A 72,089-nucleotide genomic window follows, 5' to 3' on the forward strand; every position below is an offset into this window, starting at 1 on the left:
TTGAAATACAGTCATGAAAATAGCTTTTCTTCACAAGTTTTTTCTCAGAACTGTTGATAGACATGTGTTTGGCATTGCCCCTCACTGCAGTGCCAAATATGGGTCGATTGGCCTAGTTCATCAAACCATGCCATCATGTGTTGCTATAGATGAATTATTAGTAACATTTCTAAGTTGCTTGTGGGTAAATTTAATGTACTAGAATGTTCTTTTCCACTAGAAATTGCAGAGCAGTTATATTGAGACATGGTCAGACACTTGATCGGAGCTGACAATTACTGTATTTACTTAATAACATCTTGAAATGATAAAGAAGCATGTGGATGTTAACTGCATGTTCTACTAAAATGTGTAATCTTCTTAAAAATGAGCTGTAATCGTTTTTATTTTTTTCTTTCATTGAAATTAAATTCAGCAACGAAGAAATGATTTCTTGATAAGGTAAAAACATAGCTATTGCTAAGTTTGAGAATTTTTAAAACAAGCAACCAAAATTTAATTAATTGTTATATAAAATTCTATTGCAAGTTACTGGACTTAATGTAATGTTCTTCGTTGTGAAAGCAAAACAATAGCATGCCACTGGGGGTAGCATATGCCTGCATGTTGATTCACTATAATATTTTAGCATCAATTTGATTTCCGCTGAAATCATGTCAAAAATCAATTCATACCATTGAAAAAAGAGGGGGAGTATATGGGATCCCATCGGAGTTTTGAAGATCATCACTTTCTTCCATGAGGGAATTCTAGTCCAGTTGTTTGTAGACATTTTTACCTCTGTTGTTCCTTCCTCTCATTTCTGTTGTTCCTGTCCTTAGTAATTTTACAGTCTTTCTATTGATAGGTGGCAAGATACACAGATTCCCGAGATGCTTGTGCAGCCATTGCTGGGGAGTCATACAAAATATGGTTGGAACATGAAAACAGGACAGATGATATTACGATCATTATTGTTCACATCAAGGGCTTATCTAATGTGAGTGTGATTAGAAAAAAAAATAATCATCTTCTGGCTTTGCAGTTTTCAATATATACATCTTTTTCCAGTGCTCTAGGTCGAATCTCATGTTTTCATTTTATATTAATCTCTATTAGTGTTGGTGTTGATATTTTGTACTCGAGAGATTGTCTTTATATTGGAAACATTCAGTTTTGAAGAATAAGCTCTGTACCACCTGAAAATGCAACTGGTTGTGTTTGGGGTGTACTGTTGATGTGTTTGGGTTAAGATTTAATAAGTGGTGCTTTGCTTGTCTTTTGGTAAATTTAAACACATAAGCCTTGGAATCTTGGTAATGCTATATCTGGGCCACTCATAGATCTCAAAGTTGCAGTTGTTGAATTATTTTTCTGAGGCACCTGTCACTGGCTGATGATTTCCTGATCTCTATTCTTTTCGATACAGTCAGGTGCTGGTGACACAGATGGAACCACTGGAGCTAATAGGAATCCCACAAGTTCAAGGACAGGAAGAGGATCTTCTGACAGCTCTGCTGCCTCTGGATCAGAACTATACCGATCAATAAGAAGTGAATTTACAGATCTGCAACTTTCCATGAATCGAAGCCCAGCTATTGTTGTTCCATCTCCATCTCCATCTCAGCCCTGGGAATTGGTGGGTCTCCTGATTGTCTTATGCAATTGAGTCGTATCTATATTATTGACTTGGTGATATTTCTTTGTTTACTATAATAATCCAATCAAATTGCTTCCAAAAAGCTGCTTCACATTCATTTTCATTTTTATGTAGTTTTACTTGTTTCATACATTCGATGCAGTGCATGTTTCCTCATTTGCCTCAAATTTGGTTTTAAAGAATCTATTCCCTTGAAGTCTCAATGATCTTTCTTTTGGCTTGTGTAGGATGGGGGTTAGTGGCGCCTTCTGCCAAAATTGAAGGCAACTTTTTCTGCATGCTCAAGGATCTCCAGGCTGCAAGCTATTGCTAATTTTACTAAAACACTGTTACTAATTACACACGACTTTGCGAGGTAAAAAATGCTCTCCACTTTGTTGTAGCTTTGCCCTTGGTAATCCAAGCTTAAAGGGAGTTGGAAATCCAAGATTCCGGGATGTTCAGAACTGATAATCATGAATTCCATAATGACTCGTCTCAAGAAAGAAAAAATTTCATTAGGTTTCTGGCTTGATTTCTGGATGTCAGTTGTAAACTCAACGCCTCAACCTCCTGCAATTTTGATTTCTGGATGGCAATTGTAATCCCACACCTTCCTGATATCTATGTGAACAGTAGACTTGTAAAGATAATGAAGTAAATTGTATAATGCATTTACTCCAAGATGTCTTTATCGTTATTGCATCAACTGTGTTTGATTCGTATGGTTCATGCTGACATACAATAAACAGATCCAGTGAAATCTTGTTCTCAACAGACATCGTTGAATTATTTGAATGATTTAATGTTGTCACTATGTCGAAGTTCCTGCAATTACATTGGATTAGCTGTCTGATCCATTAATGTTCCGAGGTAAGGGGTTGTTTTCGTAGGGTTTGACCTCGTGCTTGTGTTATTGTTTCTTCAGTAAGTGACAAGGGTTTGAAGCCCATAGTGGTCCACACTCCCTCACCTTTTGGAGAAAGAATGGATTGATGTTGGCATGCCATTGCTGGAGCTCGAGGTAGTGAGTGGCAACAAATCACTTGATGGCAACTTGTTCTTAATTGTGCATGCCCACTTTATCGGTTGAGCTCACAAATCACAATAATGTAGGAAAAAGAAAATGAAAGGTAACTTTTGCCATCTGATGGTCCCTGGCAATCCAGGAACAACAGTGGCAGTGAGTGGACGAGGTTTTCAGATTTAAAACTGACATTGGTGAGGAAAGAATGAGCCGAAAAGAAATAAAGTCCAAATACAAAATGGCAAAACAGAACTCTTGCTTAAGTTACAAAATGTTAGTCTTGTATTTAGAGCAAGTTCAAATATTGCAAAACCCTTCTTTTTTCCTGTCAATGGGAAAACAACACATCGTCACAAGTGCAATCGAGCAGTTAAACAGAGTTCTTCACTACTATCTTTCACAAATACATGGCAATTCGCAAGTACAGTACAGAACTAGGGATACAAGACCCTCCCCTCCTTTTAAAATCAAGGGCATGTTCAGGGAAACCAAATTCGTTGCCTAATATCAGAAATAAAAGGAAAGCTTCTCACCTATTGAGTTTTGCACTACGTTACACTGCTCCAACAACTTGCTTAATTTGTCAGCTTCTTCGGTTACTTTCCTGGAAAACACAACCTCAGTACTACCAGTAGTGTTTAATTGATTACTTACAGGATCAATGTTCTCTGTCCCCAACAAATAGTCATTTTGTGCTGAAGTTCTTTGGTTATCCACCAAGTCACTCGTGTTAGCGTCCTTGCAAACATCACCATTTGAAATTGTCCTTGGTAGAGGCTGAAAAGTTTCTGCGTGTCCTTGATACCTTCCTGACATAAAGAGGCTGCAGCCAGCATCAATTACTTCATCAAGGGTAGGTTCAATTAGATAACGTGAGGATCCCCCTCCCTCAAGCTGCAGCTCATAGGGAATTCTTGAAGCTGTATCAACATCTTGACATCTTAAAATGAAGGCTGACAAGAAAGCTCCACTGGATAAACTCGTTAATCGCCAATTAAAAATCCGTCTAAATATCATAATCCACTTGGGAACTATATAGTAGCTTGAGTCATGGAGCTCAAGTCGAGCATTTCTTTGTAGCATTACATATGCCTCTTTTGCAGCTAAAAGAATACCCATCATCCCACTTAATTCAGTCAGGTATGTCACAAAGCAATTCTCAAGTTGAGATCTCAGGTCTTCAATCTCATTGAACGTATTTGCACCTTTATTCAACCAGGGTATGGTATCAGGAAAATTAGGAAGTTTACAGTCCCTTATTGCACTTAAAAAGGGTTCAATTCTTTCTGCCAAGCTCCAACCTATGCTTGGCAAGTACCAGTTCATCAACATTAGCTCATCGCAGCAATTCTCCAGCAAGGCAATCTCAGGACAAGGCCAATTGGTAGGATTTGATTTGGCAGCAGCAGCAATTTCTCCCAGAGACCAATCCAAGGCTTCATTGAAGGCTGAGATACAATGGTTTGGACTTACCTCATTATCCCTCATGTTTTCAAGGACATCCAACAAAGGATTTAAATGGGTTAGAACCAAATCCCGTGTTTTTACACAGTGAACATCAGGTTGTCGTGGTGATTCACTTGCCAACCACCGTAGTCCTTCCCTTAATCGCATGTCACTGAAAAATCCATCCCACATTTCCACTTGTTTGTCTTCAATAAGGAAAACAATTGAAAAACTACTAATCTGTGATTTGTCAATGTCCAGAAGGCCCAGTTCATTGACTATAATAGAAGAAAGATCCAAATCCTCTTCATAATTTGAACCACTTAAGACAAGAAGGGGCAATTTGGAACCGGAAGGGATGTATGCTAGAAGTTTACGAAGTTGGATTTTTTGAATATTCCATGGGATGCTTTCAGATACAAGGAAGATAACCGCACTTGCTCCATCTACTTTCTCATTCAAATAGTCAAATTTAAAATCCTTAACAACTGACAAGCAGCAGTTTACGTGATTACCAGATTGACTTGGAAGCCATTTTCTCCATATTGCCAGGCCAGGAGATGAAATAAGCAGATCACCATCATCATTATCTTTTACAGAAGGCATGAGCTTTGAAAACACCCATGAGTCAGCTGCCCCTTGCATAACCTGGCTTCTCTGCCCAAGTCTGTCTCCTTGGTTGTTGATCTGAGAACATAAAATAATTTTCCAGCAGAGACATTTGGCATCTGGGTTTCTTCTGAAAAGAGCATCTGCGATCTCATCTGAAACATTCAGCCTTGACCATGATTGTTCATGTTTTTCGTACCTCTCTTTCATGACATGATTGATGTCAAATACGGTAGCAGTGATAGATTGCTATATTGGAAGAAAAGGAGAGTCAAAAAAATAGAAATCACCCAAAAGAGATTGCTTGAAGGTAAAATAGACCATTAAACAGGATAATAGAAGGAAAGTTTTCTAACTATATTGTTGAATAAATCGCCATAAAGAAATTCAATTTGAGATGCATAAAAAGGAAGTGGTATATAAAAACGAAATATATGAAATGAAAAACTCACATCTCTGGCCTGTCGAATTGGTGGTCCCAATGACAACGAACTTAGTGCGGCATTTGCTGCCATTTGCCTTTGCTCATGCAACTCCCTTCGCTTTAAAGATCGCCGCCTCCATAACCTGGTTGGAGACAAATGCAGCAACAGTAAGAATGCAGTAGACAAACCCCCAAAATTACAGCTAAACAGCTGGACATGTGACCGACCTTATAATCAACTTGAGTTTTGCCTGAGCAATTTCTTCATCTTCATTACTTTCCATAACCTCATCATTTTCACTTGCTTGATTTATATCAAAAGGTTCTTCATCTCTTGATTCATTAATAGCCACAATCTGGGAAGTTGAGTTCTCCCGGTTATAACCATATTTATCACTCGGGGATCTCTCTAGCAAACCTGTTCTTGACATAATTGGTAACGACATTTCTTCCATGCTAGAAGGCATCTTTCTCTTAGGAGAGACTCTGAAAAGAGTATCGTGGTTTGGCTTCTCCACAGCTCCAAAATAAGCTGGCAAAGCTTCAGGGGAGCTATGAGCCCAGGATTCACCCCATGGAAAGATATAGGCACTAGCTACCTGATGATCATCTTGACTCGTTTGGTTAACTATAGGCTCTTTGATCATTGGCTCCACCTGTGCTACATTACTTGGGGATGCAACAACTTCAAAGTCAGGAATTTCTTCATCAATTTCACTGGCAAAACTCTTTGCATCCACAAAAGCAGAAGGAACAGCCTTTGCTTCATGCTTGTAGAGCATAAGAGGCTGTATCTCTTTAGCTGCTTCAGCAGGCAATGGTACCCTCTGAGAAGGTGGTGAAACATCATCAACAATCCTTTTTGATTTTTTCATATGAACAAGGTTTGAGCACTTGATAGGGTAATCCTTGTCAGCATTGAGAAACAGGCCATCCTTCACCATATATGGTTCTTCAAATTCCCTTATGGCAAAGCCATGATACTCCAGTAGTTTTTCTACTTCCTGATTCCAATCATCCAAGTACAAATGTAAGACAGATAGGATCTTCATGTGCAAAGAATAAACAAAAGAAAGTAACTCTCATCAAGTGAAGGAAAAAAGATACCTCCATTGCAAGCCACTTGGCAATAAGGCCAACAGGGAGACCTTGGTTATTTTGTAGACCAGAATGCAAAGAAGCAAGTGCCTGGGTTCGTAACTGACCAAAAAAACATAACACATGAGACAACATTATGAAAAAACACATCCGTGTTACGTGCAAGCATGCTCATGCAAATGAATCTGAAATTCAAGCAGTATAGAGGTGAATGCTTTTATTAACACCCGAACGACACTTAAATGACCGACCCTATGCAAGTGTTATCCTCTAGAGAGTCATCTCATGAAGGTTATAGGTAATCAATCGATTATAGCAGTTAGACTTAGATAAAGTGTGTTTTTTTGCATTCAAAAAGCACTTTTGAAAAAAAATTAATTTTTGTTTTGCTTCAAATTATTTAATTATTATTATTATTATTATTATTATTATTATTATTATTATTTATGATTTTGGATCATTTTGATGTGCTAATATCAAAAATGAATTTTAAAAAATGAAAAAAAATTATTTTGATGTATTTTCAAGCAAAAAACACTTTGAACAGCAATTGCTACTACAATCCCAAACACTATCGTAAACTACTATCTCAACATATTTTCTTCCTAGGAAATCTGGGTTTTTTTTCTCCCTTTTGCAAGAAGAAAACAAATAATGAGAACAAATAAAGAGTACAGACAAGTGACATTTGGCAATAAGGAAAATGAGCACATTGAACATAAGTCTCATGAATTAGCAACAATTTATTTGAAAAGAAAAGATTTTAAAATATGTACACATGTTTAAGTACATTGACAAAGCCAGCACTTGCATCCAAATATACGAGTAGTTAACTCTACAGCACAACAGAACAGGAAAGATTGATGTGTGTGTTATGTTAAAAACTGAATACCTTGTGGCTTATAAACAGATTTGCATTATGCAGTCAAGAAAGCCAATGTAAATCTCTACTCTTATGCAAAAACAAAAGGACAAAGAAAAAAGCAACAATGACTTGTACCTTTGCAAAGTGAGCGTGCATTAAGCATGCTTGAAGGTAACTTGCTTTCCTTGCAAGCCGAAAAAAGGCAATAAAGTTACCTGTTCTACAAGCCCTGGAGAAGCAAACTGATCCACTTATCAGAAGTATAATTCTTTAACCTAAAAACTAAATCAAGGGGAACTAACTACCTTGCTACATTACGAGCAAAAAGCACTTCTGGGGTTTGCCTTATCTCTGGTGTCATCTTCGCAAGATCCAGTGAGAGTTCTGCAGGTTCAACCTAGCAGAAATTGCTTATTTTCACAGAGAAGTCTATATAAATCTGTAAAACCAAGTCACCACATCAGATGACTTACTTTATATCCAGGATGCTTATCTAGTTTGAGAAGTGCATAATAACCACGAAATTCTTTTTCTGTTGGCACATTAATCCCTTTCCTCCGGTGGTCATCATACATTTGAAACAGTTCAACTGAAGTTTTGTTCATCTGTTCAATGTTAAGGTGCGCATCAAATCCCTCAATTGACCCCTCTCCTGTTTTGTATTTGCATAACTCATGCATGGCAATTATATGAAGCCTTATCTGACATCCACAGCAATAGCAATACATTTAGTCTTGGGAAAAATAAGATCATTGCTGGCATTATCATCCAGCTGATGCACATTGCCCAATACACAAAACAGACTACATATTGAAGCGGAGACACAGATGAATTAATATGGCAAAGATTAAAGGGTGGAATTGAGGAAACGGTAGATGCATGCCATTCAACTTTAAGGTGGTGCTGACAGCCAGAAAATGATATACCAAACCATCTTCTGAAAAAATAATGCATTGCTTCTGTGCATGTGTGTGTTGCAAGACAGAGAATGTGTTTGCATCTATATCCTTGCACTTGAAATAATACAGATTGAAAAAAGAATGCAAAGAGACAAGCTCATCATTGCTGCAAGAGAGATCTGAGGGATAGAGTCACTAGACCATGATCACGTAAAGGATCAATCCCCATAAGAATGATACTCTTACATCAAATGTAGGATCACTGTGGAGAAACTAATATTAATTCAAAGAAAAAGCCATTTGCCGGATGCAACTCACATCATAATTCCATGCTAAAAAAATATAAATATTACAAGTGCTAATTTCCATCCTCCAGTATGGAACTGGGAAAATTTACCAAATCAAGTTAGAAGAATTAAGCATCATCCACGGTTGACGCTTTAGTTTTTTCAGAAGATGAAGTGCTAAATAATTTCAATACTGAGAAAAAAACAGAACAATGACAAACCATTTGCTCCAGCATAGTTATAGACTCTTGGCTAAAAATATGCTGCATCCTGAGGTCCATTCGGATTGCTCGCATCCTATCCCATAAGAAGTTATACATGCCAAGAAAGTTATCATTGTAAGGCTGATCGAGCAAATTGATTAAATAATCAATAGTCTTCTGCAGGATTGGCAAGGGACGTATGAAGTTTGCTTCCCTCTCTGCCATTCTATTATACTGTGGAACACAATTATCATCATTAATCTATAAATAATAAGCCAACAAAAAGTAGCTTCTGAAATGCTGCAAATAGACAAATTAAAAGTTGAGATAGAACATACTTTCTTAACAGCAAGAAATTTGTTGGTTTGATTTCTCTCTCCATCCAAGCGCTCATAATGGTCAAGATCCCCTTTCCTTTCTCTTTCTACCCTTTCTGACTCTGGAAAATCAAGATTTTATGCCACATCAAAAGTACGGAAATTTCAGATGCTCTCATAAAACAGAAGCCAGATACCTTGTTCCAGATGACAGGAGATTAAATGAGAGAAAAAATTTAGTATGAGATATATACAAGTTTTTTTAATTGTCAGAATTGAAGTGTCTCCTCACCAGGAAATGATGAAGAAACCTAAACCGTGTGAAGACTGAATTACGGCAAAGAAATATAATTTCATGACATAAGAGGTTGCATCTGAATGTCATATTATTAACAAGATTACTCCTAAGTCGAGCAGTTAAGAGGGATACCAGGACACATATCCGGACATAACCCGACAATAATGGTGGGTGTTTCGGACCCATCAAACTCTGGTGAAATATTGCTGTTGCTTAAATCCCCTGCTGATTCAATAGAGTGACCATCATAAAAATTTTGCCTTCCAACAACAGCCTGCTCACGTCCACTTGCAGAAATCTTCTGGTCAGCAGCATCTCGGCTATTTTCAAAATCATCACTTAATTCTGCCTTGAATCGAGCTAACCGCTTTGCCTTTGCTTGTATCTCTCTGAAAAGTGCATGTGAAAAGAATTGTTCAGCTAGATTGATGATGGATGAAATAGTTTTAACCATTAATGGAAACCAATGCACTGAGTTTTACCTTTCCGCATCATCTTGGGTGGAATATGAGTTTTCCAGAGAGACTTTATCAGCTAACGAGAAAGGTGGTGATCTTGTTCTTTTTGACATAGCAAAGTTGGTGGTCTTGGTGGGAGCGGCATCAACAGTAGCATTTACAGACGGAAAATTCCTTTGAGGAATTTGAGAATTTGAGGTGCTGAAAATAGCATTTGACCTACTACCTAACCTAGGAGGAGACATAGAAGTCCTGGCAAAGGAGGCGCATAATCAGCTTATAGAGGTGAGGAAAGGGGAAAGATATGACTAACAGCCAGTAAGAAGAGAAAGCTTGATGCATCCATGTGTGAAAATCAGTTTCCTATTTAATCACTACACAGATCATTAGATTCCCATTTGCAACATCTATAAACTTGTTGAATATCTAAAGTTTGTCTAGCAAAGTGTCTACTTTACGTACAAAAGAATAGCAAGATTATATCATTATCTTCCCCACTACTCTCTTGAATTCCTAAAGTTATTAAAAGTTGTCGTTTCTCATAAGAAAATGCTGGCAGAAAACAATGGTCAAGGAAAAAACATGATATTGCTTTGTCATTCTAAAGTTTCTTACATTTAAATACTTGAGGTTCACAAATAGAAGAATCAACAGAAAGATTCTAACTCAAAAATCCAACTCCAAGCAGCTCTCTCAATACTGCTACCAGATATATGGTCCTAGGAAAACTGATGTGAACTATTACATTTGTGAATCACCTTTTATATTCCTTTTGAACAGGAAGATTGTTATTATGTGGAACTTCAGTAGCTGGTGAAACAGGCGGTGACCTAGTTCTCTTTGAGGCATGGATAGAATCGTGAGAGCCTGCATAAGATAGCACTGATGGGTCTTGGTGAGCCAGTAAGTCAGGGTAATTTCCTGGCAACTTGGGCTGATCATCCCATGCAGATGGAGGCAAAGTAGGCCTGTACAACAATTAACAGAATCACTTTAAGAGAGATAACTGTAGGAAAGTCAGCAATACAGTACATAAAAATCTATTGTCATGTGTCCTGCACCAACCAAGAAGGCACAACCATGCATGTCAATGAAGCAACTGGCTGTAACAATACCAAGATATGATCTTTATAATAGTTCACCATTAATGAGCATCCATAAAAGACATAAAGGATGCATCCAAACCTAAAAACAAAAACATAGTTTTGATAAACAAGCACCATCAAAGCATGAGTTATGAGATGAGTGATTAAATTCGTTTCTGACATCGCCTGGTATTTTTTTCATGATTTTCTTGATAATGCACTCGTGATCATCCATGCTACCAACACAATCACCTACATACACGTGCACACAACACAAGAATTCAAACTTACTGTTGGCCTTCGCCAAAAGGACGACTAGCATGCTTAGCTGTTTTATTGCTTTCAAAAGCCAAAGGAGGTGATCTTGTTCTTGGTGGTACTGAGTGATTCCCACTGCCAGCATGAAAATCTGAAGGGCTACCAGATCAAGCAACGAAGAAAAGTCAGAAGTCTTCCAATAAGCTTGCAACATACTTCTTAAAAAAGACATGAATCTGTCCAAAACCATTAAACAAAATATTGAAATACAACTAATGATAACTGAGGAAGATCGCAAAAACAAAACAACAGATCTAGGATTTTATAGAGAGTGAGAAAAAGGAGACAAGAGTAAAAAGGTACAATCTTTCCTGAAAAAACAGAGAATGAAATGTGATTTCAATTAAAAGACAAAATTAAAAAGTGACGACATAAGCATCCCTTTATACTACAGCCATTTGTAGCAAGAAAATGTCTCCCACTCTCCCTTTCTAAAATGGAGAAGTCAAGGTTCCATCCCATGTCATGAGTCTGAAGGTTGGAAATTCAGTTGAGCACTACCCCATGATCTAACCCACCTTTTCCATTTGACCAATGCAAAAGTAACTGGAGTGAAAATCTGTAGAACCAAGGAGATGCCTCCAAGCTCCCAGATTAGAGACAATTCTGAATGTGGAACTTCCAAATAAGCACAATGGGTGTAAACTTCAGCAAAGCACTATGACAACTAATACCAGTTCTAGGAATAGTCATGAAATGAAATGGAAAACCAAAGTGACATAATGGGAAATTGTCAAATAAAACCTGGTGCAAATTCCAAAGTACTAATCCGTTAATTGGATTTGCATAGACAATGCTTATGTAAAAATAAAAGAAAAACAAGAACATCTTACCTTGGAATGAAATTTTGAGTGGGATTTCTCGCAATGCCTTCATCAATAGAATGTGGAGGAGGTGATCTGGCCCTCTTCAGGTCCTGAAATCTAGCACCTTTAGCAGTTACAATAGTTCCAGAATTACGTGAAGCAACAAATGATGCGACTGCAGAAGCATCATTAAACAAGGATCCCTGCTCATTGACCCATCTAGAAGGAGGAAACTGATTGAACGAGGGCTCACTGGATGGGTAAGAAGGGGTTGTAGTCGGACGGGATGGAGGCGACCGTGATCTTTCAACAGCTTCCGGCCTCCTATTACCAAAACAAAATCCACTAATAAGAAGAAAAAAAATGCAACGCTTTCTTTCTTTTTTTCCCTCTAGACATATATTGGGAAAATGAGGAAAAAGAGTGGAGTTTTTATAACCTGGGGATCCCGGTTGATTGGTAAGGAGTGGTAGCAAGAAAAGGGTCTTGATAAGTTATCGGCGGTGACCGCACAGCTTCCGAACCCCTATGATTAAAATAACAATAATTTCATAACTGTCTCTAACCACCAAAGGATCACGTAGGGCACAGAACCTTAAGCTGAGCAGAGATTTTACGAAGTTGAGTGAAATTGAAATTGATCAGCATTAATGAGTTGAAATAAATAATAATAGAAAAGGCACGATAGTACCTGGGGGGGAAATGGGGAAAAGGCGGCTGAGGAGGACCAAAAGGAGATTCGGATAATGAAGATGGGGTTGGTCCTGCTTTCTTTCCAAACCCTGAAGACATTATCTTTTCTTCCTTCTTTCAACTAACCAAGAGCATCTGTCTGTCTATCTGTTTTATTTATGACGGTGATCACAGCAACTCCGCTCGGTTTGGAAACTGATACTCCGCCGTGGACTGGCCGTCTTTTATTTGAATTCAGTGGAGGAGGTACTCAGTGCTCGGCTTCTCGGATTTTAAATTGGGGTTAAAATGGCGTCATTCTTAATGTTATTTTCTTCAGAAAAAACTTGCTTTCTGGGCCGGGTAGTGGGTTTGAGAATCTCTTTCATGGGCCGGACCCAAACCCATGAATGCCAAGACGGGATGGCTCAATAAAACAGAGTGGCTACAACGTATGAAAAAGGTCCCCGTGTCCTGAACTACAGGGACAGTACCCTTCACAGATACCTTAACTGATCCTTGTATTTCTGGGTTTCCATCCAAAGATTTATACCAAACAAATTCAGAAAATCTCCTGAAGCGGGGTTGGTGATTCTGATTGCTGGGTTTGTGGTATTAAGTTTTAAGAAGAGTGTGAAGGTAACTAGGTAAGGAACACTCACTGGTGAGAAAATAACTGATTCATGAAGAGTGAGTGAATGGACGGAAGATAACAGCAGTAATGCTCTAGTGAATGCTGTAACGATGATGTTGAAGAAGAGGTAGGGGCTAGACATTAGCGATATACAGTTGTGGAACGCCACTTTACAAATCCACTACCAAATTCAACTCTGGCTGTGGTTGGCCTGGTTTCCATGAAGGTTTCCCTGCAGCCATAAATCCACTACCAAATTTTATGTTGTTGAAAAATGCCTTACTTTTGGGCAATTCTTGTATACGTTCGATTTATTGAAAAAGGAACGGTGACTTGCAGCCCGGCCCTGATGCGAGGAGGACCGAGATCACATGCTCAGCTTGTGGGGGGCATCTGGGTCACGTTTTCAAGGGCGAGGGTTGCGAGACTCCAGCTGACGAACGCCATTGTGTCAACAGCATCTCAATCAAGTTTGTTCCTGCTGATTAATCTCCTCTGTGCAGCCAATAAGGATTGTGGGGAGGTAAGGGGTTGAAGCCTCCGACAGAAGAATACAGCTGTGACGAGCATTCTATCAAAATTATTCTAGCTGATATGTCATGTGTCTCCTCGATGGAGCGAATAAGGCTTTCATGTACGCCAATAAAACCCCACTGCCTGCAAATCTAGTCAATAGGAGCCGCTGCCTTGTATAAGCACGATAATGGCGAGCTTTGAGTGATGTTGTGTTCGAGGACGGATCAGAAATTTTTTCTTTCCTCTCTATTAAATAAATATATAAATTTTTTAAAAGATAAATTATTAACTTATATTCATGAATTTTTAAAATTAAAAATAAAATTTAAATTTAAATACACTACCTAAAATATTAAAAAATAAATTTGAAAGTATATAAAATTAAAGTGAAAGTAAAAATAAATTCACTGTTAAAGTTACATCTTTCGATGTTTTATGGAATATAATTCATCTATAATAGAATTTGAATCGATATTATAACAACATCTTTCGATGTTTTATGGAATATAATTCATCTATAATAGAATTTGAATCGATATTATAACAACCCTTTAATCGGAATAAAATAACAATCTCATGTCAACTGAAAAACAAAGTAATTAAATTTTTTTCTCTCTCAATTCCTCCTTCCATCACTTGGTTCTTTCTTAGATTAGTATTTTATAAGTTGGACTTTGTAAGTCTACAATGTTATTCTCTCACTTTTCTTTTTTTTTCCTTGAATTTTTTTTATGTTTTTCCCTTACTTTTCTCTCTTTCTCTCTCGCCTTTTCTTTTCTTTCCTTTTCTATTCTGCTTCTACCCAATCGGCAATATATAAAAGGAAGAAAGAACTGATTTGTTTTATTTTTTAATGGCAAATAATCATTTTACCTTTAATGAGTCGTTTTGCTTTTATTTGATTTTTTTTTTATTAGCACTATCAAACTCTGTTCATCCTAAAATTTTAACCAGATTTTATTTAATATATTTTAAGATCCCTTGTAAAATTTCAGCTCAATCTGATGGTCGGATTGAAAATTACACCCAATAACGTAAAACTGGTTAAATTATGATTTTTTATCAAATTTCTGAATTTCTCCAAAAAATCTGAAATTTTAACCCTAGCTAAAGCATCATATTAGAAGACTCAACGTAAATTTTCAGAATTTTTTGATACCTCAATTGAGAATTATAAATTTTCTTTACATAAAACTAGTAAAAAATATTGATAAATCTTGACCTAGGCTAGAGCCCACCCTAACCCATGCATGCCTCCGCCCTTAGTTGTGCTGACCAATTATCATATGAATGCCGGTAAAATCGATGCATTTGCCTTGCTATTGTTAGTATTTTTCCTCCTGTTTTTTCTATTAAAGAGAAAATTTTCATTCGTCAGGAAGTCCTAAAAATATATCTAGTCTAGAAATAGAACTTCAAGTTCGGATAATTGATTAACTAATTAATCTTAATAATTTCATTCATCCTCTATTGTTAAGGTAGTTGATGACTTATACTTAATACTTGGTAGACCAATATGACTTGTGGCTAGTACCTGCAGAAAGTCTCTTTTAATGGAGATGGAGACTCTCCGATGCTTAAAAAATTATTTTTTTAAATAGAGAAAATAAAAGAATATTTTAGAGAGAGGTTCTGAAAATATATATACAATAAAAAATAAGGATTGTGAACATTTCTTCTGAAGGTCCTATGACGTATTTATAACTCACGAGTCTTGTCCTTTTATAAAAAAGAGGGTCTGAAGTGTAATTATACCTTGATAGCATTTAATAAAGGATAAATATCCCTTACATCTATATTAATGTGTTGATGAGAATATAGTAAGCCTTTAGAAGACTTTTATACACCAAAAGTGTAGAAAGATTAGGATCTAAAACGTCATATGTAGTTAAGTTTATGGAGGTTGAGTTCTTCCTCAAGGTTAGACTCAAGAGAGGTTGGTCATTCCTTTGAACGTGTCAAGAAAGGATGGTTATTCACTTGAGCATGCCAATAGGAAGATAGTCATTACCTTAAACTTGGCTAATTGTCAAGTTCAAATGGCTTGGGTAAGGTATGTTTGCTAGACCCACGCTGTCTTAGTCTTGACTAACTGTCAAGTCCAAGTACCTTGGGTCTAGCATGTTTGTCAGGCCAACATTACCTCATTCTATTAGGTGTGCCATAAAAGGATGGTTATTTCCTTAAGCGTGCTAAGGGATGATGGTCGTTACCTTAGACTTTGCTAACTATCAAGTGCCTTAGGTATGACATTTTCTAAACTCATGTTGTCTTGAACTTGGCTGACTACCAAGTCCAAATACCTTGGGTCTAACATGTTTATTAAATCCACATTACCTCATTCCCTTGGACGAGCTAAAAGAGGATGGTCATTCTCTTGGATGTGCCAAGAGAAGATGATTGTTACCTTGAACTTGACTGAGTACCAAATCCAAATGCCTTGGGCCTGACATGTTTACTGGACCCATGTTACCTTGGATTTTGTCAACCACCTAGTCCAAATATATTGGGTCTAACATATTTAACAGACCCACATTACCTCATTCTCTTGAGCTTGCCAAAGAAAGATGGTCATTCCCAAAGCATGCCCAGGTAAGGATAGTTATTCCCTCAGGCGTGCCAGGGACTTGGTATACTGTCAAGCCTAGTGTGCCCGGGACTTGACACACTATTTAAACCCAATAGCATCTAGATTTGGCTGGCACCAGCCCAACGTGTCGAGGCTTGGCATACTGACTCAACATGTCAGGGTTGGCCACACTATCAGGCTCAATAGCGTCTGAGTCTAGCTAGCGCCAGATCCAGCATGTCCGGGGCCTGACACACTACCCAGCCCCCACTCGGGACATTTTCATTCCTTTAAACATGCCAAATGGAGGAGGGTTATAAAGATTTTTTAAGCCCGTTAAAAATAGATTTAGATTTATCAACTTGTATTGTTGATTTCTTGTCCAAGTCCATCCTTCTACTGTATCGTAGAAGAATCCAATTAGTATACAAACAACAGTATTGGATGCAAATCCAATTAGTATGCAAACAACAGTATTGGATGCAATGTGACAATCTTTTCACCGACCAGTGATACAAGAGAAATTTTAAATTTAATTCTCAAGTTTTCAATAGAGATGAAAGAGCAGGCATTGCTTCGATTACCAAGGAGCATCTGCATCTCTAGTCTCGAAGCAACAAGGCCTTGCACGAGTCAATTTAGCTGTTAATTGATGTATAAAAGGGAAACAGAGAGTTCTTAATTACATAGTTGGACACAGCCATTCAAATGTTCTTCTCCCTTTTGCATCATTAGAAATTTCAACCACCTTCGGCAATGCTTTTGATTCAATAAGAGCCAACAGCTCACCAATCCCTAAGATCACTATCAAGGAAGCATGCTGGTAATTGCAGTTTCTATGCTATAACTATCACAACAAATCAAGTCCTAGAAACCCAACTTCACGAGGTCATTACCAACATGCTAATTAGCAGAAATGGCTTCTACCGTATCTATTTCTCCTCTTCTTTTGCAAGCCCACAGGCTGATAAGCATTACTAGATATATGTGATTCCCAGTGCCTATATATTTCCGCTGCACAAAACTATTTCTCATCTCTTATTACCCTGTTTATTGGACACGACAACGTGTTTCATGAATTGTGATACAACTTTGAACAAAGAAAAGCAAACGCCCTAGTTCTTTTGAATAGCTCAAATGTTTACGGCAATCTATTGCATTACAAAAATTGCCAACCGGAGAATCTGAAATCAAGAATGCTGAAGTAAAGAGTTCATGTGAGCTGTCATTTAGTCATTGTATGGGAGCTTCTGAGTTACAGAAATCTCACTTCCCCTTGTCATTCTTCATCCTCTCATTACAAACCTTCAAAGCATGAACTTCTGTGAAGCATTTTAACAAGCACGTCATATGTACGCACTTCTTCAAAAGCAATGATGCAGAATCAAGCAAAAAAAATAAAATTATAGCATACCCTTTTGGCAAGACTTCCAGTTTCTGTTGGAATTAACAAGGCATTCCTGAGAATTATAAGAAAAAAAAATGGGTTTATGCAAATCAGTGACTAATGGAAACTCCCTGGCTGGGTTTAGGGTTTTAGAACTTTATATATATATATATATATATATATATATATATATATATATATAGTGGGATAAATACCTGTAGGGAGAGGTAGAGAGAGGAGCATTGTTTGAGTTGCTTAACGTTGTCATCGTCCTCATCTGCATCGATCTGGTGAAGCGGTTGTTGTGGAGACGGGTGTGTTTGGTTTGGAGGCTCAGCCATTGTGGGGGTAAAGTCGGTAACCGCTACCTCACCAGTCGAAGCCTGACCTAGCGGAAAATATATTTGGAAACTTACATGGTATTGAAAAACTTATTTTTCACATTTACTTGACAAGTTTCAATCAAATAAAAGTGTGATGGTGAGGTACCGACCATACTTATTAAACCCGGACCGGCTCGGTGGATCGACCCGGGACCCGGTTGACCCGGTAGCTGGACCGGTTCGGGTTTGTTAAAAGACCGGCCAGTGCAACGACCTGGCAAAACCCGGTCGACCTGGTGGGTCAACCCATGACCCGGGCGAACCCAGATGAGACCCGGCGTTCCGAAGTTGGATCTGCTTGAGATGATTACAATTTGCAAGTCGATCTGGGTTTGGAGATCTTGAGGCCTTTCCTTGCTTTGCTTCAAAACAGGGTCGAACACGTCCCTTTGTGGTGGATCAACCTCTTTTTTTTTTCTGTTTAAAGACAAGCATTATTGTCTTCCAAAACAAAACCGACGAGCCTTTGCCGGATGTTTATTCACCCACTCCTTCACAGAGCGATGACTAAGAGCGGGGAATCATGTACTAAAAGCTTTCTTCTTCCCAGTGGTAGTAGCTCTCGGCCGTGATTCTCATCCTCTTCTTTCTTTTATCCAGATTGGAACTGGATTTGAACGTATTTGGATCCTAAGTCGGCTCCACTTTCTGGAATCCATATTTAGCATCTAGTAGGCTTTTTAACATTGAGAGAAAGAGGCAACATGTAGCACTGTAGCAGTACCAGCGTCACAGGCTTTATTACTGTCAACAAGTCTTTAACTTTGATGTACAAGAGAGAGGATAGATGAACCATGGGAATTTACAAGGGAAAGATGTAAAGGAGAGGATTTGTGTGATGTTTTTAAGTTTTAAAGCATGGGAAAGTGAAGGAACAGAGAGGGTAGATGAACTTTGTGTTTGTGAGGTGGTGGTGATGAGATTAAAAGTCATTTCTCTCTCTGCACAAAACAATAGGGTAGATTAACATCGGGTTCACAAAATAACCTGGGTTTTATGGGTTGACCCGGGTTAACCCATAAAACCCGGGATCCAGCTCTTTGACCGGGTCAATTCCCGAACCGGGTTTAATAACTATGGTACCGCCACATTTGAAAATGAGTTTTTAAAAAAATTTAAAAATAATTTTATTAAAAATTAAAAAATATTTATATATTTTGAATTATTTTAATGTGTTGATCTCAAAAATAAATTTTTTAAAAAAATAAAAAATATTATTTTGATACATTTCAGCATGAAAAATACTTTGAAAAACAACCACAACCACACTTTCAAACAGGTGAATTAAAAATAACTTAAAAATACTTATATATATATATATATATATATATATATAAAATAGCAATTCATATATCTTTTTATTTTATTTTATTTTTTAAATAACCAATGGCTAAAGTACTATTACTTCAACATTTCAAGAATTCATTAAAATTCATTAAATGGTGTTTTCTCACATCATTATATTAAAATTAACTATAGTGAATTAGTTGAGTTGTAATATATAATATGTTGGTTAATGTTTTTTTTTTTGTCTCTCAATTTGGCTTTTTTTTAAAGCAATTTTATCTATTGATGTCCATTATCTATTTTGTTATCTTGGTCAAAGGTGCTTGTCACGGTTTTATTATTTTAAAAAAATTATTTCATACAAAAAATTATTTTTTATTTTATTATTATATAATTAAATGAAAAATAATAATTTTTATAATAAATTTATTGGATCTAATGACATACATGATTTACATTGTGAGTTTGATTGGTTGCCTCAAATTTATTTAAGATTTTTTTTATTAAATGCTATTTTTTTTATCATTTTTGTTCTTTAATAATAAGTTAATTGTGAATTGAATTTTTTAATTTGTTTTTTTAATAGTATCCCTATAAGTTTCACATGTCAGCCTGAATGAATTGACTTTATTAGATTCCTTGTATTTTCATCTTAAATATTAGGAAAAATATCATTTAATAGGCAATTAATTTTTAAATTTATTGTTTTTATAAGAAATATTAGTAATTTTAAAATATTTTTTTATATTTAAAATGTTTTATTTCAACCCGCGGGCTAGTTTTAGCTAACCATAGTTGTTTAGTTGGTTTGGTTAAAAGTTAAAATTAAGTTAATTTTTTTTTATAAAAACAAAGAAAGAAAAAGGAAAAATATTACTACATGGCATGAGAATCCCTCCAAGCCCATATATTTATTTATTTATACAGACAGTGAGGGACGTTCATCGTTCTAGCAAAAACTATAATTATATATAAAAAAAAATAACAACATATATTTCTCCCCTCTCTGTGATGTTTTGAGATTGTTCCCAAATAATAATATACCCTTTTGATTATTTTTTGTTAGCTCACAGTTCTGGTACGTCTCGATCATTCTTAAATCTTTTTTTTTTTGGATTTTTTTTAATTTATATCATTTAGTGTTTGCCTCAATTGGTAAATTTTCTTTTTTTGAAGGTGTTTTGATCCATTCATTGATTCCTGTTCAAATTAATATGGTTGGTGTTACGATATTCTCAACTGGGTTTGTTATTAATTCATTGGTTCTTAGATTTTTTGTATCTGGAATTCTTTGTTCTTGATTGATTTTGAGATTCTTGATGTGGGTTATTCCTTGATAGTGAGATAAAAGGGTTTATACGTAAATAAATGATTTTTTTTATTGTTTGATTTGTATTGATTTGCAGTTGTTGGCTTATTTAGCTGTTTTTTTATATATATTGAAATTGAGATTCAATGTACATTCTGTCATCTTGATGTATTTTGATTAGTTTTCATTGAGGGTTGACGAATAGTTGATTGATAAAGTTTGAGTGATAGAAAGATATTGGTTTTGTTTGTTTGCAGATTAAAATGGCATCAATGGTTGCTAAAGCCAATAGTAGTTGTTCAAGTCAGGTGTCGCCATTGGCGTCAATCCAAGAAAAGGGAACCAGGAATAAGAGGAAGTTCCATGCTGATCCACCTTTGGGTGACTCGAGTAAGATTATGTCCTCGGCTCAGAATGAGTGTCAGGGTTACGAATTCTCTGCTGAGAAATTTGAAGCCACCCTGGGTCATGGGATGTCCAGTGCCTGTGACATGTGTGGTGCAAACCAAGACCATTCTGATGGGTTGAAACTTGACCTTGGATTGTCTAGTGCCTTAGGTTCATCTGAGGTTGGGCCAAGCCAGCCTAGGGGAGTAGAGTCAGAGGAATCCCATGATGCTGATTGGAGTGATCTTACAGAATCTCAGCTAGAAGAACTTGTTTTGAGCAATTTGGATGCAATCTTCAAGAGTGCAATTAAGAAAATTGTTGCTTGTGGTTATACTGAAGAAGAGGCTAGGAAGGCCATTTTGAGGTCTGGTCGTTGTTGTGGGTGTAAAGATACTGTCTCAAATATAGTGGATAATACCTTCGCATTTCTTAGGAACGGTCAAGATATTGAACTTTCAAGAGAGCACTGTTTTGAGGATTTACAACAGCTGGGAAAGTATGTATTGGCAGAATTGGTTTGTGTGCTTCGGGAAGTCCGGCCTTTCTTCAGCACTGGAGATGCAATGTGGTGCTTGTTGATTTGTGACATGAATGTTTCCCATGCTTGTGCAATGGATGGTGATCTCTCGAGCAGCTTTGCTGCTGATGGTGCTTCAAATGGGGCCTCATCTGTTTCCACCCAACCTCAATCAAAACCAGAACCCAAATGTTCTGAGCTAAATTTTCCAAATCCTTGTTCCAAGGCAAGCACTAGCGAGACAGCAGTTCCCAAAATAACAAAACCTAGGAACTCTGCTGTTCTCAATGGACCAATCTCAGATAAAGAGGGATCAGATTCTACAGTTGATCCTATCGATAAATCCTTCAACATTGCGGGATCTTCTCAATCTACTATATTGGAAGAAAAGTTTATCATTACTAAGAAGGTCCATTCTGGTGGTAGTAATAAGAGAGATTACATCGTTCGACAGAAGTCACTCCATCAGGAGAAGAGTTATCGGACATATGGGTCTAAAGCTTCAAGAGCAGGGAAACTAAGTGGTTTGGGTGGTTTAATTTTGGACAAGAAATTAAAATCTGTTTCAGACTCTACTTCTGTTAACATAAAGAATGCTTCATTAAGATTAAGCCAGGCAATGGGAGTTGATGTGCCTCAAGATAACAGGAACCTGAATCTTCCTAGCAGCCCCTCGTCCCAAGCAGCATTTAATTCAGAATCTTCTAGTACAGGCTCTTCTATCCCTAATACTGATATCTCATCCACATTAGCCCCAGTAAGTGCCCTGCCAGCTCTACCTGCAGTCAATACCCCGCCTGCATCATCCGCTGCCGATACTGAGCTTTCTCTTTCACTGTCTGCAAAAAGCAACTCAACTTCAATTCCTGCTAGCTGTAGTGCTGAGGCACCTAAATCTAGTTATGCTGGGATATCATATGACAAGTCTCTGACGCAGTGGGTCCCCCATGACAAGAAGGATGAGATGATTATAAAGCTTATTCCCAGGGCACAGGAACTACAAAATCAGCTCCAAGAATGGACAGAATGGGCAAATCAAAAGGTTATGCAGGCTGCTCGAAGGCTGGGTAAGGACAAGGCTGAACTTAAGTCACTAAGGCATGAGAAGGAAGAGGTTGAAAGGCTCAAGAAAGAGAAGCAAGTTCTGGAGGAAAGCACCATGAAGAAACTTACTGAGATGGAAAATGCTTTGTGCAAGGCCAGCGGGAAGGTGGAGAGAGCTAATTCTGCTGTCCGGAGGCTTGAGGTGGAGAATGCTGTGTTGAGGCAAGAAATGGAGACTGCCAAGTTACGTGCAGCTGAGTCTGCTGCAAGCTGTCAGGAAGTATCAAAGAGGGAGAAGAAAACACTAATGAAGTTTCAGTCATGGGAGAAGCAAAAAACTCTGCTTCAGGAAGAGTTTGCGACTGAAAGACACAAGTTTTTAGAGCTACTACAGGATCTTGAGCGGGCCAAACAAATACAGGAACAGCATGAGGTATGCTTCCGAGAATTTGGTACTAATTTCCTTCTCCATCTTTTTCAGGGGTTACACACTGGATATGTTGTAACAATGGTCTGCCAGTCATTTGATTTTTAATGTAGCACAGGCGCGTTAGGTCAATCATTGAGTGGTGCAGCCAGTGACAGGTTTCTCATTCCCAACCTGTTGACCATTTCGAAACATTGTAACTTACCATGCGGTGCATAGTTTAGATGGTTGATATAGGTTGTGACACTGCTTTGAAAAAGAATTATGGATGGAATCGTGAATAATGCTCAATCAGGTTGATACCTGATCTGAGACTCTTTACTACATTTCCACTTGTGATGTGTTGCATGCAGTTGTGTTCATTGACAGAGATGTACACGACATACACCATTGGGCTAAAGCGTTGCAAATATACATTAACATAGATCTCATATATATATATATATACTTGGGTTATGGTGATCAAGATTTTGTCAACAGATTTTTTTCAACTGTGTTTCCTTGTCTTGCACCGTTGGCTGCTTAAAAACTGAACAACAAAATGTCTGGTTGGATTGTCCTCTAGATGTTATTACTTCAAATTGGTTCGCAAAACTGAGTTCTTATTTTGTCATTTCATTATCGTTTTCTTGTCTGTGTTCCAAGGAGCATTTTTGTTTGTCTTTGCCTGACCACCTCACCCCTGAAACAAAATTTTTTTATCCATGTCCTATTAAACATCTGCATTCGATTGTTCTTTTTTTTTTAAAAAAAAAACCTCTAGTGTGCATTGCCAATTGGTTTTCACAGATCACCTTCTATTCGTGATAGATTCTTCCAGTAATGACACTTTAGCCATTTCTCATTGAAAATGAAAAATATATCAGGCTAGATGGCGACAGGAAGAGAAGGAAAAGGAAGAAGTACTCATGCAGGCCAGTGCGACAAGAAAAGAAAGAGAAAACATCGAGGCTTCAGCTAAATCCAAGGAGGACATGATCAAATTGAAAGCGGAAACCAATCTGCAGAAATACAAGGATGATATTCAGAAACTTGAAAAAGAGATCTCGCAATTGAGACTGAAGACTGACTCTTCAAAAATTGCAGCGCTTCGAAGGGGAATTGATGGAAGCTATGCTAGCAGACTTGCAGATATAAAAAGTAGCCCTGCTCAGAAGGAGTCAAGGACCCCTTGTATCTCAGAAGTGGCCACAGATTTCCATGACTACTTTGAGATGGGAGGTGTGAAACGAGAAAGGGAATGTGTGATGTGCCTCTCGGAAGAGATGTCCGTAGTTTTTCTACCATGTGCTCATCAGGTGGTTTGCACAACATGCAATGAGCTCCATGAGAAACAAGGGATGAAGGACTGCCCTTCATGTAGGGGTCCCATCCAGCTGCGCATTCCTGTACGCTATGCTCGATCCTAATTTGTTATGGAGTTGAGTGTTTTGAGTAACAAATCCGGGACTCATTGGAGTTGAATAATGCTTCAGAGTAAAACCTTTGGAAAGAGTTGTAAAGACAATCAAATTGGCTTACAGTTGCAATGTTTATGCTTCACAAAGTGCTTTCCCCTTATTTTGTGTCTTCTTTCCCTTAAATTTCATAGAACATAAAATCAAAGCTTGAAATGAAATTCTAGACTAAATTGCTTGGTCATCTCTGTGGATAGATGCCCTGCAACAGTTGAGAAAAATGCTGTAGGTGAAATTTTTTCAGCTTCCAAGGGATGTTTTAAGTTGAAACAAGAGAAGTAAGTTGATGGGTATAATAAACTCTCGCCTCTCCTCGTAAAGGGCAAAAACTGGCGTATAGGTATCCTTTGTGATGGGTCTGCTGTCTGCTCATAGTGTTTTTGTCTGCTTTCCTGTCAGTTGGCAATTGCAAATATGTGAAGGAAGGAACTGTCCATTTGCCAATGTTGAAATGCTCAACTTGGATGAGGAGTACAGTTGCTATTTCAGCTTGAGAGATGGGAATTGAGTTTTTGAGCTACAGAATCCTTTCTGCAGAAATGGGACTCATTGATTAAGAAGTGGACTGAGCTGACAGCAACGAAAAAGAGATAAGATGACTTGAGAGAGGGCATGATCGCATTTCCTGTGTGGTCCAAGACTGAGCCAAGTGGCTCGAGCTATTTATTTTGTGAGAAAAGCCCTCCTGTCCTACCTGTGATTCTTGTATTCATTCTTCGAGTGGATGTAGAGTCTGTAGACCATTCATTTGTTCTGACCCGAAGAAATCTCTATTCTCTGATTAAATATCCTTTTTAACCTCCTACTGTCAGGGACCCACATCTGCCTTGCCCTTTTCCCAATAAATTACAAAAACATTAGATTTTTTAATAGTTTTGATAAGATATCAAAATCATCGAAAATCTTTAGTTAAATCATTGAAATAAATAAACTGATATCGTTTAGTTCAATTAATAATAGAATTTAGACTTGAGGGTCTCAAATGTTCTCGTGCATGTAGTAGAGGGGCCAATTGCAATCTTTTCCATGTAAAAGGATATATTCATAGGCGTAGGTTGAATAAAAATAAATGAACCTGAAAACAATATCCACTTCTCAATAAACTATTTAATATTATTATTAAATTTAACCTTATGAATCAATTTTGAATTCTCTCGTTACCTAACCCTAATTTTAAATTAACTTGTGTGAATTATATTGACGTGATCTAATTATTTTGATGAGTCAAAAAAACAAATTGAATAATCAATAAAAAAACATGGTTTGACTTTTTTAAAAAATTAAAATGATATTTTTTTTTAATATCAAAACAATAATATATAAGATAGATGCTAATTTTCACGGCTTAACTTATCAAACCCACGACTTAAATCATAAATCCTATTGGGTTTAACAACTTTTTTAAAAATATATTTTTACTTAATTATATGATAATAAAAATAAACGTTCAGAGAATTGCACTAATAAAATATATCACGGGAGAGTAATAGTGTATAATGTTTTTTATTTAATTATTTTTTTATTTAATAAAATATTAAAGGATGGGATTGAAAAATATTTTTTTAAAAAAATAAAATAAAAAAAATAAAAATAAAAATAAAAATAAAAAAAATCATCAATGATGTTATTCTCAATCTTTGGGGTCATATATGGAATTGTAATTTTTATTTTTATTGTAATTCTTAATTTTATGGGATCTCAGACATAAAAATGTTATTTAGTTGCTAAATCAACGATTTAAAGATAACACAAGCATGAAACACGTGGGTTTTTTTTTGTTTTTCCAAGAAAAGAGAGCTTATGGTTTACAGTGAAGTTCGTGTAGAAGTGAATGTACCTGACTAAATGGTTAAGAAAAAAGGCTATTATATTTCTGAAGTTTGCCGTCCAAGTTTGAATCTAGCTATGTTCATTCTTTATTTTTGGTAAAATTTGTTCTATTTTTTTGTTCTTTTATTTTTTTTCCTTCAATTTAATCCTTTATTTTTTTTTTGTTATCATCTAATTAAGTAAAAAATAATTTTAAAAAATAAAGTCATTACATTAATTGAGTCAATGACCTAAGTTACGAGTTTAACGATTTAAACTATGAAACCTATGTCGATTCAATATATTTTCATCTCAATATTTGTTTTTAAAATATATCATCTTGAATTTTTTTTAAAAGCATTTGATTAATTAATGATGGATATTTAGAAATAATGGTGGATGAGAAGTGATAATAATGGTGTTGAAGGAGGTGGGTGTGGTAAAATAAATGTGGCGGTGGAGATGATGGTGGTGGTGAGATGAAGGTGATGATAGATATAGTTTGACAATATTATAATTGTATTATTATTCATAAAATATTTTACATGTAAAATAGTTTTTAGTGATGGTGGTGGAGGAGTCAAGGTGGTGGCAAAATGGTGGTGATGGTAATTAAAATAGTTAGATGATATTATAAGTAAATTAATATTTGTAAAATATTTTATGGAACTTTAGGAGCTAAAAATATTTTTTAGTAAATAAACTAAATCTGAAGGTTGACCGTAAAATATTTTTTATTAACCAGTTTCTTGTAAAATATTTTTCAAAAACAAACATATAAAAATTTGGAAAACATTTCCTTCCCTGTAAAATACCTTACACAAAACAAATATAACCTAAAATACCAATGATGGTTAGTTCAAGTGGTTTGGCAATTGTTCCCCTTAAGTAAGGTCTCGAGTTCGAATCTTGTGAATGAAGTACACTATCATTAGGAGAACTTTACCCCTTAGTGGGTCGTCCCAGCTCGACCGGATTGGTTGGGGTCCAATAAACTTCTAAATACCGGAATTTAGACAAAAAAAATGTAACCTAAAATAATTACTTTACTCTTGGATGCCTACTATTGTAACGTTACGTTGCATTAGAATGTCGTTCTCCCATGTGATTAAAATAAACATTTACATAAATTTGTTTGGACAATTCAATTTAATATTACATAAAAAAGATAACTTGCTTATTAAATAAAAAACCCCCTATATCAATTAAATCCAATTTAAAAAGAATTAATAATAATAAAAGGAAGTGAGATAAACATTTCGGGAATCAATTGAACTAAATCTATCATCAAACAATGTATTTCACTTTTAAGATATAAACTGATAACAACATTAAACCATTTCATCTTTAAAATTAAAAGTTATAAGAATTTGAAATTTTAGATCTAAAATCTTTCAAATTAAAGATGTTCTAAAATTCAGATGTTCTAAAATTCAGTATGTTCAAGGAATAGATTATTTGATATTTAGATAATAGTTAATCAAATTTTTATGTCATTAATTTCCTTTTTAGCTCAGGAAATACAAGGCTAATAATAGAAGTCTTAATACCTGTAAAAAAAATTTCTATTGGTGAGACTTAAGGACTCTTCGATGATAAAGTCGATAACTTTAAATGAGAAAGATAATAAATAAAAGAAAAAGTGTTAAATTCTAAGAACATGAGTGTTTGTTCCTGTTCCTAGATGTGATTAATACTCTGAAATATATGAACTTTTAGAGTAGAAATGGTTGTGAACCTTCTACCTGGATGGTTCACCGAATATTTATAACCCCTAAACCTTGTCATTTCTAAAAAAAAATAAAAGTTTAGGAAGTTCTTTGCTTTTGATAACATTAATGATGAATTAATATCTCTAACACATCATTAATAAAGAACAAATACTCCTTACATGTCATTAATAATAAAAGATAAATATTCCTTATACATTAATCTGACAACAACAATGAAGAAAAAGACTTACACATTCATGTCTTATTTCATGGCTGGGCCTCGACTAAGGCTCGGGCAAAGCCTATTTTATTTTTTTTTTAATATTTTTTAATTTTAAATTCATCACATTTATTGTTTTAATTCTTTATGTGTGTAAAAATAATTCTATGAATTTTTGAAAAAACTTTAAAATGTTCCCAAGGCCTCCAATACATGCGTGGATATGTTTAAAGTTTCACACGCGTGGTTATTAAGATGCGTGCCGAGAGATAAAGCGAAGCGGCTTCATATTTTTGTAAGGAGGAGAAATAATGGGGGAGATGACCCCACTTTCATTCACTTCGTTGTCCTTGCATGCTTAACAATGTTTTTTTTTTTGTAAGGCTAAAAATACTTGTTTTTCAAAATAAATAAACAAATACACTATTTATTGAAATTAAAAATATTCTGCAGCATGCAATAAAAAAATTAGTATTTATATAATTATGACTTTCATAATAAAACAGGATAATTCAACATTATAAAACCACCAATAAAAATGAAACAGAGAAATTATTCGGATCGAATCACTCTTCGTATCGATGATATTTTATATCTTTTTAGGAGGAGTACATGGTAAAATTTGTTTTTTAAAATATTTTTGGTTAATTTATAAATGCATCAAAATACTATATATTTTTTATTTTTTAAAATTTATTTTTAATTCTAGCAAGTCAAATCAATCTAAAAATATAAAAAAATATTTTATGTAAAACTAAAAAAAATTAATTTTTTTTAAAAACATGATTAAATCACCAAAAAAAACTTATAATAAGCAGGGCAGATTCAAGCAGACACGAAAATTACAAATATCAAGTGTGGGAGTGACAGACATGGCCAATTCATGGGTGGGTGTGATGGACATGGCCAATTCATTTCCCATCACACTCTTGTTTGACTCCAGACAAGCTTGAGCGAGAGAGAGTCAAATTTCTTAGCAGTTAAGCTCCAATGGGCAACGATGTAGATTTTATTTGTAAATTATAGTTTTTAAATTTAAAAAAAATTATATTTTTTTTATTATTTTATTAATATTAAAAATAATTTTTAAAAAATAAAAAATATTATTTTAATATATAATCACTACAACCATTCCAAACACGAAATTAACCTCTATATATATAACCTTAATTTCTTGTCCACTCGTGTCACTCTGTCGTACCCTTGGTTTGTCTCAAAAACTAATTTTATAATACACAAAAAAACACCAACCGCCATTTTTGTTTCGAAGAAGCTAGCTACCTTTTATCTAATTAGCTCCGCAATTCCTCAGGTCCACAATAACTAACTCCCATCTTTCTCTTTGGATCTTTCAGGGAACCTGGTTTGATCTCCATCACTAGCAGCTAGCATCATGAATCTTTCTCTCTTCATCTTTCCTAACACTCCTAATTCTAGCCAGCCAGCCAGCCAGCTAGAAATGAACCAATAACTAATCACCATCACCATCACCATCACCTTCATTTCATTTATTTGGGTTCTTAAAGCATATATTAATAAAGTAATCATCGACTGGCGATTAGATAGATCGGAGATGTCATCAACGATAAAAGATATGCTCATTAGGACTAGTGCACCAGCAAGGTTATACAGCAGCAGGCGGAGGCTGTACAAGGCGAAGTATGTGGAAATGAATGACTTGCTCCTAAGAGAAGACCGTTCAATGATACGGTTGAGCCGGGGTGGCCGAGCTTATGGGATCCGCACCTGTCAGGATAGCCACAACAATGATGGGTTCAGTAACATTTCCAGGCCACCTTTGCAGTACAGAACCCGAGCACAAACTATCAGTAGCAGCACCCCAGCTGTATCAGACCCAACACCCATCGCTACAAAGGTACTTCTTTCTCCTCTTTGCATGCGCGTTTCCTTTCTTTCTACGACTCCAATTAGCTTGGATGATGGGAGTTTGGTTATGGTTCAAGACTAGCAATGATTTTTTTCTTTTCTTTTCTTTTCATTTCGATGATGTTAGATATTCTCGAATTCACTTGTTTGTTAGCCGATATCAAGTTGCAATTAAAAAAATACGTATATCAATTTGATATATTTTAAAAGATTTAATAAATATTGAATTTAGAAAATTAAAAAAACCTTTTTTTTGGTAGTTAATAATGCTGATTTTAGTGAATAATAATAAATATTCTTTCAAAAACCATTTCCTTTCCTGAAAAATCTTAATGGATAGTGATTCCCCATCACATTTTGTTGTTTCGACTTTTTTGAGGGCTGCATCTGGGCTTGTCACGTGGAAATGGGCCTACTTGTGCCTTCTTTTTTTTGCTATATCAGTCCTACTTTACCTCCATGGAACCAGAGGAGGTAGATTGCACCGCCGGGCTAGAATGGGCCTGGGTGCTGTCCAGTCAGCCTACAGGGCGTTTTTAGACAACGTTTTATAATTGGAATTCATGGAACCAGTAAAGATGCATCATTTTATTATTATTATTACAATATTTTGAACATGAACATGGCAATCCTATATTATTGCAGTGTCTGCCATGTAGTTGCTCATGGCTTCATGCTAGTTAATGCCAAGATTCAAAATCTGAGGCTATAACACTGTTAAGTTAGTGGTTGCACAGCCTTGACTGCATTAAGCGCTGGATAATAGATGTTACTCAGCTGAAAAAAGGCCTGCCAAATGGAATTTAATCGCAGAGTTGCAAGGCTGAAACTCATATCTTCTCTGATTTACGCAGCGAGTATTTACTTTTGGAAAAGGAAGGAGCGAAGGCAACAAGACCATGAAGTCCCTGGTCAGCACCCGACGACTAAACTTGTTTGACTGTTATCAAATTTCATGGTTAAATGGGTTAATGCTACAGCTGTATTTTAAATTATAAGCAATGCAGAAACCAAGTTAATTTTCCGATATCAAGTTCTAATTACTTGTGTGTTTACTTTAGCTGGGAGGGAAGGGAGCAAACCTGGCAGAGATGGCAAGCATTGGTTTGTCAGTGCCACCTGGACTCACCATATCAACAGAAGCGTGCCATGAATATCAGCAGATAGGAAACAAGCTGCCACTAGGTTTATGGGAGGAGATATTGGAAGGCTTAAAATTTGTGGAGAAGGACATGGGAGCCTTCCTTGGTGACCCCTCCAAACCTCTCCTCCTCTCTGTTCGTTCTGGCGCTGCTGTAAGACTTTCCACTTTAAGTTTATATACAGCAACCACTCAAGCAACAGCACTCAGCTTCTGTGGTCTGCTTATGATGATTATGCCTGTAACTTCCATTTTGTTTAGATTTTATACCGTCCTTGACATTAATTAGAATTTGATCTGCATGTCTAGATTTCAATGCCTGGCATGATGGACACTGTACTTAACCTTGGACTGAATGATCAAGTGGTTGCTGGTTTGAGTGCGAAAAGTGGAGAGCGTTTTGCCTATGACTCCTTCAGGCGCTTTCTAGACATGTTTGGAGATGTTGTAAGTGCTTGTTGAGTCATTTTCAAACATTGGCATATGATTCCTAAACTTCTAAATTTATTTTTGGGAATGTGTTGGTGTCCCCCGGTCGCAAAACACCATTTAAAAATTGCTCCCTTTGTGCAATATACAACACCTTGTTGATTCTGAAGCAGATCTGTCACCTCCTCTTGATGTCACTCACTTCATTAATATCTACTGCTATTCAATTAAAGGTGATGGGAATCCCACACTCATCATTTGAGGAGAAGTTAGAAAAGATGAAGGAATCAAAAGGAGTAAGGCTTGATACTGATCTAACAGCTGCTGATCTCAAAGAACTTGTGGAGCAGTACAAGAAAGTCTACCTTGAAGTGAAGGGTGAAGAGTTTCCATCAGGTACTAAGTTTCACCAAATATAAGTTCTAATACTTGTTCCCGGAACAAGTTTTGAACTCATACATTCTACCTGTGTTGAATTCAGATCCAAAAAAACAACTGCAGTTAGCTATGACCGCAGTTTTTGATTCTTGGGACAGCCCAAGAGCCATCAAGTACCGAAGCATCAATCAAATTACTGGATTAAAAGGAACTGCAGTAAACATCCAATGCATGGTTTTTGGGAACATGGGAAATACATCAGGAACAGGTGTTCTGTTTACTAGAAACCCAAGCACTGGTGAAAAGAAGCTCTACGGGGAATTTCTAATCAATGCTCAGGTTTATATAACATCAGTCTCATTCTATCTAACCAAATGAGGTGATGTTTACAGTTTCGCATGGTTGGTTTTGTGTAGGGAGAGGATGTAGTTGCTGGAATTAGAACACCCGAAGACTTGGATACAATGAAAAATTGCATGCCTCAAGCTTACGATGAGCTTGTGGAGAATTGTGAAATTCTAGAGCGCCATTACAAAGATATGATGGTAAAATTTCATTCACTGTTTGAAGCCTTTGATCATTCATGTCATATAATTCTTAGTTTATGTGATTTTTAGGTGGTTCACTCATCAGGTCGAATTTATTTTACATGATTTGTATCTGAGTAGCATATTTCTATGGTGGTGATCTCTCTCCCTTGCATGTATTGGAAGATTTTAGAATTGAAAAGTGAAAAGAAAAAAAGACATAACCTAGGTAATCTCTGCTATATACAGGATATTGAGTTCACAGTTCAAGAAAACAGGCTTTGGATGTTGCAATGCCGATCCGGGAAGCGTACTGGTAAAGGTGCAGTGAAGATAGCTGTAGACATGGTTAGCGAAGGGCTTGTTGATATTCGCTCTGCAATTAAGATGGTGGAGCCACAGCATCTAGACCAACTTCTTCATCCACAAGTAATATGCATCTATATAGTGCCCATATATATATATTGATAATTTTCACACGCGTAAGTTTTACTCACGCAAGTGGTTAAAATCTTGGCTAGTTTGAGAATCCATCTGCTTACAAAGACAAAGTGGTCGCGACAGGCTTGCCTGCATCACCAGGGGCAGCAGTGGGGCAGGTAGTGTTCAGTGCAGATGATGCTGAAGAATGGCACGCGCAGGGAAAAAGTGTCATTCTGGTAAGCTCAATCTTCTTGCAATATTAATATGTTTATGGGGAGCCAAATAATTTTTTATAACAACATTTTCTGAAACAAGGCGACCATTTTGATTGCTTAGTTTACAGATGTTATAAAATGAAGCAACATGAAAATTAAATTTGAGGATGATTCTTCCATTTGACATCATGTGACTGCTCAACATGCTTGCTGTCAATGGTTCAGTATCTTCAATTGAATCAACTTCTAAGTGCCCTTATGGTACAATTTTCCTTCTTGTATGAACATCCATATTAATATAACTAGAGCGCGCTTTCAATTACAAACTTCTCGTATGACTTTATGAAGACTGCTTGTCAGTATGCTTGATCTTGAGCTAGTTCCAAAGAATGATGAACTGTGAAAATGTTGGAAAAATATTATCGTTGCTATGTGATTTGATTTCCCTAGCCTGTTCAAATGTCGGGATCTTAACTTGTTCGTATGAATGAAGGTAAGGACAGAAACCAGCCCAGAGGATGTTGGTGGCATGCATGCAGCTGCTGGAATCTTGACAGCCAGAGGTGGAATGACATCTCATGCTGCCGTGGTAGCACGTGGTTGGGGAAGATGTTGTGTGTCTGGCTGCTCTGATATCCGTGTAAATGATGCCGAGAAGGTGATCTTTTACTTCTCTGCCACCACACAATAGTTACTTCACATGGAGAGTGGATTCTACCAACATATTTGTTGATTTGATGATGCAGGTTATTGTAATTGGGGATGTTGTTATCAGTGAAGGAGAATGGATCTCACTCAATGGATCGACTGGTGAAGTAGTACTGGGGAAACAGCCACTATCTCCTCCAGCTCTAAGTGGTGATCTAGAGACATTTATGTCTTGGGCTGACGAAATAAGACGCATCAAGGTGCCCTTCAACTGAGAGAAGGTTCACATGTATCATTATTTGTTAATGAAGAATCTATCTTATGACTTAGTATTATGATGGTGTAATAGGTCATGGCAAATGCTGATACTCCTGAAGATGCACTGAGAGCAAGAAACAATGGTGCCCAAGGGATTGGACTTTGTAGGACAGAGCACATGGTAATTCTTATGGTCATAATTATCATCAATAAATCATTTCCTTGTATTATATAAAAGCATTTTAAATGAGCCTGAGGAACCCCCGATATTGTCACAACATTCTTCTGTTGATGCCATCCATATCATGCTGCATTGATACAGCGAGGTTACACTGTTTTTTTTTAAAATTCTGTTTGTAATGTTTCAGTTCTTTGCGTCCGATGAGAGATTAAAGGCTGTGAGAAGGATGATAATGGCAGTTACCACAGAGCAGAGGAAGGCAGCACTAGACCTATTACTACCTTATCAAAGATCAGACTTTGAGGGGATTTTTCGTGCAATGGATGGTACTTTCCACTGTTGCCGTTTGGATTTTTGGAATCATATCTAATTATATGCTTTTTGGACCATTGAAATTGGATACAATATCAAAGTTTTTTGGTTGCTTCATCTGCTTTGGGTGCATGTATCTTAGAGAAAAAGGAGCAGGCTTTATTTTTTTTATTTTATTTCATTGGTGCACAAGTAAGATTGTATTTTCCATGTCAGGCTTTCCGGTAACAATCCGTCTATTGGATCCTCCACTCCATGAATTTCTGCCAGAAGGTGATCTGGAACAAATTGTAAGTGAGCTGACCACAGAGACTGGCATGATGGAAGATGAAGTGCTCTCAAGAATCGAGAAATTATCAGAAGTAAATCCTATGCTTGGTTTCCGAGGCTGCAGGTTTGGTGGTTCTTCATATGTACTTTCCATCTATTGTTTTCACTAACGTTTCATTAACCGAACTCAATATTCAAGTGTGTAGCCAATCCTAGATGTGTTATCCTATGCTTTTGTTTTCAATTCACAAGGGACAAAAAAGAAAAAAGAAAAAAGAAAAAAGAAAAAAGAAAAAAGAAAAAAGACCTGCCTAATTGGCAGCCTTGTTCATGCATTTTCACAGCTCAGCTTTTAACTGCAAGTAGAGAAACTAGTAATTTTAGTCAAGGAATGTTGACAAGTGGAACTTGATGTGAACAGGCTAGGGATATCATACCCAGAACTCACTGAAATGCAAGCACGTGCTATCTTTCAGGCTGCCGTCTCAATGAGCAACCAGGGTGTCACCGTTCTTCCTGAAATAATGGTTCCTCTTGTTGGAACGCCGCAGGCAGGAATCCCTTCTACTTCACTGGATTTTATTTATTTAAAACCAAGCACTCAAACTTCCTGATAGCTTGGCTTTTTTTGCAGGAATTAGGGCATCAAATGACTCTAATAAGGAATGTAGCGAAGAAAGTATTCTCTGAAATGGATGTAACCTTAAGCTATAAGGTGGGGACCATGATTGAGATTCCTAGAGCTGCTTTGGTTGCAGACGAGGTATGTTAAGACAAATGTTGCGTCATGATTATTACCTTCAACTTTGCTTCTAGCACTTGGGGCTGGAAACAACTGGGATGCACTTGTAGTCTTTGATAAAGAAATGCAATTTTGTTGCCAGAGGTTCTTGTCAATTATATATGTCGTCTTATTTTTGCTGTTTGATAATGTTAGATTGCAAAACAAGCGGAGTTCTTCTCCTTCGGAACCAATGATCTCACGCAAATGACATTTGGATATAGTAGAGATGATGTTGGCAAGTTTCTCCCCATATACCTATCAAAGGGCATTTTGCAAAGCGATCCCTTTGAGGTTAGTCACATCATCTTCCAGCTCACTTGCTTCACTGATATTGATCTAATAATGAAGATAATTCTTCATGTGGATGAAATCAGAATAATTAGAACTGTTTGCCTGACAATAACCACCAAGATGTTCTGCGTCCAGGTGCTTGATCAGAAAGGTGTTGGCCAACTTATCAAGATTGCCACCGAAAGGGGCCGTGCAGCTAGGCCAAGCTTGAAGGTAAGTTGTACTGATGGAATCATGTTCATGCCCATCTTTGAAGTAGACACAGGATTTTTTTTTAATGTTCTAACACCATTTGATTTTATATTAAAAGAGATAACCAGTATGTTACAGGATAACAGGTAGTTGTGTCAGCAGATGAGATTTATTTGTGCATTTTTTTTTTTATATTTTTGGTGTTGATTGAAGAAGGAAAAACCCATGGCAGAATCTTATTTGATTTGTTTTTTCCTTGACAATTGATGAACAGGTTGGAATATGTGGAGAGCATGGAGGGGAGCCTTCTTCTGTGGCATTCTTCGCGGAGGCAGGACTAGACTATGTTTCATGCTCTCCATTCAGGTTCAAAGACTATGCATTTCCAAATAGTCCAAACTACCATCAAAATAAACTAAATTCCTGACTCCATTTCACTTCGACAGGGTCCCCATTGCAAGGCTAGCAGCTGCGCAGGTTGCAGTGTGAAACAGGCTTCAACAGAAGTAGCTTAATTTCCAAGAGCACATTTCGCCGACATTACCCACTTGTAAATTTACGATGAATGAAACAACTGCTGTACAATAAGCATCATTGATAGAAGTGTAAATAAAGGTCGACTCCTGCATCCTGATATTGGAAAAGTGGACCAGAGCTTGTGAGCTCTCTACTGCTTCCTCGTCTGTAACCTGTGTTCACCAAGTTACTTGTAAAGTCCAAGAGATTCATATAATGTAAAAAAGCCTGTCATTCTGTGCATGTTTTAGAAGCCACAGTCATCTGTTTGTCTGGTAGGAATTATTAAAAAAAGAAAAAGAAAAAAAAGAGAGGTTTTAATGCACCTGGTCACTATAAATAGTTAAAAAATTTAGTTGAGAGGAACACGCAAGCTAGTTCGATAATATTTTTTTTATAAAAATAATAGAAAAAAATAATCAAATAGAGTGTATTTTATTTATATATAAACTTACATTGCTTTCATTGTATCATGCAAAAATTGTTGTTTTAGACTCCAATAAAAATTGAAAACTTTTAATTAAAGAGTTAAAAATATTCTTTATTGATTTGAATTAATTTCAAATGAAATTCAATTTATAAATAGATGGAAAAGTAAAATAGAGGGGATACCTTCCAATTTATTGTATTATAGTAATCTTTTTTAAAAACAATATTCCAAAAATACAATACTTGCATATTAACACAAACCTTATTTTTACTCCTCTCTCTGTTACGCCTCTTTTGTCCTTATAAAACTCTTTGAGTACTTATGATGCATTTGGTCAATTAGTTGCAATACTTCGTGGGAGAGGACTTCTTAGGGATAGTCAATACAATGTATTTGAGGAATAAGTTGCGAAGTTTCTACACATTAATTTTAAGTGGCCAGACAAGTACTGGGATTGCTAGTTGTTGTTTTTTCCAAGAACTTAGAGCTCTAATAACATTTAAAGATCAATTTTTAGCTCGACCAAATGGTTCTACAATCCCAGCATAAATACTTAACAATGGAGAAAGATTTTATCAATCTTTTATGGTATTTTATTATGTAAATATATTTATTTTAACAATATCTATTTTGCTCATACAATCATTTTTATTAATATAAATAAGATTTTATAGATTGTATTAATGATATATATACAAAACAGATATCCAAGTTAAGGTTCTCAAAAAAGATGCATCAAGGTATAAAGAAAGGAAAAGTTATCCTACAATGAATGCATTGATTGTAAAATTCATTTATGTCTTTCTTGGGTGGAAGAGCTCAACTTAAACTAAATACTTTCAGATAATGATTTAAATAGAGAAGATAAGCTAAATATTCCTTAAGGTATTTAGTTTTTATACATATATTTTTAATAATGAATAAAAAATGTTACCTAAAGTTTTTGAAGTCATTTTTTCTAATTGTATTTTTAAGTAACTTCTATTTAGTTGATGCTTGATATATGTTGAGATCACGGTTTAACGCTTCACATTAAAATACTCGAAATCACTTGGAAGACTATTCTTGATATTCTCTCGAGAACCCAAAAGAGTTATTCAACTTAATATATTTTTCATTGTGTAACGCAATTGAAATGACTTTTGGTGTTTTGAAGTTAAGATTTTTTATTATAATATAGATTTCACATTATGATATGGATATGATGTGTAAAATTGCTTTAGCTTGTTGTATTTTACCCAACTTCTTCATGGATTTTGATTTAGATAAAGAAATTATTGCAAAAATTGATAGAGACCTCATGAATAATTAACTTAAGGGTGAATTTATTTATTCCTCTATACATGAATATGGACCGGGGGGGAATTATGAGAGAGACCGTGGCTGCAAAAATATGGCATGATTACATATCTCAACATTAACTTGTCTTTTTTACCATAGATTTTGATAAAAATTTGAGTTTATATATAGTTTGTATTTTACTTTGAATTAATTCTTTTAAATATCCTGATTGAGATTAGCTACTTCACTTTTATGTACTCTTTTTATAATGTCTATTGAACCATTGTTGCATTATTATAGCCATAGATTTTTTATTTTTGATTTGTTTTTAATTTTAGTGAGTAATGTAAGTTAAAGAATATGTTACATGATGTTATATAATAATAGGTAGTAATATAGATGTAGAGGATGTTACTGAGATAGAAGGTGGAAATGATGGTGATGTATACTTAAGATGGATTATAAAAATGGATGGGATGATGCTTGAAATTCCTAGGGAGCAAAAGAATAAGGGTTAAAAGAAAAATAATTTTTTTGTTTTTTCTAAAGATTATAAGAAGGTGATAGCTGAAATCGATGGAAAATATTTTTTGAACATCTATATGATAAAAGTGTTGAATTATTTGAAAACTCATAAGGAGCAAATGATTTTTGCAAAAGAAATTGAATTGAAAAATAAAATTGGATGAAATGACATAATCAAAATAGTTAAGGCTCAATCCTTTTTGAAGTTATGAATATTATAATTCACTTGCTGCATTTTCATTATTATATATTTATTAGTTATAATAGTTTTGACTTGTTTATTTTATTTATTTATTTATTGTTACAAGATGAATCCTAAATTAACGCTTATTTAAGAAAAACCTCTTTATCACTTGGATAATATTAGAGAGATATATGAGAAAGATATAACTAAAGCTCAAGTCGAGAATGCTAGAAAAAAGGTTAAAAAATGAAGAGGGAGGGGGGGATATTGATGATTTTGATGAGATGCATGCAAATAATGAGATTCATTTAAAGAATTTTAATCCCTATGATTGTGAAAGTTTTCATCAATAGCAAGTACACGAGGTCTATTATCCTATACTCCATTATTATATGAAACTTTATTTTTAAAAGGTACAAAATGAAAAGCACCAATAATAAATGATTATTTTTTGGAATTTAAAGTGATGACATGTGCAATGAATAATATTGCACAAGCTATTATGAACATAAACTATCAAGTTTAGAAGCTAGTCGAGATAATTAAAACAATGAGAAAATTGGAATTGAAGATCAAATCTTTTTGGAATGATCGAATGGTTTGTAGATCATTCTAATCTTACTGTAATAATTTTTTAGATATCTGAAAGAGTTATGCTTTAAATGGTTTACAAAAAAGATGAGCCGGTAATATATTATTAAAAAGTTCAAGTTATGCATGAAAGTTAGAACTAATATTTATGCAATTATTAAAAACTTATTTTGAAGCTGAAACTTCTTATTGTATGATTTGTATGGTGATATCAAGGTTGTTAAAATCGCGATTTAACTCGTAAAATCGTACGATTTTACGAGTTAATATATGCTTAACGTGCTGAATCGTCTTAAAAACTCAAAAACTGATAAAATCGGGTTGAAATCGAGTGAAATCGGTAAAATCGGATGAAATCGCAAAAAATCACAATTTTAGTACTAATTTTACGATTTTAACAAAAGCATATACTGCACTGCAATAGTGCAATATATATTTCCTCTAGACCAATAACGACATGCCATTTGTCCACACAAAAGATGTGCTGCCAGGCGCCAGTTACGCCCCAAAAGGGATGACATATATGCTGCAATAATGCACTTCCTTGTCAGGCTCGATTCCCAAAATATGCCCTCTTGCCTTCACTTCAACGGGCATGACCTGGGCTTAGCTAATATGTTCATGAATGCTAAGAGTACTAGCCAATGTGATCTTGTGTAACATTTTTTTAAATTTATTTTTATTTAATTATATAAACATTAAAATATGTATTTATAAAAAAATAATTAAAATTTTAAGTCAAAATTATCTCTGCTCATGAGTAACATGGTTTATGAAATAAAAATCAATGACAATTAAATACTTGTTAGATTCTAATAACTTGAATCAAGGAGGAAAGAAAATGTTTATCTTTATCTTTAATAAAAACTCAATTTCCATATTCATGTATTTCTTTTTCTTTTATATATATATTTTTCAATTGTTTTGATGTATTAATATTAAAAATAAAAAATATATTATTTTAATATATATAAATTTTTATTTAAACCATATATTTTATGGTGCTTGAACTATGTATGAATTTTTATTTGAACCATATATTTTAAGATGCTTAACTATGTATGAAAAAAAATTCCTTACAATTTTATGTTTTTACGATCCGAGTTTATTTTGTATTTTCCGTGCCGTGTTAAAAATGCATTTTTGACAATTTTGGGTGATATCTTTTGAATTATTAGAACTAAGAATTGTGGTATCTTTTTTAATTATCGATCTTGTCAAAATTATATTAGTCATCAGCTTGTCTATTTAATAATATGATTTATGTTGATTTGATATTTATTTTATTTAAGTTTGATATGAGTTAAATGCTAGGATTTTTATTGGAATATTTCTAAAATTTTCTTAGCATTTCAATGATTTTGATTGAAAATTTGTTTTTAACAAATATACACATTTTGTTTTCCGAGCTTTCAATGAAGGAATGTTAGATGTGGGATTTTTTTGCTTAAGAAAAAAAATAATAACTTAAGAAAAAAATAAAAAATAAAATGTTTGAAAACTAATGTACCACAAAGTATTGAGCTTGGCTATCGACAAACTGTTGCACTCTTTTTTGGAGTGCATAACCCCGCACATGCATTTCCACAAAAAGCTTCATTGAGCTTGGTTCACATCCAAGAGTTATAGCCAACAAGATAAAAATATTGTTAGTTAAATATATTGATAAAAAACAATAAATTTAAAAAATAAATATAATTAAAATAAATCTTACCATCTGCTTCACATGTGAAATGAATAAAACAAAGTTGTTGGTGTGCGTGGTAATGAAATTGTGAATTTACCGACTCTGGTTCTCCACACTAGTCTATGACCGTTTTGTGAAACACTCGGATGTCACGTGTTGATTGTATTCCACCCATATAGTCTTCGAGATGTATGGTGGCATGCAATCCTTCCAAACCGCCACGCCATTTCAGCCTAGTAGATCGTTTTCTTTTGTGCATCGTATAAAAAATCATGCAACCTATATGGTTCAAACGGATTATCTATAAGTAAATGAAAAATAAAATTTTAATATTCAGAAAAAAAAAATTTATCCTGATTTCGATGTTATCTAGTTGCAGCATGATTCTCTGAAATCTTCCTTGCAACATTATCATTTGCTCTATCCCACTCAAATTTTCCCTTGCAGTAAAAATTTTAAAAAAACTTAGTAATTTCAATAAAGTAAATGAATTAACATAATAACAATTAAAAATTTAAGTTAATACTAACCTTAAACCTTGAAAACCATGCGTCAACCTGCGGTTTCCATTCTGGATGTTCGAAAACGTGGCTCTATTAAAACAATAAAATTTCCATCAACGATTTAAATGCCGATGTTATTATTCGGGCAACCTTAATGTTTGTGAACCTAAAATTGGATAAATTTAATAAAATATTATTTATTCAAAAATTATTAAACATGTCGTTATGAAAGAAAAATAAATTTACATTGAAAGGTCATCTTTCCATTGCGTCTTGTACTTGTGGGTGAAAGGATTCCCCTGTGAAGGGATCCCCCCCTCTATGTTGCGGCATTGCAATCGACGAGGCAGCGTCGTGAGTCGATGCATGTGCCTCAAATGCCTTTTCTTGGTCGGCACCTAATGACTCGTGGTTATTATCATCGCTGTTAGAAGAACTAGCAATGATCTTGTGCTCACAACGTGCAATTGATTTTTCCCTAGGTATCTACACAAATTTACATAAAAAAAAAATAATTTTGATATTTTTTAAAAAAATTCAGCAGCACCTCCTCTATACAATAAACTACCCGAAATTTTTAATCCTACAAATAGACAACATATATGTCACAAACCAATTGATTTTATTCAATTTCTACCAACAATTTTGAATAATTATTCAATTTCATAGAAAATTCTCATTTTCTACATGATAATATTTGTAATCCTAAATTTACAAGAATTTATTTTAAATGGAATACATACAATATAGTAATTAAAATTAATCCTACACATTTAATTAAATATTAACAACAAAATTAAACAAAAAATAACTAAAATTCAACAAAATAATGAAAAACATATTTCAATAACAACTACTATCCAACACAATTATTTCTAAATGCTAATACTTGTGATCCTAAATTAACAAAAAATTGTTCTAAATGGAATGCAATACAAAAGAATAATTAGATTTAATCCTATACATTTAATAAAATTGAACAACAAATTTTAAAATAATAAATAAAATTCAACAAAATAATGAAAAAATACTCTATTCAATAACAACTAAAATTCAACACAACATTACTTCATAAAATTATAAAGAACAAATAATTGAACAAAAACAAAGACCAAAAAGAAAAAATAATGCAAAAACAAATGATGAATAAGAAATGAAAAATTGTTACCTTAATGGCGTGCTTAATTTCAAAGTTGAACCAGGTGTGATACAAAAGAAAAATGAAAATGAATTGTTAAAAAATCTCAAAAATTAAGAAAAATAAGAAGAAAATACTTCAAAAAATTAACCCACAAATACCTGTTAATTGTGTTGAGAGAAAGGAAGTTTGAGTTCTAAACTTGATGTTTCAGAGACAAAATAGAAGAGTAGGCCACAAATAATAGGAGATAAGAACTAAGTTTCTAAGTTGAGAGGAAAAAAAAATGAAGTTTGTTGTGCCCGTAGAGCTTTTATATTAGGTTTTATGGACGAAATTCCTGACATAAAATTAAATATTATTATTTTTAAATGTTTCATCTGTGATGCAGTCTGTAAAGTCAAATTGAAATTTTCGATCCGCACTAAAAATTACAAAAACCCCTCCATATTTTTTAATTTTGTCCATTATTTTGTTGGTAAAATAGTAAACAGTCGACAATCAGAAATGTGTATATCGGTCAGAAATGCATTAATAACTAGCATGTAGGAATTCTCATTCCGTAGGTGATTTCATTGGGAAACCTGTAAAAACATGCACCTCAGTCAGTAAAAGCATTAATTGTCAGCGCGTTGAAAATCTCATTCTATCGGTGATTCTATTGGAAACATTAAAACCTTTAATTGACATCACCAACTTGTGAAGGAGAACAATATTCATCGCCTCTGAAATATACTAATAGACATAGCTTGTCAGTATATCTGTGTATAATGAACAAGCTGTCATATTTTTATTGATATGAAACAGTATCTGATACTAGATTATATCTATATTTCTTATTTATTTATTTTACAAATATTTAAATTAATAGATGCACCACAATTCAATAATAAATTATGCTATACTATACATGTAAATAAATTATTTTGTCGAAGTGGAACTGCGATTTTGTCGTAGTGGCCAACCGAAAGGTGGAAAGTTCAGAAGATTGCCAATGATGAAGATTTCAGGTACTTGCACTTTTCACTGTTATACTAAACATGCAAATAAATTATGTTTGAAACTACTTGATTCTTTTTTTATAAAGGCAACGAGTTTGCATGATGGATATGTAGAGACTATCAGAAATTGACCATGGAACACTTCAAAGTTTCATGCTGTTCTTGTAAATAAACAACTTGGAATTATAATTATAAAGTCCGGGAGTCAATCTGATTCAAGAATTGGATTGCGGGTTCACCTCCTCAACCCATTCAAACTTAAAAATAAAAACCTAAAATTATATCTTTTTATTAAAAAAAAGTTCCCCACTAACCTGGGCCGAGTGAAGAGCTCCTCTGCATGCCTGAATGTTCTAGGACGTGTTGTCATAGCTTGAAACAGATGAATTACTTCTCTCTACAAGCATCAACTTGATTTTTGAGAAATGTATTAGCAAATATTCTTCCTAAGAATCTCGAACTTAAAGCACAAAGGCAAAACCTTGTCTCGGTTTCTTTGCCAAAACTTAATCAATCACAGCACTTTTTTTTATTCTTTTGAGATGATAAAGTTCGCATGCCATAAATTAGGTTGAGCTAGATGTGCAAGGAACATGCAAGGATGGCACAAGAGTGGATTACGTTTTGGCATCTCCAAACACACCGTGCAAGTTTGTTCCAGGTGATCTCACCCTCAAGGCGCTTCTGATCATCATATGGTTAAAGGAGGTGAGGGTTATCAAGGGACTGCAATTAGAGGAGCCCAGCAAGCAAAGCATAAAAGTATATTGACAAGACCACCAAAATGAGCTCTTAATAAATAATATAGCAAAATCTTTAATGAAAGGGTAATTAATGGGCAATTAAAAAGAAATTGATGGATTCTAGCTAGAAAGGAAGCAGTAAGAAGTATAGCTAGGAAAGCATGCTAGAATCCATGAATGAAGATGTTTGTCAAGTTTCATAGTTAAACAATTGGATAATATTTTTTAAAAAAAAATTCAAAGTAATTTTTGGATTTTTTTTCCGATAACCAACAAAAATTAACAATACCTTGAGTATATCAACGTTATTTTTTTATTATTTTTTATTAACACAGCCAATCATGATTCAAGTCTCTAATAACTCAAATATTAACTCTAGAGAAGAGAAGATTTTTTAACCGATGTTGTTACAGGCTAGCAAAGCAACGGATATCAGAAATCTTCTCGAATGGATTGTATTCATGATGAGATTGTAACTAGTTTAATAGAAAAATAAAAATAGAATCTTAATATCACATTGTTGTGTTAATGACATATTAATAATCCAGTGCACAATAATGTAATTCAAAACTACAAAATCACTACATGTTTTTTTTTAGTCATTTTATTATTAAAACCAAATTTTAACCACACACCTTTAAATTGCTTTTTATTTAACAATAATTTCAATTGTATTTTTAACCAAATACATATTTTAACCCAACCAACAACAACTAAAAATGATTTTCTTAAATCTATTTTTTTCAAATCGCAACCGCAAAAGCTACCACAATGTCAAACACGCACTAAGACTATCCAAAATAATAACTTTTTTCCCATTTCCTAGCATTCTCCCTTTACACAGGCTGAACTAAGCTGGTATAGTTGATCCTCATAGGTGAACTTCACTCACAAGTTTAAATAGAGGGTGAGAATTTGGTTGATCTCTCTAATTATAAAGTCAATCTCAAACTTTTTTAGAGAATAATGACATTTACTTGAATAAGAGGGATGTGTATGACGTGGGATGTGCTAAAAGTAAACTAATTTAAGAAAATTAGTTGAATTGATCGACCTATTAGAAACAGGTCAACCAGTTGAGACTGAGTGACCAGTTGGATTAAGTAAATTGGTCGACCGGTTGAGAAACGGTGGACCGATTCAGTTGGAAGAAAACAGTTCCTATTCATATTAAAATTTTATTGTATTAGTTTAATTCCTTGATTATTTAGGGCTTTATGCCCAAAAATAGCTTGTAATTCAGCATTATTAAGTAGTACAAAAAGAGACAGAATATCTAAGAGAGCTTATAGAGAAACACTTAATAAAATTATATCTTCCTCTCAATCTTCTTCTTGTTCTTGGCATTGCATTATTGTTTTTGATCTTATACTAGAGCTATCTTTCTTCTAACAAGTGGTATCAAACCTTAAGTTTGTTTAGTTAACATGGTCAGTCCAAACTTCACACTTTAATGTCTTAAATTGATAAAGGACAACTATGAAACTTAATGTATTCAAGTAAAATTTTAGCTAGGTTTTCAAGATGTATAAGAGATGGTTGAAAAGGCTTTGAAGAGCTTATAGATGGAGAAAAGTTGACTTCAGTCCAACAAAGATGCTTTGGAAAAGGCACAAAGGAAGGATCAATAAGCTCTAACAATTATCTATCAATGTCTCGATGATGCCACTTTTGAGATAGTGGCTAATGCAACCACAACCAAAAAAGCATGGAAAGTTTTGCAAGAATCAAACCAAGGAGCTGATAATGTGAGAAAAGTACATTTACAAAAGCTATGTGATGTCTTGAAAAGTTACATATGCTTGAATAAGAGAATATTTTAGAATACTTTGTAAGAGTATTTGTTATATACAATCAAATGAAGAGATATGAAGAGAAGATGAAAGAGACACATGTGGTAGAGAAGATACACACTAGCTGTAAAAGAAGTTCCATTATGTGGTAATCGCGATAGAGGAGTCGCAAAATATGTATGTTCTTTCAATCCAAGATATCATAGGAAAATTTCAAGTCTATAAAGAAATAGTCGGTGAGATTCAAAAGGATATGGGTGCACAAACACTTTTTTCAAAGTAAGATGGTTCTGGATATTCTCAAAGGGGTAAAGGATGTGGACAAAGCAAAAGAGAAGGGAGAGATAGATTTGGAAGATGAGGTCGTGACAGCGTCAACAGGTCAACCAATCAACCGCATGAAGGAAACCGATCGATCGATTACACTGACAATGACAATTTAAAATTTGGGTTTGACAAATTAAAAGTTAAATGCTATAATTTTTTAAAGAGAGATCATTATACTAGGAATTGCTGGAGTCTAACCAAGAAGGTTAAGGAAAATCCAAATCTAATGATAAAAAAGGAGAATGAAGCAACTCTATTATTAGTGCATGATAAGAGAATACAAGGCAAAGAGAACATGTGATATCTAGATAATAAGTTGCTTTTCATTTACTTATTTTGTGGTTAAATATGGTTTTTAAATTGTTTTTTAATTGAAAAATTATTAAATTAATACTTTTAGATACTTTTCAATGCTTTGAATATGCTAATATTAAAAATAAAAATAAAACTAAAAAACAAATATTATTTTAACATATTTTACTTTACATTTCATTACCAAACACGAACTTAATCTTAAACAATCATACATTGAAGGATTGATTGATTAGTCCTGCATAGGTGAAGAAGTTGAGCTGAACTAGTCTTCAGCTTCAAATTTACAAATGGAATTAAGACAATTCACATTACCTCTTACTGTGACAAAATACAAACTTATTATACATATTGAAGGGAAATTAATGATATATCCATTCCTCCCTCTTCTTAAACAATCATACAAATTCAAAGACGAAGCATTCTCAGGGTATAGAGCTGCAAATCAGGAACCAATTTCCTCAAGACTTTTGCAACCTATTTGTTTATAGTATAGATGTATTCATCATCGCTAAGAATCCTGTGAGGAATCACTTGAAGGGTATCCAATTCCATGGCGCTTGTTAGGGAACAGCATGAACACGGTACCCGAAACTGCACCAATGGCAGGAGGCAACACCATGAGCAACACCTTCTCAGTGGACTCGAAAGAAGGATAAAAGCACTTGACTGTGTTGCTATCCAACAGGGACAGCACAGCAAACACGATCAGGGAGAAAAAAGCATGAGCAAAGTCACCAACTCGAAGCTTGTAGCTTGACAAGTCCACGGACGACCCAGCAGAATCTGAAGATGGCCAAAGCCCTTTCATGGTTGCAATTCCATAGTGGGTCCAGCCATCACTGCCCCTGTAACTGTCGGTGAAGCAAGAGAAACAGCAAGAGAAGCCACAGAGGCCCATGAGAATGCCACTCAGGTACTTGTTAACGGTGTGGCATTGGCCGTTGTTGGTCAAGACAGGGTTAAGGAATTGGAACATAAAAACTGTTCCTGTTGGGAGGAGCTTTATGAGGTTTCCAACTCCTGAAAATGTCTTGTCCTGGATGGAGCTTTCCTTGGTTTTAGTGGCCATTTGTCTATCTATGTGCTTGCTGTTTTGTGCTCAATCTTTTTGCTGATGATTCTTGAAACACACCTTGCAAGTATATATAGCTAGACAGTTCTGGGATATCTATCGTATGGGATTTGTATAGATTAGAATATTATATCAGAGCTGAGCATGAGAGAATGTTGCTTCTACGTAAAATCTCAAAGGTGTGTGCAACAAAAGAAAATTAGTCTTGCTTTTACTCTTCGAAAGGGTGGCCATCTCTTACAAATCCAAACCTTGAAGCATTGGATTTTGTTATATTTAGATGCTCAAAAAACGTAAAAGTTGCTCTCACACAGATTTTGGATCGTCAACAAATTAATATCTGGAATTGAACACATTGCTAACTAAGATCAAGAAAAAAAACATAAATCATCGTAAGAGCAAAGCTTAAATATTATTTTTTTTGGTATACCAACAAATGATCTCTAACTATATTTTTCATCAAACGTGTTGGAAACATTTAGTGATGACGTCGGTGACATTTATAATAGTTTGTAGTTCGTTTTTCTTTACTATTCAAACGATTTCTTGGAGAATATTCTGTATGAAATTGATGCGTAAATTTAATTAATCACTTGCTATGCTTAATTACCTTCTCAAGAAAAAGAGAGTTGATACAGTTGTATGTTGGAGAATATTTTGGTTGCTATACTTAATCACCTTCTCAAGAATATCTTTTAGAATTTTGTAATATGGATAGTGAAACGGGTCACAGCATAAAAATCAAATCTGAAAAAATAATAATTTATAACTCATAACCAACCAAAATAATTATTGATGAACATGAAAAAACAATAAAAAAAAACTATTTAAAAAACATAGATTTTTAAAAAGAATTATTTAAAAAGAAAAGGAACTAAATTTGACACAAAATAACATAAAGCTAAATTATAAGAGATGAAATTAAAAAATAATTTCAATCTAGAAAAGGATAAGAATAACTAAAAATAATAATAAAAAGAATGAGGATCATATTTGATATAAAAATAAAATGTCAAATGATAAAATTCAAAGACAAATCAATTCAATAAAGGATTCAAAACAAAATACATTACAATTAAAAGAATGAGTACCCAATCTAATATAGAAACCAAGTATAAAGAGAAGAAATTAAAAAAAAACTTTATAAATAATTCAAGACCAGATACACTATAATTAAAAGAATAAGAACCAAATTTGATACAAAAATAAATTATAAATAGATGAAATGGAAAAAAAAATTAACTTAACAAACAATTGAAGGACAAATAACCAAACCTTATTGTCTTTTTTTTTTTCCAATAGGCAACACAATTTTCTAGGAAGAAAGAGGGAGGGAAAAAAACCCCAGCTGGAGCTCCTATGTGGTCTGCCTTGGCACACGCACCTCGCCACTGTATTTTGGGTGGCGAGGCTCATCGAACATCGCCCCAAAAGGCGGCGTTCGGTTCTGTTTTGGCATCGTACACGTCACTTGAAGGGTACTAACAGCGCTCTCACGCGCCATCCATTTCTGAATATAAATAATAATTTATATATATACAAATACCTAATTACCCCTTACCTCACCTAATATTTACAATAAAATCATATGAAAACAACGAAAACACCCCTATATGCAGCCTTATTTTTTTTGAAATCCAAGTGTGATTTCATATTTGCATTGTTTCAATAAAAGAAAAAGACAGAGAAGCCCCTCAACACATGCGTACTTTCCCCAGGGCAATGGCTGTAACTTCAATGTTTAATAATTTCGGATCAGTTTGCATGCTACATGAAAAACTGATTGCTAATTCATAGGCCCCTCATTTCTTTAATGTCAAATATATCTCATGAAAAAGACAATCATGCCCCTAACCACATGCTTAACAAGTTTGGCTGGCAATAATAATTTCGTCTATTGGTGAACAGTAAAAGACCTAGGGTTTTAGTTTTTTGTCTTTTGTTGTAATGTTATGGAATATCAATATATCAATGCATATAGTATAATATAATATATTTATATTTATATTACATTTCTAGAAGATAAACTAAAATATACAATATGCATATCAGAGAGCGCATGCAACCTAGACCCCTCTACTGTATGGAAATGCAGAGTCAAATAAATTTATAGAGAAAGGTGCGTGCCACCAACCCTATATATTTCCCTCTCCTTTCTAATTAATTAATCCCTTGCCCTATCTAAGAGTAGAGCCCTATCTAACTTCGGCATTCTCATTTATTTTCCACCATAAACTCCATATATATATATATATATATATATATATATATATCAAAATAATATTTTTTTATTTTTTTAAAATTATTTTTGACAACATCGTATTAAAACAATCTAAAAATATTAATTTAAAATAAAAATAAATAAATAATAAATATTTTTTAAAAAAATATTTTAAAACAAAAAAAATAATTGCCTGTTTCATTGCCTATTTCATACCTTCATCTCTGTTTTAGAGATATAAGTTGCCAAAAGAAAAAACAACTGTAACAATGGAATCTAAAAATTCCTTTTATCCTTTTTTTTATTTAAGAGTATTTAAAAATATGGTAACAATTATATTTTAAAAAATATTTTTTTTTGAAACTATATTAAAATTAAAGATATAAGTTTAAAAAAAAAAAAAAACAAATACCAATTAGTGCGCGCGCCCATGAAATAATGGATTCAGAAATCAAGAGATTCTTGACAGCAATAATGGTTTTTGGCTAAGATTTTCCTTTCTTTTTGTAAAGTGGAGAGGCCCACAGTCCCAAAACTGGACGGGACTTCTATCTCATCTGCCCAACGGTACACACCACCGTATATGCAGCGGAGGACCCCGACTCCACCACCTTTTCTCCACCCAAATAAAAGGAGCACAAACAGATAATATCCAAGAAAATTTCCCACTTCTTGAAAAGTAGGGAGATTCTGTCCAAATATGTTTTTTAAAAATCATTTGATAGTCAAAAGTTACCGCTATAACCTGACTTTTTAGAATTTTAAATCTCGTATAACATTTTAACATCAATTATGACGTAATATTTCTTACAGTCGTAGCTCAATTAACTCTAGTATTTTTCCTTTTAAGAGATTTCAGATTTGAATCTCTACTTTATAATAATAATAATATTATTATTTAGAGCCAAATTATTTTTGTGTTTTCAAAGTTTTTTTGAAAAAAAAAATATTTTTTTTTATTTGCTTCATATTATTATTATTTTTTATATTTTCATATTGTTTTAATGTATTAATATTAAAAATAAATTTAAAAAAATATAAAAATAATATTTTAATATATTTTTAAATAAAAAAATACTTTAAAAATAACCATAATACTAAAACTTCTTGACACATGGTTTTGCAAGTGTAAGGACTTTTGTAGCCCATCATACATGCATGCATGCATGTAGCGGCGGAACTAAGGGGAGACCAGCATTTTTTTTTAGTTTTTAAATATAATAATTAATAGTAATAAATTATTATTTTATTAGTTATATTTGATTTTAAAACTATACCTCTGTATAATAAGCTTTTCAATTCAATTCCCTTTCTTTATTTTTCAATTGAATTCCTTTCCTTTACTGACTATTTTCTCTCTCTCTTTCTTTTCTAACCCTAACTAAAAAATCTAATAATACAAAGCAATAGATTAAAGCAAAGCTACTACTTTTTTCATCAAAACAAGATAATTGGTAACTAAATTTATTTTTTTTATGTTTGTTAAAAAATAGCAGAATTATATATATATATATATATATAATTCTGCTATTTTTTTTCAGATCTACTAGTTTTACCATTTTTTATTTCTTGTTATAGTGAATGTTGTTTTTTCTAATTAATTGGATATATTTTAATGAGCAGCCTCCTACTATAATCGACATTGCTCATTTGATTAGAGATCCAAGCAATCGTCCTCAAATTTGAGAATACCCGGTTAATCAACAAGATGAAATTAGAAGGGCATACATTAATTTGAGGTCATATCAACCTTTGATGTCTGAATATCCGCTGACTGGTAAAAAACATTCTCGTTGATTTCAATCTCATTGGTTTAAAAGTTATCAATGGCTTGAATATATCAGAGAAAAAAACTGCATTTTGTTTCCCTTGCTATCTATTTTCAAGTAAGTCATCTGGAAAGCTAGGATCAGGCACATTTACTGTTAAAGGATTTAATTGTTGGAAGAAAGTTAATGATGGGGAACGATGTGCTTTTTTAACTCATATGGAAAAAGGTCCAAATTCAGCTCATAGATTTGCTACCAGTTGCTTGGAAAATTTGAAAAATCAGTCATGTCATATTGAGAAGGTAGTTAAGAGGCAAACTACTCAAGAAATTCTAAATAATCGATTGCGTATTAAAGCTTCAATATATATTATTTGTTGGCTCACATTTCAAGCATGTGCTTTTAGAGAACATGATGAACGCCCAGAATCAAAAAATCGAGGTAATTTTCTTGAAATGTTGGAACTTTTAGCATCATATAATGAACAAGTAGGTGCTCTTGTTTTGGATAATGCTCCATAAAATGCTAAATACACCTCGCATCAAATTCAAAAGGAAATTTTGCATGTCTTTGCTAGAAATGTTCAGTCTTCAATTCGTCATGAGATTGATGATGCAAGATTTTGCTTCATTGTTGATGAAGCTAGAGATGAATCCAAAAGAGAGCAAATGGCCCTTATTATTAGGTTTGTTGATAGAAGTGGATTTATACAAGAATAATTTTTGGATATTGTTCATGTCAAAGACATAATTGCTTTAACTCTTAAGAAAGAGATTTCCTTTGTTTTATCTCATCACAGCTAGAGAAATATCTGATGTTCACACTTTTTTTCAGAACTTGATTTTTATTATTAACATTGTTAGTGCTTCTTGCAAGCGTAATGATGAATTACGAGCTTTTCAAGCAGCTACAATTGAACATTTAGTTGATATTGGTGAGATTGAAACAGGTAAAGGAGTTAATCAAGTAGGTGGTTTGGAACAACTTGGGGATAGCAGATGGAGTTCGCACTTCAAATCCATTTGTAGTTTGATAAAAATGTATGGGGCAACTTGCTTGGTTCTTGAAAACATCGCTTTAGATGGATCTACTTATTCTCAACGTGGTGATGCGGCTTTGTCATTTAAGTTGCTAATATCATTTGATTTTGCATTTATCTTGCTAATGCGGAATTACTGATGTGCTTTGCCAAGCTTTGCAACAGAAATCTCAAGACATTTTAAATGCTATGCATTTGATGACTACCACAAAGACTTTAATTCAGAAGTTAAGAGATGATGGCTGGAAACTCTTTTAGAAGAAGTGACATCATTTTGTAAGCATCAAGACATTGAAGTTCCTGATATGGATGCTTGTTTTTCTAGTGTGGGACAATCTTGTCGTAAAACAAAATCAATAACAGTTGAGCATCACTATTGAGATGATATATTTACAGCTATCATTGATCAATAGTTGCAAGAGCTAAATAATAGATTTAATGAGCAGACGATTGAGCTTCTTAAGTTGAGCGCAGCTTTAGATCCTAAAAATAACTATAAATTATTCAGCGTTGAAGATATATGCTTACTTGTTGACAAGTTCTATCTTGAAGACTTTTCTGACCAAGAAAAAACTCATTTGAGATTTCAATTGCAGCATTATGAGCTTGATGTACCCAATCATCCAAAGTTAAAGAATATGTCATCGATTGCTGATTTATGCCAATGATTGGTTGAAACAGAAAAATCAACAATTTATCCACTCATTGACAGGTTGATTCGGCTTATTTTGACTCTTCCTGTTTCGACAACAACTAAACGAGCTTTTTCAACGATGAAGATTGTTAAAATAAGACTTTGTAATCGGATGGAGGATGATTTTCTTGCAAATTATTTGATTGTCTATATAGAAAAAGAAATTGCTGAAAGATTTACAATTGATATGATAATCGATGATTTTTACTCCATGAAAGAACTATAAGCATAATTAAATTAAATATGTAAGAATTATTCTTTATTATTTTTTACTTTATTGCAGTGTTTTATCAAACATAAATAATGCATCGCTTTAACTAATGTTTCTTATATATTTTGTATATTTATATTTGATAGGTACAAAGACCAACAAAATTAAAGTGATGAATACATTATGAAGATGAAATTAACTTCATAGCTTTGACTCAATTTGGTATTGCTTTAAACTTCTTATTGATAAAATGAGTTTCACTCTATGAATTTTATTCATAATATTTGTATACAGATTTCAAGTTAATTAATTCATCAATACATCTGCCTTTATATAGCAGTAAGCAGTAGAAACTATTCCTTGACTTCTACGGAAAGACCCCTACAATTGCGGTTTGTTATAAACGAATTCCTAACTGATATAACCATATTCTGCATGAGTAACAGCAAGGTGAAACTAACATAATGTTAACACCCCCTCTCAAATTGGTGCATAGATATCATCCATGCCCAATTTGTCAATACTGGTATGAAAAACTTGGCTGGATACTGCCTTCCTCAGCACATCTGCAAGCTGATCTTGCGATCGAATATGAGGAACTTCGATAATTTTTGCTTCTAATTTTTCCTTGATAAAATGTCTATCAACTGCAACATGCTTAGTTCTATCATGTTAGACAGGGTTATGAGCAATGTCGCATGCCGTCTTGCTATCACAATACAATCTCATAGGACTTGTTTGCTCAACCTGTAATTCCTGCATCAAATTTTTTATCCATAATAATTCACATATCGCTTTGGTCATTCCCCTGTATTCAGCTTCAGCTGAGGATCTAGCTATTACTTCTTGTTTCTTACTTCGCCAGGTGACCAAGTTTCCACCCATAAATGTGAAATATCCCGATGTAGATCTTCGATCCTGTATTGACCCTGCTCAATCAGCATCGGTATATCCATCAATCTTCAAGTTATCCCCCTTTTTAAATGGAATTCCTTTACTCGGAGATGATTTCAAGTAGTGCAAGATACGGGTGACAGCTTTCATATGTTCTTCACTAGGGGAGTGCATAAACTGACTGATTACACTTAAAGCACAAGCTAAATCAGGTCTGATATGTGCAAGATACATTAATCTTCCCACTAGTCTCTGATAACGTTCTTTATTAGTGTGGATTTGTTGTGGATGTATACTCAGTTTCAGGTTTTCTTCTATAGGAGTGCTGACAGGACTACAAGCTGTCATACCTGTTTCTTTTAACAAATCTAGGGCATACTTTCGTTGAGACAAAAAAATTCCTTCTTTCGATCTTAATACTTCAATACCAAGAAAGTATTTTAAGTGACATAGAGATTTCATTTCAAATTCCTGGGCAAGACGATTCTGCAATGCTTTCTGCTCTCTAGGATTATTTCTGGTTACTATCATATCATCCACGTATATGATCAGAGCTGTGACTTCTCCCTTTTTTGTTTTCAAGAATAACATATGGTCTGAGTTGCTTTGCTTGTATCCAATGGATTTCATGAAATTAGTGAACCTCCCAAACCATGCTCTTGGAGATTGCTTTAACCCGTATAGGGATTTCTTTAGCCTGCATACCTTTGTGCTTCCTTTGATTTGCATAATACATCCAGGAGGTAATTCCATATATACTTCTTGGAGATCCCCATGTAAAAATGCATTTTTTACGTCAAGTTGATATAGAGGTCAGTCAAGGTTCACGGCCAGAGATAGTAGGATACGAACAATATTTATCTTGGCCACCGGTGCAAATGTTTCCATATAATCAATCCTATAAGTTTGAGTGTACCTTTTGGCGTCAAGCCTTACTTTAAACCTTTCAATGGTGCCATTCACTTTGTGTTTAATGGTAAACACCCACCGGCATCCAACCGGTACCTTTCCTGCAGGAAGTTCAACCACTTCCCATGTGCAATTTTTTTGAAGGGATCTCATTTCTTCATTCATGGCCTCTTTCCATCTTGAATCTGTTATGGCTTCCTGCACACTGTTAGGAATAGATATAGCAGATATTTGATTCATAAAAGTTTCATTTTCCTTTGATAATCTATGGTAGGACACAAAATTACTCAGAGGATAATGAGGTTTAGAGGTGAGAAGTGGTTCATACGCAGTTTTGGGTTTTCCTCTTGTGGTTCTGTGGGGTAGAATCTTGAGTTGAGTTTCAGAACTTACTTGAGGTTCAGTTACAGATTCAAACTCAGGACACAATTGAAGTGGGGAAGCTGGCAACTGAGGTACCTGAGTTTCTTGTTACAGTACCTCTATTTGGTTTTCTTCACTTCCAGTGGTTTGTTATGGTTCTGCTTCTATATATTCTTCATTAATTCCATCTTGCATGGTATGTGAAAATGTATTACTAGAATGCTTATCTCTTGTAACATATAGGTCATCATAACATGTCTGCCAGTTACCCTTGTTGTGCTCCTGACTTGAGGATTTAGGGGCAGAGTAATACATTATATTTTTATGGAACACAACATCAAGCGTGACGTAGAGTTTTTGAGTTGGTGGATGATAGCAGCGATAACCTTAATGATGCTGGGCATAACTAACAAATATGCACTTGAGTGCTCGCGGTTCCAGGTCATTCCTTAATGGTTTATGAAGATGAACAAAAGCTGTACATCCAAAAACTCTTAGTTGCAAATGTGACACAGCAGAAGAACATATTGTTTTATGAAGAACACTCAATAAGGTCTGAAATCCTAATGTGCTTGAGGGTATCCGGTTGATAAGATATGTTGTTGTTGTGATAGCTTCACCCCAATATTTAGTTGATATATGAGCTTTAAATAAAGAGGCTTGAACAACTTCAAGAAGCTGGTGGTTCTTACGTTCCGCAACCTCATTTTGTTGAGGGGTGTAAGGGCAAGTGGTTTGGTGAACAATTCCATGATTAATTAGATATTGTTTCAACTCCTGATTAACGAATTCTCCACCATTGTCGCTACGGAGAACCTGTATTGCAGAACTATATTGTGTGGCTACCATGTTATGAAATTGTTTGAATAATGAACTTACTTCACTTTTGCATTTCATTAGGCAAATCCATGTCATACGTGTGTGATCATCAATAAAAAAAATAAACCATCGTTTACCATTAAGAGTGGAGGTATTTGCTGGACCTCATACATCTGAATGTATAACCATAAACGGTGTTGGGCTTTTATTCATGCTGTTTTGAAATGGAACCCGATGACTTTTAGCCAATTCACACACATCACATTTAAACTCTGTGTCAGGTAGCTGCACAAAGAGTTTCGGTATTAATTTCTTCAAATATCCAAAGGATGAGTGACCTAAACGTTTATGCCATAACCAAATTTCAGAGTTTACAGCAGATTCAAAGTTTGCAGTAGATTTATTCATGGAGAATGCTTAAGCTAACTGGTGACAACTTACTGGTGTTAAATCCAAATAATAGAGCTTTCCCCTTCTAATACCATAACCAATTGTCTTCCGAGTTTGAATATCCTTGAAAACACAAAGGTTATGCCAAAAAATAACAATGCATTGCAGAGCAAGAGTTATTTGAGCAACTGAAAGTAAATTATAATTAAGAGTTGTAACAACTAATACGAAGTCAAGAATTATATTTTCAGTAAGGATGACAGAACCTTCCCCATTAACAGACGATGAGGTACCATTTGCTGAGGATATAATATATTGTTCTAATAGTTTAAAAGATTAAAGCCACAATTTGTCAAAGGTCATATGGTCAGTAGCTCCGGAATCAATTATTCATTCATTTCTACTGCTAAGAGTGGAGGTATGAAAGGCTTTACCAGATTCTTCCTTTGTGTGTGTTGAAGGAAGTTGATGTTCTGCCACAGATTCTTTCTTAGTCGTGAGACTAGTCATTGTTTTGATTGAAGGATGTTCTGCCACTGCAACTAAAGCATGAGTATTTGGTTTTGAGTTTTGTTTACGAGGTGCTTTAGCAGGATCCCACCATTCTGGATATCCAATTAATTCATAGCATTTCATCTTTGTATGTCCAATCTCACCACAGTGTGTGCAAACATATTCTGATTTTGCCTTTCCAATTTCATAGCTACTGTTCTGAGTTTCTGATGTCTTAATTTTTTCAATGGTAGGGCCATTTGATCGGTATATTCTTGGCTTACCTCGTCGTGCCATCATTGCAGATGATTCAACATGACCAGCTCCAGCTTCATTGTTTAAAGTAGCTCTGCGAACAGCATCACGGAGTACATAAGCATGAGCTTCTTCAAGATCCAGTATTAGATCTTTTCCAAGAATTTCCCCTTGGATTTGTTCAAATTCTGTATCCAATCCATTCAAGAAAATATGTACCCGTAATCTTTCAACAGATCTTCTGTAAGTAATAACATCATCCGGGTCTTTCATTTCAGTTCTGTTGCGATGATCCAGTTCTTGGAAGATTTCCATAAGATCACTATAATATGTTGACAATGGTCGACCCATTTGTTTTGTGGCGAAGGCTTTTTGGTTAAGTGAAAAGAGTTGTGATTCGTCTGATCCATTGTAGAAGGCTTTAGATAAGGCATTCCAAATTTCTCCTACAGTGCGTAATCGTATGTATCTTTTCATGATGTCTGGTGACATAGACATTAGCAGCCATCCTTTAATTTTTTGATTTTCTAGATACCATCTTGAATAACCAGCATCAGTATCTTATGGTGGTTGTGTTTTGCCCATAATATATTCAAGCAATCTGCATTTCCATGATCTGAGACCATACATCATATTAATTTTAGTGAGAATAACACTGGTTGTGAATCCAGAGTTTTCAGTTTGTACATGGATAATGGGTGTCGATTCTGTTGTTTTATCATTCATCATGAAAAATCAAGAATGATAGAAAAGAAAGTGATCTCAGGATGCAAGAAAAGGAAATATTCAAGAATAGATTTCAAGATTAGAATGCAGAAAATATTCAAGAACATATTGCAAGATTTAGAGTGCAGAAGAACAGGTGAATGATCGTATAGGCAGACGTTTATTTTGTTTTCCCTTTGTTTTTCCTTTAAAAGAGAGAAAGGTGATAAGGATGCAAGATTGACATAGATAATGCAAGATTTACAAATAGAGGTACTGATTGGATGGTGAAGGAAACTGAGAAAGATACACAAACAAAGAAAAAGACGATACATGTACATGAAAGCTTTATCAAGAAGGAGATTTCAGGGGAAAGATATATCAGTAGTGCATTTTCATGCTCTGATACCATGATAAAATGAGTTTCACTCTACGAATTTTATTCATAATATTTGTATACAGATTTCAAGTTAATTAATTCATCAATACATCTGCCTTTATATAGCAGTAAGCAGTAGAAACTATTCCTTGACTTCTATGAAAAGACCCCTACAATTGCGGTTTGTTACAAACGAATTCCTAACTGATATAACCATATTTTGCATGAGTAACAACAAGGTGAAACTAACATAATGTTAACACTTATCTTATACAAAGATCGTCATATGTTTGTAGTTACTTCTTTAAATAAAACTAAATCATGCAATTTTTTTTACAATTCATGTATAGTAAATTAAAAAGATATATAGCTTTTTATATTATTTTGATCCCCCTATTAAATAATCCTAGCTCCGCCCCTGCATGCATAACCCCATTATATGATGGAAGGGACGGTATAGATTTCACTATCTACACAATCAATTGCCTCTATTCCACTAAAAACCAAATTGCCTATCATTGAAGTTTCGAGCATGTTATTTTTATGTGTTTTAAAAATATTTTAAAAAAAATTTAAATATTTTTTATTTACTTTAAATTAGTTATTTTTTATTTTTCAATTATTTTAATATACTAATATTAAAAATAAATTATAAAAATTTTAATTTATTTCTAAATAAAAAATAATAATCATTACAATACTAAAAATAGCTCTAGATTCACATAAATTTATTTTATGAATTTAAAATCAATTGAAGAAGAAAACCAAAACATTAGTGAAGAAGCTAATGAGAGATTTTTTAAGATTCTCCTAGTAATATTTTTATTAATATTCTTATCAATTTTAATACACACACAAGAGTACAAGAGTGCATGTGTGTGTTTTAAAATAAATATGATATTCATAGGAACCATACATTTAATTATTTATGAGGGTGGAAAACATAAGGAAATAATTATTTTTACAATCAAATTAATTTTAAAAAATTAATATAGATATCCAAACTAACTTATGTATACCTCAATTAATCTTATAGATTTGAAATTAACAATTATATAAGCCTTTATGACTCTAAAATTTAAAATTTATAAAATTCAAACTATAATCTCTCAAATCTACCCCATTCATATACACCCCTAAAAGTTTTTTACAATTAAATTATTATTATATTATTTTTTTTAATATGAGTGTCCTGACTAGATTACATGTATCTCGACTAATCTTAAAAACCGTGAAATTAACAATCATGTAAGCTGCGTATACCTTAACTAATCTCATGAGCCTTAAAATTAACAATTATATTAACTTTCAATTACTATCATATTAGCAACCACAACTTTAACTAACATAAAAAAAAAAAAACAAACCTCTAGTTACAATCAAATTATTATTATTATTATTATTATTATTATTTTAACAATTTGATTGTTAATAATAACAATCAAATTGTTATTAACACCAAGGTTGTCAATTCCGTTCCGTTCCGTCCGAAATGACCGAAACATTCCATACCAATTCAAAAAACAGAACAAATTTCATCTCATTTTAAATCTCGGTCCGTTCCGGATTTTTCGGCTAAATTCCGCCCGAAACGTTCCAGTTCCATTCCATATGTTCCGTTCCGCTCCTAAAAAGCTATTGAATCAAATTGAACCTTATTCAATTTAATTAATTAAACCACCCAATTATAAAAAGCTCTTTTTTATTACTATTTTCTATAACAATGATATTAATAATAACATTGAAAATTATTATTACTATTTTCATTAACAATGATATTAATTTTTTAAAATTAGATTTATCACTAATATATATGGTTTATATTCATGTTGTTTTTTTCATGTTTATACTTTGTAGGAATTTGAGCAAAACAATAGATGCTTTAGATTTCATTAGCCTTAATAACATTGAACTTTATATTTAAAATATTTGTGTTAAAACATTTTACTTTCATAATATTTTGATAATTTGTTTAAGTTGAATTATTTTAAGTTAAAGATTCATTTAATCTTGACTATTTAAAAATATTTTAAATTTTAAAATTATATTTTTTTGACATTATATTTGTATTGCATAATTTATAATTAATTTATCTTGAATTTGAATTATATTTGTTGAATATATATATATATATATATATATATATATATATGAACAGTACAATCTCAAAACAGCATGTCAAAACACTTCAAAACTGAAACATTCCGTTCCAATTAAAAAAACAAAACACCTATCAAAATAAAATTGACAACCTTAATTAACCCAGGAGAAGATGTCCGAAAGGTAACCGACCGTATATTTCAACTTGATTTTGATTTTACATAATAGGGGGAAGGGAAGTCTTTCCTTTTTAGGCCTAACGAAGACTTCACACCATTCCACAAACTTTCACTATTTTCTTCCTTCACAACCCCCCTACTCCCCCAATATTACAACATTCGCCCCCAATTCCCTCCTCCTTTTCATTTCTCAACCCTAGACAACTCCCTAATTACCAGAAGTTTAGCTAATTCGCCTCCCTGATTTTCAGGTCCGCCTCCCGTTTTTTTAAAAAACTCACGGGAGGATCCGATCCTCACAAACCAAGAGAGACATGACAAGGACAAAACAGAGAGGGGCTAGAGAGAGAGAGAGAAAGATAACCCGAATCCGGACCCGAAGATATTAACCGGGTCTCAACATTCGAGTCGAAGCAAACGCCTTAGATCTCTGGTGGCCGAGTCATCAATTGAAGCCTGCTTCTTCTTCGAAAAAGACGGCAAAGGAAGCGAACTCGGCGCCGGGGACACTGCAAAAGCCGATCCGGCGTACATATCACACTTTCCATTCACCGGAGACCTCAGATCCACGATCCTGATCTGTTTTGAAACCACCTTGGGGTCCGGACCCAATCGATCCGTGCTAGCAACAACAAAATCACCACCATTTCCTTGTTCCTTCTTCGAGGACGCAGTCTCGCTGCTCTTGATCTTCGTGTCTAGCGACTCTCCTCTCCGTAAAATCGTAACTTTCTCCATCCCCTTGTTGTTCCTGGGGATCTTGAGATCATCAACAGTGCCTGATTTCTTAGAAATCGACGGCTCTGGTTGTTTCTTTCTCTGGCCCGATCTCTCAAACCGAACCGCCGTTGATTTTCTGTTAAACCTAGGGTTGCTGTTGTTGCAGTAGCTGTTAGTGCTATATGCGTTAGGGTTAGAAACGTTTCCGTTTCCATAGTAATAATTTCTCCGACGACAGGGAGAAACTCTGATTCTTTCAATCAGGCAATCTTGTGGCCTTGCAACCTCAGTCCCCATAATAATAATAAACACCAATAATAATACCTTAACTAAACAAGAAAGAGAGAAGACAGGAAAATCACAAGAATCTCGTTATGGTTGTTGTGTTCGTCAAGCTTTTCTCCTTCTTTCTCCTCTAACAGGGAAGGAGGGAGAGAACGAAAGAAAGAAGGGAGGAGGCAAGAGATGTGGTTGTGCAGGAGAGCGGAGGGTTTGCCTTGGTATTATATAGAGAAGAAAATGAGTAGAAAATGGTTGTAAAGGAGAGTTTCCCACCGGCCTTCCTTGTTCATTACATTATTTTTACGCGTAAATGACCCTGACCGGGCGGGGTTCTGTTTTAATTTTAACTATAAAACCAGTCCTCGGTTTGTAATTATTTTGACAAGTCACTCCTCGATCTTTAATCATCAAATAGAAAAGGTAATATTATTTATATCCGTTAAAATTAAATGTGCTGTAAAAAAAATAAAAGATAAATGTATGATATATGTACTTAACGGAGTTGAAAAGCCTAGCCAAATAAAGAAGAAACTTAAGGATTGGGGACTCACTTGTGAAATGCAATTATAGTAGAGGATATATTTGTAGTTAAGAAACAAAACTAGGTTCCTGCCTGTTCTAGGCTAGGGATAACGGCGTTTGCGGATGCACCAGCCAAGGGTTAGTTGTCCGTTTCTATCTGTCCATTTGAAATTTATTTTAAGGTGGGGGCCACCGGGGCCGGGTTGTTTAATAGGGATTGATGATGCTGTCGGGGGTGGGTTCGTTTCCGGTGTGGTGCTCAGGCACCAGAATTATTAGCATATGAGTCGCGCATATTTCTCTATAAAATATCAAGACTTCTTGCAGGAAATTGGTAAAAAAACAAAAAAAACATTAAGAAAATCAACCTCCATTTATTATCATGATAAAATTATTAATCTATAGTTTTAGTATTTCTCAAGAAAAGTATTTTTCAACCTTCACATAATATTCAATATTAAGATTGCAATGTTTGACTAATAATATTTGTCAATTATACCAATAAGATTATTCATTAATCTTTTTTTAAGAGGTTCAAACTTGTATCCATTCTATATTATATTTTTTTTTTATTAATGTGGGTGTCGGGGCCAGCTTGCGTGCACCTCAACTAATCACACAGGTCCTGAAATTAACGACCATGTAAGCTTGTGACCCTAAGATTTAGGTTTGTGAGACTCGAACCAGTCACTTTTATATCATACATTTTTATTTAACTATTCATTTTTATTATTATTAACGTCGGTGTTCGGACCAGCTTACGTGCATCTCGACTATTCCCACGGGCACTGAAATTAACGACCATGTAAGCCTGTGACCTTAAGATTTGTGAGACTCGAACCGGTAACTTCTATATTATACATTTTTTATTTTACTATTCATTGAGTTTTCTCAGAGTGATTAAACACGTCAATTACCTTTTAATTTACAATCATAGTCTATTTTCACAATTACCTTAAAATTCTCATTCTGCTTCCCAAGCTTTGGTCTCATTTTTAATATTTTATACTCTGAACATATTCTCGTTTCACGTACATAATTATATCTTTTGTTTCTCTGTTTTGTCTTAGAAATCATATATAAATTCGAGTACCTTTCTTCTACCTAAACATCCTTAAATAACACATATGACTCATTTACATATAATCATGACTTGTGCATATATTTATTCCATGTCCCCATGTTTTATGCCCAGATGACTTATTGAATCTTCCCTTCAAATCTAAATAAATCTTATGCTCATTCATGATCCATTGTTAATGTTCTATTTCAAATTTAATATTTTTTATGCCCCTTTAGTTCTCACACATAAATTCCTTGTTTCTTGAGCATAATTCACATAATGCTTAGTTTCCTACCCCAAAGGCATAGATATAATTTATATAAAAAAATAATTTCCCTTGGGTGTAATTTACCAAAAAAAATTGTGTTTAGTAAAAAAACTCTGATTTTTGGATCAAGGTTCCAATTTGGAGTGAAGGTAATGGCCGAGGAGGTGGTGAAAATGAGTTTAGCAATGCGAATAGAATGATAGGTTTGTTAAATGAAAGAGAGTGACATGTCATTCATGACATTGGTAGAGAAAATTTATCGATGTTTTTATCTCGTAATAAATTATTATACCTCTTAATTATTTGTTATTATTATGAAGAAGAAGAAGAATATGCAGAAATGGTGGCAACATGAAGAAGATGGAGAAACCACTTGGGAACGCGATGGAAATTGTGTTTTTAAAATTTTTAAAGTTTTTTTATGTTTTACTAAAATTTAATATGTTTGTATGTTTTGGATCGTTTTAATATGTTGATATCAAAAATAATTTTTAAAAAATAAAAAAATATATTATTAGCATATATTTTGGTATAAAAAATTATTTAAAAAGTAATTATTACTTTGCTGTAAAACACAAACACACTCGAAAAAAAAACCTATATATATATATATATTTTGAGCGAAAAATATAATAAATTATTATACGTTAGGCAGTCTCATTCCGACAGATTGAGTCATGACTTAATATTTAATCTAAATAATTCATGTTTTCAAGCAAAAGCAATGCTTTTGCACTCCCCATGTCATCATTCTATCCATCTTTATTCATTATTTACATGTTTCATCGTCTAGATCAAGAGCACTGCGACGTGGCCACTTGCTTTGCACTTGTTTTTTTTAAAATAAATAATAAATAAATAAATATAATTGCAACTTTTTAATGTAAGGAAATCATGGTTTGAAAAAAAAAATAATGTATAGGATAATAAGCAAATCTTCAGTTTAGATACCTTTTTTTTTTTTTTTTAAATCAAGTGCTTGCCAACAAAACCACCAGTCAAATGTCAATTTATAGTGTTCCCACGTTGGGGTTTCTACACCGTCGTTTGGATTTTTTTTTTATCTTCAAAATACTGTAAATGACAGGAAGTTAAAAAGTATTTTTAAGTTGATGATACATCATGGGTGAAATATTTTTAAAATTTTAAGTTGATGATATATTAAAATAAATAATTTTTAAAAAAATATTAAGATATTAATATATTATATTGATTTAGGCCAACCATGATTAATGTATAAAATTTGAGATTTGAGGTATAAGACCGTCACTAACATGTAGAATACAAATTAAAATAAATTAGGAAGTTCAATTCTACCAACCAGATATTGAAAGCAAAAAATAAAAACAATAATTAATTGAAAAAGATATATAAAAAAAGTGATATCTAAGCAATTAATTTAACTTAATTCAAAAACACTTTTTTTTTTAAAGTAGATTTAACGAACAATTAAAAATAAAAAAAATCCAAGAAAACTTGAGTTATTTGTAAAAATTCTATAGAAAGCAAATAAAAAAATTAATAGAGCCCAGTTTCTAATTAAATTAAAACATTGAAAGATGAAACTAAAAAAAATATGAGTATAAAAAAAGGAAAAAAAACAAGAAAACATGGGTGAATAACTTAACCTTGAGTTAATCTCTCAAATTCACAACTCGTGAAATCTTATATTTAAACTCAATTAAAAAGCTCAATTTCCAACCAATTCAATATTAAATGATGAAATTAAAAATATATATGTCAAATGAAATTTTTTGCCAAATTGAAAACATAAATAAAAAAATGAAGATAAAATATGATATGAAAAATATCAAATTTCTTTAATCAAAATAAAAAAATAATGATTAAAATAAGATTAAAATATTTAAATTCAGCAAGATAAAAACATAACACATGTTTAGTTTTAAAAAATTAAAAATCATATCAAATAAAATCAAAATAAGAAGGACCACATCTAATAGATAAAAAAAATCAAAGGAGGATGAAGTTGAAAAAAATTCAAATTCTATAAATTCATTAAACTAAAAAAATATCATTTAAAAGAACAAAGATCAAATTTGAAGAAAAAATAAATTGAAGGATTGATATGGAGATTTTGAAGGTTAGATGCGAAAATCAAGAAGGGAAGAAAAAAAAGAAAAGTTAATTGATGTCAATCTGAAAAAAAATTAAGCTACATGCACTCCTGAATTATGGAGGTCCTACTAATGATTCAGAAAACACCAAGAAAATTAATTTTTAGCCATCGTAAGTCGTCGCATGCACAACCTATATACTGTAGGGCAACTTCTTCACTAGTGTGTGAAATACACGCGCTAACTATTTTTTTATAATTTTTATATTTATTAAAATATTAAATTGCACTTTTTTAGGTAATAACCAAAAAGCTAGGATGAAGGCAGGGGTGAGAAAAAAAAACCGAATAACCAATTAAACCAAGAAAACCAAAAAAAAAATTAACTGAAAAAATCAAATCGAGAAAAAAAAACCGAATTAACCAATTAGAAAATCACAAAATATTTCCGGTTCTGTTCGGTTCGGTTTTCAAAGTCTGAAACCGATTGAATCGAACCGACCCGGTTCAACTAGGCTAGCACTTGATATAAAAAATATAAATAGCATATTTTCTTCTAACCCTAAACTTAAATCAGCATTCTTAACCACCCCCTCTCCTTGATCTACGTCTTTCATCTCTCAAATCTGTCTTCTTCTAACCCTAAAAAACCAGGATCTGGGCTTGAGCTGGACATGCGCTCCATTCCGATCCAGCTCTAAATGTTCAACACAATATTTCGTTCCATGTTGAAATAATTTCGGTTTGAACCGGCTTGGAAGGGAAAAAACCGAACTGAAATTAATCAGTTTGAATCTGTTTTCGGTTCGGTTCGGTTCAAAAACTTAAAAAAAATAATTTTAGTTTGGTTGTTTATTTTGGTCCAAAACCGGAATAAATAAAAAACGCTCATATCTAGATGAAGGTATGAAAAAGTCCATTGAGTCTAGTTAAGGAAACTTTATTTTTAAGATAGTTATTTTATTGTATTTTTTAAAAGTAAAAACTCGAAAATGCTAGCTAGTTGATCGAGTTTTGCTTTTAAAGATAAGAAAAACATGTTACTGAACAAAAAGTAAAAAGATTATGCTGCTCCTAATCATCTTTATTATGATTAATGAGTCTATTAAAAGTTTGTCTTACCCCTAAAAGCCAATGCTAATAAGTTTTTTTTTTTAAATAATAAAATCATCAGTGCACCTTTTCAATTCAGACTTGAATTTCAATACTTTTCTCACACCTTTAGATTTTATTAATAAAATTCATTTCGCAATTCCACTTCTGTAATTTTTTTTTTCAAAATTTCTTGGAAACTTGTGCGCATGCTATACTGGTTATTATTGGCAATGTAAAGAATGAAAGACACTTTCTTCCGATGTTGGATTCAAGATTTTAAAGAGATTGGAATATAATTTTTTTTTTTCAATAAATACATCAATTTTAATAAACGAAAGTTAAAAGTAAAAAGAATAGTGAAAAGAGGTAGTATATGCTATATTGAAGTGAAATGTTTTTGGAGTTCGAAATTAAACCGGACGAGATTTTTTTCAACGTGGTTCGATCAATTTAACTGGTTTAAAGGTCTGATGACCAACCAATAAAAAGACATGAAGATGAAATTGATAAATAAGAATAGGATTGACATAAAATAACCTTTTAACCCAACTTCTTACCTAACTCGAGTTTAAAATTAAATCATGTTTGAGCTGTCCTAATATGACTTAGTCGATATGGATAGTCCAAAGGCAACCTAGTCGATCGGTGATATAATTTTTGTTCATGTGGGAGGATTGTTGGAGATTTGTATTATTAACATGATTTAAACAAAATATAGATGAATAAAAAATTAATATACAAAAATCCTTATTTTTTCTACTCAAAGAACCCTTGGTTCTCGTATATTTAATTCTTTATTTATGGTGGCTAATTAAAGATTGATAATAGTAGGAATTAATTCTTCAACTTTTTAACTTTCAAAATTCACTATAAAAGAGAGGGGAGGGGGGGTTTGAAGAAAGAGTTTCTAATTTGAATTTTTCAGGTTTTTTTCACTATTTCTCACTTTATTTTTAGTGTTTTCATTCTTTTTATGCTTTGGTATTTTTTCTCTTAAATCTAGAGTTTAGGTTCATACTTTGTGGAGAGATGTTTGAGTTCTTTTATTTTGATCAAAAATCTTATTTAGAAATACATATAACTAAGGTGTTGTTGATGTAAATGTTGAAGAGAAATAAAACTTTAAGGACGAAGACAAATGATTTATCCCTGACAACAACAAAAGTTTTATTCATTTAAAGTATTTTAACAAGTAAATATAATTTTTTATTTTAATTTAAGCATTGTTGTCTTTATTATTAGTATGAATGATATGACTCTGATCTTATATATATTGCAAGTTTGAATACGTGTTTAGTATTCAAATTATTATTATTATTATTTTTATTATATTAATTTTGAAAGCATGTATATTTTGAATTTTATTTTGTATATTTATAAATTTAAAATTATATGTACTATAGACTTGCTTTGAATAATTTTTTATATTTTTATTATTAAGTAATATTCTAAAAGGTGTGGGGGAAGGTAATGTAGCTTTCCCACGCCTTTTATTTTCATTCACTTATATATTATAATATTATTAGTATTATTATTATTATATTATATTATATTATATTATATTGTAATTATAAACTGCTTATTTATTTTTTTGTTCTTTTTTCTTTTTTATGCCTTTATGCCTTTTTTTTTTGCTTTTTTCTTTGTGTTTTTTTTTCTTTTAATGAATTGTTTTTGTTTAATTTAGTTTGTTAATATTAAATTTTATTTTATTTAGTTATCAGACTTTTATAATACGGATCTCAAGTTTGACTGGTTAATCTAGTTTGACGAGTTAACCTGAATTTTTTTTCTCTTTTTAATTAATTTTTTTGTTTAGTTTAGTTTGTTAATGTTAAATTTTTTTCTATTTAATTATCAGACTTTCATGACACGTCTTCCGGGCTTGACAGGTTAACCGAGTTAATTCTGGGTTAACCCGTAATTTTTTTTCTATTTAGTTATCAAACTTTCATGACGCGAATATCAGGTTTGACGAGTTAACCTAATTTGAAGGGTTAACCCAGTTAATTCAGATTTTTTTTTCTTCATTAGTTTTTTCTTCCTGTAGGTTTTTTTCTTTGTTTTTTCTTTTTAATTAATTTATTTAATTATCACACTTTTATGACACGACCTTGCAATCAGATCCATATCCAAGGCTCTCGGGTTCGTTGTTGCAACTAGACTCAATTAAACTTGAGTCATATAAGTTTAATATTATTATTAATATTATAAATATTACTCCTGGGTCAAGCGTTGCAGTTAGACCAAAGACTCTTGGGTATATCTTTACTGAAAGACCTAACACTTTTAAATCTTAGCATTTTTTGATGTTTTTTATGCAATGAAAAAAATAACCCGTGGCATATACCTTTTCTTTTCTTTTTTTTAAGCTTTTTACTGTGGATTGCACAGTACAGTTCACAGTGAAAAAACTAATGCCTTTAGTTTTTTTTTTTGTCTTTTTGTTTTTTTTTAATTATTTTTTTTAATTTAGTTTTTTAATATTAAATTTTTTCTGTTTAATTATCAGACTTTCATGACATGAATCCCAGATTTGACGGGTTAACCCAGTTTATTCAGTTTTTTTCTCTCTTTGCTTTGTCCTTTTTAATTAATCTTTTTTTACTTATTATTATTATTATTATTATTATTATTATTATTATGATAACATATGCTAAAAGTGCTCAGTGTTTCACTGCGCATTGCATAGTGAAACGCTGAGCTGTCTTTTTTTTGTTTTTATTTAAATTTTTTTCTATTTAGCTATCACACTTTCATGACACGAATCCCAAGTGTGACGCGTTAACCTGATTTGGTGGGTTAACCTAGTTGATTCAGATTGTTTTTCTTTTTCCTCATTATTTTTTATCTTCCAATTTCATCTTTTTATATTGTATGCAGTTCACGGTGAAAAGGTTGATGCCTTTATTTTTATTTATTTTTGTTTTTTTTCTTTTTATGCCTTTCACGGTGGACTGCACAGTGCAGTCCATAGTGAAAAGGCTGATGTCTTTTTTTTTCTTTTTAATTAATTTTTTATTTAGTTTGTTGATATTAATTTTTTTCTATTTAGTTATCAAATTTTCATGACACGAATCTCAGGTTTGACGGGTTAACCCAGTTAATATAGATTTTTTTTTCTTCATTAGTTTTTTTCTTCCTATTGGTTTTTTTCTTTTTAATTAATCTATTTAATTATCACACTTTTATGACACGACCTTGCAGCCAGACCTCCATCCAAGACTATTGGGTCTGGTATTGCAACTAGACCAATTTAAACTTGGGGTAATGTAAGTTTAATGTTATTATTAATATTATAAATATCATTTTTAAGTCAGGTGTTGCAGTCAGACCTGAGATTTTTAGATATAGCTTTGCAAAAAAACCAAACATATTTAGATCTTAATGTTTTTTAATATTTTTTATGCAAAGCGGGTCACAGTGATAAACTAAAGACTGTTGCTTACTAGTCTAATATATTTAGAAACTTTGAATAACGTGTTTTATGGTTGTTTACCAGCATGCTAAGGTGTTGCAATTAAGCTCCATGGCCTGTGAGCTTTGACTCAAACCTTTTCCTGCTCACTTTCACTTTATGATTACTTCCTGTTAAATGTTGAATGGGCTATGTATGTATTTACCTAATCATCCCTGTAAATTCCATAATATTTCACTTTAAAAATTTGTATTAGTCTTGTCCAGCTTCAATCTGTGTTGCTTTGTTTGGAAATACAGTGTAAACCTTGTTTTTAAAATATTTAATTTTTTTATAAAAAATTAATTTTTTTAATATTTTGGATTGTTTTGATGTACTAATCTTAAAAATAATTTTTAAAAAGTAAAAAAAATATCATTTTGATACATTTCAGCATGAAAAGTTATTTGAAAAACAATAACAATATTTGTTGCGAGTATTTGATATCATGGTATAAAATATTATTTATAAGTATTTTTTATTTGAAAATATATTAATTAATTTTTTTTATTTTTTATATTAGTATATCAAAATCATAAAAATATATTAAGAAAATATTAATTTAATGTTTTTTCAAAATAAATATTTGTAGTTAATAACTACATTTTACAAGCCAATTTTTTTATTATAATATTTATGTTGGATTTAATATCGTTATAATTAACATCAGTTCACAATATTTAAATTAGATTTAAGTTTAAATTTTGGATATCAAAATTAAAAAAAAAAACTCAAACTGCCACATTAATCACTTACGCAAAATTGGTGGAAACAGACTTAATTTTCTAAAACTATTTTCTAAATTTTCACTAAAAATAAATAAATGTCACCAAGTTTCCGTGCAATTAATTAATTATCCACGTCCCAACACAAACAACCAAATTATTTCACATATTAATTTATGGAAATATTATAATAATTTTTTTTTCAAAAAATTATTATAATATTTCCATAAATTAATATGTGAAATAATTAATTACATGAGAACAAATCAGTTTATAACATGAACCATGTGATTAAAATAGTGGCCTAGTGGTAAGAGTTTGAGACCAAGAT

The 72,089-nt window shown here is 33.4% G+C and overlaps 6 protein-coding genes across 14 annotated transcripts in view; 3 read left to right on the forward strand and 3 right to left on the reverse strand.

Moving 5' to 3' along the window:
* Positions 1-2,302, forward strand: part of LOC133695966 (probable protein phosphatase 2C 35) — a 4,359-nt gene extending 2,057 nt beyond the window's left edge. For both annotated transcript variants that reach the window (XM_062117956.1, XM_062117957.1), the window contains 3 exons: positions 848-979; positions 1,409-1,618; positions 1,867-2,302. In XM_062117956.1, the coding sequence (XP_061973940.1) occupies positions 848-979; positions 1,409-1,618; positions 1,867-1,878 (354 nt within the window). In that variant the 3' untranslated portion in view covers positions 1,879-2,302. The remainder of the gene's footprint in view (positions 1-847; positions 980-1,408; positions 1,619-1,866) is intronic.
* Positions 2,303-3,009: 707 nt separating this feature from the next.
* On the reverse strand, positions 3,010-12,972 carry LOC133696750 (SAC3 family protein B). Its single transcript, XM_062119024.1, has 16 exons — positions 12,450-12,972; positions 12,198-12,284; positions 11,786-12,082; positions 10,926-11,051; positions 10,308-10,517; positions 9,574-9,801; positions 9,224-9,480; positions 8,815-8,915; positions 8,495-8,710; positions 7,561-7,788; positions 7,393-7,484; positions 7,223-7,316; positions 6,232-6,324; positions 5,353-6,128; positions 5,153-5,267; positions 3,010-4,949 (listed from the first exon to the last, which is right to left on the reverse strand). The coding sequence occupies exons 1-16, from the start codon at positions 12,548-12,550 to the stop codon at positions 3,153-3,155; spliced, it is 4,818 nt and encodes a 1,605-aa protein (XP_061975008.1). The 5' UTR covers positions 12,551-12,972; the 3' UTR covers positions 3,010-3,152.
* Positions 12,973-20,116: 7,144 nt separating this feature from the next.
* Positions 20,117-24,453, forward strand: LOC133697209 (putative E3 ubiquitin-protein ligase RF298). 8 transcript variants are annotated; one of them, XR_009842839.1, is made up of 5 exons: positions 20,118-20,284; positions 20,383-20,423; positions 20,773-22,899; positions 22,987-23,051; positions 23,760-23,788. XR_009842839.1 is itself a non-coding variant. In XM_062119631.1 (5 exons), exons 2-4 carry the CDS (start codon positions 20,421-20,423, stop codon positions 23,018-23,020), a joined length of 2,139 nt encoding a protein of 712 aa, XP_061975615.1. In that variant the 5' UTR covers positions 20,118-20,284; positions 20,383-20,420; the 3' UTR covers positions 23,021-23,051; positions 23,760-23,788. The 8 variants fall into 8 exon arrangements, 6 of the variants coding, with proteins under 6 accessions (XP_061975612.1, XP_061975615.1, XP_061975613.1 ...); XM_062119631.1 differs by having other exon boundaries at positions 23,012-23,051; XR_009842838.1 differs by having other exon boundaries at positions 20,117-20,284; positions 20,773-23,051.
* Positions 24,454-29,282: 4,829 nt separating this feature from the next.
* Positions 29,283-36,786, forward strand: LOC133697455 (pyruvate, phosphate dikinase, chloroplastic). Its single transcript, XM_062120012.1, has 20 exons — positions 29,283-29,967; positions 30,833-30,889; positions 31,040-31,273; positions 31,429-31,566; positions 31,782-31,944; positions 32,030-32,265; positions 32,343-32,471; positions 32,703-32,882; positions 32,975-33,112; positions 33,585-33,749; positions 33,838-33,999; positions 34,089-34,178; positions 34,366-34,504; positions 34,707-34,884; positions 35,182-35,311; positions 35,395-35,523; positions 35,698-35,835; positions 35,971-36,048; positions 36,302-36,393; positions 36,474-36,786. Exons 1-20 carry the CDS (start codon positions 29,665-29,667, stop codon positions 36,514-36,516), a joined length of 2,922 nt encoding a protein of 973 aa, XP_061975996.1. The 5' UTR covers positions 29,283-29,664; the 3' UTR covers positions 36,517-36,786.
* A 10,422-nt stretch (positions 36,787-47,208) lies between these two features.
* On the reverse strand, positions 47,209-48,187 carry LOC133697860 (protein DMP2-like). The gene has a single exon (XM_062120671.1). It carries the CDS (start codon positions 48,128-48,130, stop codon positions 47,570-47,572), a length of 561 nt encoding a protein of 186 aa, XP_061976655.1. The 5' UTR covers positions 48,131-48,187; the 3' UTR covers positions 47,209-47,569.
* A 13,359-nt stretch (positions 48,188-61,546) lies between these two features.
* On the reverse strand, positions 61,547-62,826 carry LOC133697740 (uncharacterized). Its single transcript, XM_062120488.1, has one exon. The coding sequence runs from the start codon at positions 62,567-62,569 to the stop codon at positions 61,949-61,951; it is 621 nt and encodes a 206-aa protein (XP_061976472.1). The 5' UTR covers positions 62,570-62,826; the 3' UTR covers positions 61,547-61,948.
* Positions 62,827-72,089: the final 9,263 nt, after the last annotated feature.

This window comes from Populus nigra, chromosome 6 (assembly GCF_951802175.1).
Source record: "Populus nigra chromosome 6, ddPopNigr1.1, whole genome shotgun sequence".
NCBI classification, from domain to species: domain Eukaryota; kingdom Viridiplantae; phylum Streptophyta; class Magnoliopsida; order Malpighiales; family Salicaceae; genus Populus; species Populus nigra.

Bases quoted from the DNA above. Each gene is read 5' to 3' on its own strand.
- LOC133696750 (XM_062119024.1), bottom strand. From the start codon at position 12,550: ATGTCTTCAGGGTTTGGAAAGAAAGCAGGACCAACCCCATCTTCATTA. The intron at 12,285-12,449 runs GTACTATCGTGC...TTTTAATCATAG, and splicing joins TTTCCCCATTTCCCCCCCAG to GGGTTCGGAAGCTGTGCGGT. The intron at 7,317-7,392 runs GTAGTTAGTTCC...TTGCTTCTCCAG, and splicing joins TTTGCTCGTAATGTAGCAAG to GGCTTGTAGAACAGGTAACT.
- LOC133697209 (XM_062119625.1), top strand. The intron at 22,900-23,759 runs GTATGCTTCCGA...AAAATATATCAG, and splicing joins AAATACAGGAACAGCATGAG to GCTAGATGGCGACAGGAAGA.
- LOC133697740 (XM_062120488.1), bottom strand. From the start codon at position 62,569: ATGGGGACTGAGGTTGCAAGGCCACAAGATTGCCTGATTGAAAGAATC.
- LOC133697860 (XM_062120671.1), bottom strand. From the start codon at position 48,130: ATGGCCACTAAAACCAAGGAAAGCTCCATCCAGGACAAGACATTTTCA.
- LOC133697455 (XM_062120012.1), top strand. From the start codon at position 29,665: ATGTCATCAACGATAAAAGATATGCTCATTAGGACTAGTGCACCAGCA. The intron at 31,945-32,029 runs GTACTAAGTTTC...TGTTGAATTCAG, and splicing joins GGGTGAAGAGTTTCCATCAG to ATCCAAAAAAACAACTGCAG. The intron at 33,113-33,584 runs GTAAGCTCAATC...GTATGAATGAAG, and splicing joins AGGGAAAAAGTGTCATTCTG to GTAAGGACAGAAACCAGCCC.